Source organism: Colossoma macropomum, unplaced genomic scaffold, assembly GCF_904425465.1.
Source record: "Colossoma macropomum unplaced genomic scaffold, Colossoma_macropomum, whole genome shotgun sequence".
NCBI classification, from domain to species: domain Eukaryota; kingdom Metazoa; phylum Chordata; class Actinopteri; order Characiformes; family Serrasalmidae; genus Colossoma; species Colossoma macropomum.
Genome location: NW_023494806.1, coordinates 33,265,584 through 33,336,701, shown reverse-complemented (window position 1 = coordinate 33,336,701; position 71,118 = coordinate 33,265,584). Strand labels below are relative to the sequence as shown.

Genomic DNA, 71,118 nt, shown 5'->3' with positions numbered 1-71,118 from the left:
GAAGCTGGCTCTGTGCAGCTCCACTGGACTTTTGCTTAAAGCAGCAACTCAATTATGCACTAATAAACTAGGATATAGGCTAGGTACCCTAACGTTTTTCTAATAAGTGTTGCCAAGCAAAGGTCACTATTGGCAACACAAGGTTCACTTTACACCCTCTGTAAAACTTGGCATCAAAACTATGGTGGTTTTTGGACGTTTTTTCCTGAACTCAGCAGCTGAAGAATAGTGAGACTACTAGACGTCTAGAATAGTGTTTTCTTCTAAGGTTTTTATTACCTGTAGTAGCTGATGTTGATTTTAGATGTGTGTTTTTTATGCCGATTGGTCGTCTCTGCAGAGCACCAGCCTGAACCAGATGCTGGAGAAGATGAAGCAGGGCGAGCATGCTTTTGACGTCAACGCTGACGTTGAACCGGACGTGGATGAAGCTCCAGATTTCGGAGATCATTTTGATGCGGACGGTGACGAGGGGGGGCAGGGAGACTATGAGGAGTTTAACGAGCACAAAGACGCCTGCGCTCGGAGGAGCCCTGAGAAACGGTGAGAAACGTCATACTTTTTACTTCTCGTTAATTTGGTGAGAAATCCCAGTAATTTTTGGTTAGAATTTGCACGTTTTCGTTCCACCTTTAATGGTGCAGCAGTTACATTCTGGTGCCCACAGGCACCAGGAAACTCCTCCACCACTTAAGGTGGAACAGAAATTTTGCTGGTGAGCAAGAAGTAATCAGCTTTGTGGAAACAATGTTTCTAATCACTACAAATGATTTCAATTGCAATAAAAAGGAGAAAAGAAGTCATAGATTTCAATACTTCATTGTAGATCTGTTTAATGTTTTTTGGGGGTTTTTTGTTTGTTTTTTAATTTACACATTACTGAACATTTTCAGTGTGTGCGGAGAAGGGAAAACCTTTTCGATGTGTAAAAGATGGTCAAGAATTGAATTCCTTCTGTGTCAGACCATAGATACCCAGGAGGTAGCGATGTCTTTGTGCAGTGTATTGAAAATGTTACAAAAAATGTCATGGTGATGTCTTTGAGTTTGTGGTGGACAATACAAAACACCGATTTCTTTGAGAAACACTGGAGCAAAGTCCACAGTTACTGCTAATTAACATTAATGCAAATTTAGCATTGCAAAACTCATCAAAGGGAAACAAGAGTCCAATATTTACCATAAAACTAAAACTAAATAAACTAAAATAAAAAAGTACTCCTTAGCTGAAACTAAACTGAAAACAGACAAAAAGAATACATTTCGTAATTCTAATATCTCTAATATGCACTGAAATGCATTTTTGTCTGTGATCTTATTCACTTATACAACAAGTGTTGAATGGCTCTTCTATTGATTTTGTTTTAGCACAGATCTAAGATAGTTTACACTTTCATTTTGCTTGATTTGCCTGTCTTACTCAGTGCTATGCGGCCTAATTCAATTTCCCTTGGTAAAATCGGACCCACCAAAGCTCCACTGTGCTGTGCTGTCTGTAACTTTCTCCACTCGTTCTTCACCTGTTTGAATGTGATGGTAAATGTGCATCATTTCTCCATAGGGGGGTTATACCTATAGGACAGGCAGATATCACCACCATGTGCCTTCAGCTGTCCGATAAGCCCAGAGAATACTCATACTTCAGCCCCCGCACCATGGCCACATGGGTCGGACCAGGCTACTGGCTCTTCAAACCAACACATAAGCGTGAGTTGAAATACTAGAAGTGTTAATAATAAATGAAAGCCAGTGGGATCAGTTTGGTGAAACATTTCCTCCAGTGGCTTAAACCAATTAAAGTTAGATTGTGTTTAGTCTTTTGTTGTGGCATCTGTGTAAATGTATTTTATTTTCTTTCTGTTGTAGAGGATCACAAGCCAGAGAAGGAACCCAAAAAGAGAGCGCCGAAAAACCCCTTGGTCATCGACTTCACCGAAGATATCCACTTTCACAATTACTTCCGCACAACCAGAGTAAGATCACGCTCACTGATTAATGAGAGTTCAAGAATAAGGGTCCATATTCTACATTTGTTCTATGTTTTATTGAGCTCCTCTTATGGCGTTTGTAGGGTTTTTATGTGCCAAAATCAGTTTATTTTTACATGACTTTTCCAACACTGCCTTCAGAATTTTTGTCAATTTGTCTTTAAAACTGTAAGTGATTGACTGTCCAGTGTTGTGCCTCATTCTTAATGCAGTCCACATTGAGAATGTAGTTTTTCTGCTCTGCTTTTTGACCTTCTCTTCACATTAAGCATCTCTCTTTCACGTTTAGAGCCTTTCTTTTATCTGAAATGTCAACTGCAAATTTATAAAGATGTGACTTGATCATTACCCACAGTCAGATTTGAAAAACTAGTAATAAATCCTCTGTATTTTAAACAGAGTTAGCAAAGCTAGAAAAACTTCTGTCTGATCAGCATGTTCATTCCAAAGACAGTAGAGCAGCCACAGTAACATGAACAGCCCCACAGCAGCAAGTGGTAGCTTGTCACTTTTTAGGCTTTTATTTTCTGGCAGAGTTTGAAACCGGTGTCATCAATTTACGGGAGTCTGCTAGCCCGTGTTTAATCATACAACTGCCAGCACTTTGCTAGAGAATGTCTTCTTTAGTGTCACACTCTGTATTTAGTGGAATACATCTCAGACATTTCACTTCCAATTTTAGAAGGTATTATCGCCCTCTGCTGGTCTGGCATGCTCCAGTGTTTTCCAAGGCGTTACATGAGAGATTTTCAAAAACGCTGTTGGTGTGGATGAAGAAGGGGTTAGGCTACCACAGGCTAAATAGGCAGATAGGTGCACATGCTTTAGATTTTGGGACATCACAAAGTTTTCCAGCCTAGTTTCCTTATTTCAACCGTATAGACTGGACAGTGAACGGTATGTTTGAAGCTTGAGCATGCTGTATTATCACCTTTATTTATATAGCACCTTTCCCAAGCTCAAGGGCGCCTTGCAAACAAAGAACATGAACACATTAAACAGAAAATACACTATTAGATAACAAAAGGACATTACAGGCATGAAAGAGGACAATGATAACAGTGAAAGCAAGCAAGTCTTTAACATTTGTAAATGTTTTCACATGAAGATAGAGAGAAGGCGTCACAATTAGACTTCCACAATTCAGGAGCTACTGCACTCAATGATTGACCGCCAGGTCAGTTTAAACCTTGGAATATGAAGAAGGCCCAAATCTTAAGATAGGACATGTTTTCAATTCGATGTGGGCCTTTAAAAATAGGCTAAAACACTGAAATGGGAAGGTGTTGGCAAAAGTATCACTTTTTTAAGGACTGCATAAAGTAACTAAAGCAAATGCCAGCAGTGCTTAGTCACTGTGAAGCATTTCCATGGTAACAGTGACTTCTTGTGAAATGCTTGAATGGTCACAAATCCGTGTGACGCTGGCAGGAGTCTCAGTGACTTTTTTGATGAACTCTCTCTCTCATTTCATCAGAACCCGATTACTCACATCTGTGTTGTTGTTTCCAGGCTGCGACCACAATCAGTAAGTCTGCTCTGAACAGCAGCAATAAGAAAACCACCCTGCCGGCAGATTTCCAGTATCCACTCAGCAACCTGTCTCAGCTCAGCCTCAAGCCCTCCAACACGGTGACTCACTCAAACTTGTGCCACTTTAGTCCCCAGTTACATTATAGCAGACTGAAGGCCATTACTAAACAGTAAATCTGCTGTATTATGCAGAATGATACGCAAAATGTATTAGCATGTTGTGCTTTTTGTCACATTACAAAAAAAATCATATATTGTATGATAGCATAAGAAGTTAACCATAATAGAATTTCACTTGTACCTAGAAATCTGTTCCATATTCTGTTGTCCTGATGCCATTTGTTGTATTGCTTGTTGTGTTGCAGCTCAGCTCAGAAGGAAAGAAGAGGTTATCCGGTGAGCTGGCAGAAGAAATAGGGGACTACGACTACAACAACGCTAACGATACTGCAAACTTCTGCCCAGGGCTGCAGGTACACTCACACACAAAGTTCACTGCACCATCTTTTAGCACAATGGTTTCCTTTATGAGTCCCTGAGGACTCCCGGCCTTTCTCCACACACCTGAGCTGGGTAATCAGCACTGAGCCAGAACAGAGGTAAAAATGTGGACTGGCTGAAGGGCATTGAGGACTGGATTGGAAACCACGGCTCTGGCAGTTAAATATATCCACTGCCAAAGCTAAGCGGTAAAATAGTCATGGAGCTGAAGGATATTTCATTGTAAAGCTGCAACTGCTGTATTGTCTATATTTCATTTAGCAGCCGTTACTAAAATAATCAGCTAATAAAAAAGTATTGTGCCGCCTTCAGTTTTTCTCTTTGCTGTCGCCATCATTCAGAGTTGGTAATTTCTTGTTTTATGGCACAGTTAAACAATACAAATCATATCACCACCTACATTTCCTTTAGTGTATTGCAGTCTGTCATTATGACCACACTGATTAAATAAACATGTGTAAAGCTTTATGGAGCACTTTTTAGATTAATAAATAGAAGCCATATCGTCCCCTACACTCCTTGGAGTGCACGGCAATGTCAAAATGGCATGCATTTTATGTATATAAACATTTATGAACATTAGAGGCTTTTTAAATTGAAACAGTAGAAGCCATATCGCCTCCTACACTTCCTGTAGTGTATTACAGTCTGTCAGAATGACTGGATCATATGAATATTATAGAGCATTATATAGGGTGCAATTTAAATGAAACGCTAGAAGCTGTATCACCACCTACACTTCCTGTAGTGTGCTGCAGTCTGTCATAATGGCTGCATTGATATATATGAATATTATGAAGCATTACAGAATGTTTTTTAAACTGTCGCAAAACAGGGCCATGTCTCTATGTGCAGGTCAGCGACAGCTAGGAAAATGGACAGGGTTCTGGTACGACATGGTCCTCATTCGTGAAGTAAAAGTAATCACTAGAGTTGGGGGTGGCAGGTGGGGGTGCGCAGAGGATTATTATCCACAAATATTGGCAACTGCAGATAGAGTATTATAGAGTGCTTTTTGAACAAAACCGAATTGGAATCGCCTCCTACACATCCTGTAGTGTATTGCAATTTTTCAGAATGACCAAATGACCCTACAAATCAAATGAATATTATAGAAAACACTATAGAGCTTTTTTGGTCTAACTGGAATGTCACCAAAAATCCTTGTCCACATATTTTTGACTAATCATTGCGGTTAATGTAACTTGGGTTTTGTCGTTTGCAGTACTGCATGTGTGAAAAATGAGAGTTATAAACGTTTTATACAGTACTAATAGGTCAACCCTCTGACCCCACTACAAATCTATTTGTGTCTGTAGGCTGGAGACAGTGATGACGATGCTGAAGGCTTTGCTGGATCAGAAGATTCACAGCCTGACGGGGACAGACTGAACCCCTCGACTTTTGACCCAGAAGGTGTGTCTACATACGGAGAGGACTGCCTGGTGCCGGAGCCCCACAAGGTAGGTACAAGTTGAGACTCATTAAGGTTCCCATATAAAAACTGAATAAATGAGGATAAATAGGAAAAAAAGATTTGCAAGAGCTACGAAAAGAATTGTCTCTTACTGTCTGTCTGATTGCTGATTTTAGATGACTGATTCTTAATCTTCTTAAACCAGCCGGCATTGCAGTGACTTACTGTGACCTGTGCCTCTCTCCCAGGTGAATATAATTGAGATTAACTACGCCAAGACAGCCAAAAAGATGGACATGAAGAGGCTAAAGAACAGCATGTGGAGCCTCCTGACCGACAGCCCAGAAAAAGCAGCTCCGGTATTGATTTTTTTGCACAAAAGTATTAGTATTGAAGTTGCCAGAAATTCTGCATATTCATGATTTAAGTTTGATATAAGTGCCGCCACATTTATAATTTGGAAATGTTTGTTTTCTTTTATTATGATTATTTTTTTAAGGAGGTAGAGACTGAAACAGAAGTCTCAGGAGAAAAGTCCTTCAGTCAGTCTACTAAGACGCTATTACAAAGGTAAGAATAGCATGTTGTAATGTTCAGAGTTGTACACTTGAGGTAGGACAAAACATCTCAGCTTGATTTGGGCAACAGTGTACAGTGAAATACTTCTTTGAGAGCATCGAAAACTGCAAAAACTCCTTTTCCATGGGATAAGAGAGAATATTTACTGACATGGCAATTCACAAAGGATAAACTCAAGGCTACTACTACAGTTTTATAGAAGATAAAACTGTCAGAATCTTTACAGTCGCAGGAGCACACAGTCTGTGAGAAAAATGGCTGACCTGGCAGGTTTAGACAGGAGTAAAATCACTGAGAAACAGCTGTGCAGTCTTAAACACAGTGAAGGAAAGTGTACCTCATGCCTATTTGCAGCAGTAGTTTTGATTTGAACCTGTCCTGTCTATTGTCACTTCCTTTTGGGGTTATTTCTGTGGTTTGTTTTGTAGATTGTGATTAATATAACCTGTGGTTATTTTTTTATAGTTTGTTTAATGCCACTGATGACCTTGGATTACTTCTATGGTTTGTTTTATAGCACTGATTTAATGTAACCTGGGGTTATTTCTACGGTTTATTTTATAGCATTAGGTTAATATAACTAAGTTAATTTTACAGTTGTTTCATAGCACATGATTATTATACCCTGGAATTATGTCTACGGTTCACTTTAGAGCATGGGATTAATATAAAAAGTTGTTCTGCAATTTGTTTTATAGTCAGTAAAATTATTTCATTTATTTTTAAGTTTAATTTTAAAAACCTCCTGGTTTCTTTTTAAGTTTATAGTTACACGTTTCGTTGTTCACTTCGGGTAGTATTTATTGTTTGTGTGCTGTAAACATCCTGACCAGTCATTCAAGTTGTTCATGTAATAAAAAAAGTGCTCAGTTTTACAGAACCTTGTCACACAATTGAGACACACGCATTATTTTTTTATATACTGCTAAGCATATCGCAATATGCAGCAGTCTAATGGCAACATTGGTAAAAAGTTCTGACTGGACAATTAATCAAATCCTATTTTCAATTACAGTTTTTGCTTCCAATGATTATTAAAACAAGATAATTGTGATAAAACGATTATTGTGCTGCATTCGGTTTTGCAATGATGCTCTCGTTTTGTCTTGTGTTGTAGATCCAGCTCATCCCTTTCCTTTAAAGCGGTGCACTTGTGCCCCTCCCTTAAAGCCCACACTCATCTAATTTATTTTGGGCTAATTTATTTTTTATTATTTTGTGTGTGTTTTCGGTAGATTGTGGAATTGCACTACCACATAGTTGTACTTAGTTAAATGTAAATATATATTTCTACTTTTTTTTTCCCCCATTTGTTTTTGTGTTGAATTATATTTAAAGTTCAAGGAAATCCACTGTTAAGTTTTTAACATTAAGTAAAAGCAGCCCTATACCAAGTCAGTCCACATGCAGCCGTAGTGCTGTGTACTTTGGTGAAGGGCTGCAAGTGCCCAGCTATGCTATTCATGGTCAGCACCCAGGTGGCCGGTCTGTGACTGCTGGGAAACCTGTTTGTATTAAGCCATTCGATCTGTTGGAGAACTCTGAGTAATAAAGAACCTTTTGGCGCGGCTGCGATATGAGCTTTATTCCCGGCAGCAGGGCTCAGCTGCGCACTGTGCTTTTACCAGACAATACCTGTAGGGAACTCATCCATCTTTTAACCACCTCACCCTCATGTAGGAATGCAGCGTGGCATCAAAAAGTGCTGTGGCCTCCAGGTTCTGAACTATACATGAACAGTGCACAAAGCTGAATAATGTATCATAATATCAATAATATATCTTTCTTCTTTCTCCTTTTCAAGGCTGCCTACCACCATGGCCAATAACCTGTCCGTGCCGCTGGCCTTTGTTGCCCTTCTGCATCTGGCCAATGAGAAAGTGAGTGCTGCTCTCGCCCTGGTTTTACACCGCAGTGCTGTAGGCTTGTCTTTTACAGGCATAGACTGAAAGATCAACTGAAAATTCTTACTTTGATAGTAGCACAAAGGTTAATTAATGGAATACTCCAGCATTTTTCATCCTAATTTCTGGCTGACACATCTGTAGCATATAATCGATTGCATAAACCGTAATTTCCCCACACTTCATAATCGCCATAGGGAGTTTGATTTTTACCCAGAATGTTTTATCCAGCCAAAGTAGAATTACCATGAGCCACGAGAATGATGTAGTATTAAATGAGAATTCATTTCTCAAAATCTCTTCATCACTACAACACAAATATAGCCATTTTATTTACTAACCAAACCCACCAGTGAACCTACACGAGTCTTCTGAGTTATTAATATGTAATTTTATATGTATGTTTGATGGTAAAATAGATAAATCTAAAACGACAAGTTTTCTTTAAAAACTGTTTTTGCTTTATAACACCTTGCATGTCCCTCTCCACCATGAATGTGTTTTAAAAAAATGTATGTTTTAAGGCAAAACCAAATCCAAAAACTTGTCATAAAACAATGAATGTGTTTACATGTACTTAGTAATCCGATAACTGCAGAAAATCAGATTTTGTCAGTTATCTGATCAACATGTTTATATGCACTTGAGTAATCAGATAATGGGGGAAACTCCAGGTCTACATGAGTCAGTAATCAGATTTCTGTTTTGCAACTAGCCAATAAACTCACAGAAGAAGACGTGACAAACTCAAACCTCATGCCGCGGCTTAAAAAAAAAAATCACACCACTTTACTTGAAAAATATGAACATACATCATCTAGAAAATAAAGAATATTTAAGTCCATCATTTCGTCAAGCCATGTATTTGGTGCCATTCACTCAGTGTTTTGCTGCATCTCGTAGCAACACTGCTCGCTTATTTCTGGTCTGTTTTTGCTCATGCGCAGACAGAAATGCGAAAGAAATCCGTGAGAGTTCACATGCACTGAGAAATCTGCTTACTGAGCTAAAATCCAGCTCTCTTTATCAGATTTCTTTATCTGATTTCTAGATCGGAGTATGGTGTTTACATGGCCATTTGAATAATCAGATAACCGCAGAAATCCGATTATGATCGGACTACTGAGTGCATGTAAACGTACTCAACGTCTCGGGCATCGGGCAGCGTATTCATAACCGTTTCATGTAATAACTTTCTGTGAGGGAGCTTTTAGAGGTGGACGTCTGGTTCCCATCACCACCACTGTAAACAATTCTGACTCTAAGTTTCTCTGGAACAGCATTTCACACCAAACTACTCTGAGTTCACATATTATTAATTTAGTTATGCAGAAGTGTTGAAAAATCAGTGTAGTTCTCCTGTAATTAGGATGATTAACATTTAACGTTAAGCTGGAACGTATAAGGAACAACATTCATATTGAGATTTGTCATAAATTGTCTGTTCTCTCTCCAACAGAATCTGGAACTTCAGAAAGTGGACGACATGTCGGACATCATCATCAAACAAGGCCACTGACCTGCCTTTGGGCCAAAGGCCAAAACATACCTATGCTGCTTGATTAAAAGCAATTTTACTTTTTTATATGTTGTACAGTATGATTTATGCTACACCAGCTGTTTTTCTGCTCTGAAACGCTTTTTTCCCTCTCTGTAAACTTAAGTAAAGGCTTTTATTACATTTGTGACCCATTTTTGACTTCAAACAGGACAGAAATATAGAATAAAAACAAGAGAATTTTGTATCATGATAAAATGTCAAACGTGTGATGGAAAAGTCTGATCAGTGTGCCGTCTCTGTCGGCCTGCGTGAAAGTGAAGAGACAGAGGGATGGACAGAGCATGAAATGTGAATACTAAATGAATTCTTGGCTCAGTGCTCTTTGTTTTATCTTCAGGGATTAAAGAATTAAGGATAAAAGAATTATAGTTTCTTCCTTTCTATCCAGCTTTTACCTCCTGCCCCTTTTATATACGCTGTCTCCTTAATTTAAACCTGTTGAAGTTTTTCCTTTTATCTGTACTTTCAAACAGACCATTAAAACTCTTCAAAGAACTGTGCTGAATGTTAATTTTGCAAATGAATGTGTTTCACAAAGTTAAAAGAACAGTTGAATAAAAAAATGCTAATGTGGCAATAAGTGGTTGAAATAGGAATCACTCTGAAGCCTCAGTTGCAGAACAGAGCTGGTGTTTATTTGGTAGGGTTCTATGTTTGAGATGCCATTTTGACCTTTGAACTGAAAAATATATATATATTTTTTTTTAACACTGGATCTAAGAACGTTTTTAATGCAATGTTTCTTTGCATGTAATGTGAAAAGTGCGTACTTTTAATATTTACACTAAATATTATTTTGGAATAACTTATGACACGTATTTAAATTTTAATGAGCTATGCTTTAATTACCTATGATTTAAATAGAAATTCAGTGCATTTATTTGTGCTTTTGAGTGCTTTGTATTTGCACTTAAAGTTGTAGCTTTAAGTATGTAATTTGTCGACATAACTTATAACACTTGGAATACGTTATACATGTCCTGCTGGATGCAGTGATATGCTGAAGTGTTACTTGTTCAATTATACTGCAACTAAATTGTACTTAAATACATTTAAATTGTTTCAATATCGCTAAATACACTTAAATACACTGAACAAATAAAACATGAATTTAAATGTACTTTAATAAAAATGAAATATGCACAGAGATTATTAGGAATAACTAAGCTCAACTTAAAGTATACTGAACTGTCATCAACATAAGTGTAATTAGAATATAAATGAACAAAACTGCAGGGAGCTACTGTGGCCACGTTCATTTTACAGCTCACACTACGTTCTAAACTACATCAACAAATCTGCGCCACCTTAATGAAGGTCTGGATGTAATTTTAGCAGGTTGGGGGAAGTTTTGATGATATATTCTTACAGAAACAATTTGGTCTATTTAGGTGACTATTGAGTTCTAGTGTTTGTTAGCAACGTTAGCCTTGTATCTAACGTTGTAGTGAATATTTTTCAAAATGAAGTGTAGTTATAGCCAAGTGGTGTTTTATTAAGGTTATTGGTCTGTAAACCAGCACAGATCATCAAGTTATTGGACACAAATGTTTGGTGGGCTTCTTTCGGGTGGTCAGGAAATTTTTAATGATATCACAGAGGTTACAGGAGGCCTATTCAGCACTACAATGGCAATATATTAACTGCAGTGTTCGGCACCTCACAGCTATAAACCCATTTTTTCCCATCGAGACAAAACGGTAGCAACAAGTAACTTTACAGTGCACAGGTTCACATAAACCCAGCAACCAATGCAACGTGTCTCTATAAGGCATGCGTCCACTCTTCACAAGCACAGCATTTACCCAATGAAGAAGACAAATTAAAATCAAACAGCTGAAATGTATAAAGTCAAGGAAAACAGCATCTAACTTAGCAGCCTAGGCTAAAGCGTACTGCCGCAGCAGGCGTGGAGAAAGAGACCGTTCGCAGATCAGTACTGACAAGGATGAAACTGAACTCTTGACCAAAGTAATGGCGAATAGTAAAACAGTTGTTAAGCAATGATTGGTCAGAGAAAATGCTAACATTTAAGGAAAACGTGGAGAGCGTAGATGTTCTCATAAATGCTCATGGGAGCCCCTTAATGGATCGGACCCCTGGGCACCGGCCCATAAAAAACCTAGGGGACGATACACGTCTGTCTGTAATATGAACACAGGCTGTTGTGAAGGACACTTAAATGATTCTTCAAAAGTCTCCACTGTACGTTTGTGAATGTAAAATCAATTAAACACCACAAACATGGAATCATCCATTTGTCACAAGCAAGATCCAGCATGTTTGGCGAAGTATCCCTTTAAAAGTCGTGTGCTGAGGCCTATAAATAGAATAGGCGGTGATGTCAGTGGGAGTGGTGACTGTACGACTGCACCTGAGGGCCTGAGCTGGGTGGAACCTCACTCAGATTTGGTGACACAAAATGTGGACTAGCGAGGTTTTCTGTTACTGCCCTTAGTTAAGGGGCAGGTTCTGAGCTCAGACACTAAACTATGAGTGAACAACTGTGAGACATACAAAGTTACTCCTTTATTTATCCAGTTTTAGGATTTTCAGAGATTTTTTCTTTTCGTTATCACAACTTGCTCTACGATGCTGACCAGTAAAGGAGAGCAGTTTATGTTTCATGTTAGCCTACAAAAAGATAAACTATTAATTTCTCAACTGTAAAGTTTTTGGGGGCCATTTTTTATCCTAATGCTCATCACCACATTGCGTCCAGTTTTAGTTATTTTTATTTTATCGCTATATATTAATTTGTGGCTTCAATATAGTAATTAGTGGTCTCAATATAGTTTTTGTGCCCTCAATATAGTAAATTGTGGTTTCAATATAGTAATTTGTGGCCTCAGTATGGTAAATTGTGGCCTCAAAATAGTAAATCATGGCCACAATATAGTAATCTGTGGCCTTAATATGGTAAATTGTGGCATCAGTGTAGTAATTTGTGGCCTTAATATGGTAAATTGTGGCATCAGTGTAGTAATTTGTCACCTCTATATAGTAATTTTGGCCTCAGTATGTTAAATTGTGGCCTCAAAATAGTAAATCATGGCCACAATATAGTAATTTGTGGCTCCAATATAGTAATTAATGGCTTCAATATAGTAACTAGTCGTCTCAGTATAGTTTTTGTGGCCTCAATATAGTAATTAGTGGTCTCAGTATAGTTTTGGTGGCCTCAATGTAGTAAATTGTGGCTTCAATGTAGTAATTTGTGGCCCCAGTATAGTAATTTGTGGCTTCAGTATAGTAACTAGTGGTCTCCATATAGTTTTTGTGGCCTCATTATACTAATTAGTGGCCTCAATATAGAAAATTTCAATACACTTCAATTTAGTAATTTGTGGCCTCAGTATATTAATTTGAGGCCACGCCTTAGTAAAAATAATCACTGTCTCACCTTACGGTCTCTGTATGGCTGTGTTAAAAGAGTTAATCTGTGAATTCATTGTAAGCCGTATGAGTAAAACCTAAAGAGTTCTATGAAAAATGGGTTTATTTGCATCATTCACTCTGTAAGAGTCCCGCTTTGTTGCCTTTGGCGCCCCCTGCAGGCGAGCGAGCGGAAGTAGAAATAGCCGCTTAAGGAATGCAAGGGGAGGAGGAAGAGACCAACAGACAGAGAGAGAAGGAGGAAGTAAAAGACGGGAGCGGCGGCGTTTAGCCTCTAAAAACCATCTTAAACTATCGACAAACTCTCTGAAACCCGGGACGCTTTGTCCTGTGAGCAGAAGGCCGTCGTTTAATGCCGTGTTTTGGTGGAGAGGAGCAGCGTTTCGTGTAGACGATGGGAGTGGGGGATCCAAACAAGATGGTAGGTGCCAACTGAACTTTACCCGTTTAACGTTAGGGTGAAAAGCGTTAACGGACGCGGAGCGATTTTCTTGGTCGACTACAGAAGAAATAAAGTTGATTTTTTTGGTTTAAAGACAAGTTTATCCTCAAAATCTTCGAGGCAGAGAAGTCGCGGAGGCGCGGCTGGTTCTTCGGGTTGAGCTGACGAAGTTTATGTTGGCTGCTGATTCGAATTTTCCGTTCCACCTTAAATGGTGCAGCAGTTACATTCTGGCGCCTCAGCCTACTGTAGTAACTGCTGCCCCATTTAAGGTGGAACGGAGAGTTCGAGCGAGAACACAGCTTGAAGTTCCTGTTTTGCTCAGAAGGGCTTTCTCAAGTGCTGGAAGACTCACTGTGGGGCTGTTTCCTCCTTCAGCTGCTGCTCTCCTGATTTACTCTCCTTCGCCTGGAGCTGAGGCAGTAATGACAGCTTTATCAGAGAGCTCTGTTTGCCCAGGTGGATTGAGCATCTGAGGCTGTGTGTTGTGTGTGTGTGTATGTGTGTGTATGTGTGTGTATGTGTGTGTGTATGTGTGTGTGTATGTGTGTGTGTTGTGTGTGTGTGTGTGTGTATGTGTGTGTGTGTATTACAGCAGTACACTCACTTAGGCATGTAGGAGAACAAGGCCTAGCAGGGTTCTCCATGGCTGTGGCCAAACTAGTTAAAAAGTGCTGATTGCCTAACAAGTCCTGGTTCTCAAGTGGTGAAGCCTCAAACAAGGCTGCTTTTTACATTAATATTAGATTAAAGTGAGTGTTTCAAAGTATAATGTATTTTATATGTACTTATAAGTGTTTAAATTTGTACTATAACTATATAATTGATATAAAAGGTGGTTACAACTCACTAATTCACATATATACAAGTGTAAATGTAATCGTGTGCTTAATCCTATTTAGTGGGGGTGCCCAGACTTTTGTCTTGGGGGCCAAAGCTGGGCCAATGGGACAAAAACATAAAACAATATACAAATAAAGAAGGTGGGCAGGTTTTAAATGAATTTTTTGAATCGTGTCATGTTATAAATGACACCACTGAGCTACAGATATGCAGATATATGTGTAATTACACAACATTAATGATATTAAATGCTAGTTTTAGGCCAGAACACTACCTGAACATGAATGTGCTGTTGGCCTGTTATTTTGTATTTCGCACATAAAAATAATTGTCATCTCTGAAATGCTGGTTGGTGAAACACCCCCCGCCTGCCCACCTCTAAGTTCTCATGAAACATCTTAAAACCACGCCCAATAACATTTATGCATATAAAATAATGTGCTTTGAATCATGAATTTTATAATGTGAAACTGTTTTGTTACTAAAATGTTTTAAAAATACAATGTTTAAAGGAAGTTATGGTACAAGTATAGTAAATGTATAGTTCTCTCATTGAAGGAGGGAGCTAAAAGCCTTAACATATCATTTTGCCATATGTGTGTGTGTGTGTATGTGTATATATATATATATATATATATATATAAATATATAAATAAACAATTTTCTTGGGTTCCTCAGACATGGTAGTCTATGTACATAACTCATTCAAAGATTTGGAGTCACTAGCCACATTAATATTCTTTTGACTTACTTTACTATATATATATATATATATATATATATATATATATATATATATATATATATATATATATATATATATATATATAGTAAGTGATTTTGGGCCATTTCTTCTGATCATTTGTCTTTATATTTTGACAAAAAGGAAAAAAAAAAGTTTTTTATCCTCATTTAAGTAACTTTAAGTATATGTAGTACTTGAAGTTCCAGAGTTCTGGAGTTCCAGAGTTTTTTCTCTCCTACATTCAAGTTCTTTTGATTGAATTAAAGTAGACAAAACACCCCACAGTCAGGTTCACATGAATGTTATGTTGTGCAAATGTTTATTTCTAAAGTATTTTTTACCTTATTTGAGCGCTGTATTGTGGTCAGACAGGACTGTAGCGCTCTTTTCAGGACTCGTTCTCTGTTATGCGATAGCCCTCTGCCATTCTGGAGGCCTCACAGCCACAGGTACGGGATACGCAGTGACGTCCTTAGTTTCCTGGTAACCTTTTGTTTATGAGGGATCAAACTCTCCAGAGTGTCGGAGACACTCTTTCTCCTGCAGTCATGTTCTCTCACAACGCTTACCTGGACAATCCTTATGCTGCTACAGATATGGTAAATACTGGATAAAAATCATCATTTTTTAGCTACTGTGTTTCTGAATGCTCCTCTCTTTAATACAGTAGGTGATGATTACTGAGGTTTTGTGTTTGCGCTGTTGTTGTTGTTGACCCAGTTAAGCAGATGAAGCTAATCAGGACGCGGTTAATTCTTCTTACTAATTCTGTCAGGGCGTGAGAGCTAACACTTTTATCAGCACTTCTACCAGACCGTTATGCTGAACACTGTACCGTACTGTCGTACACTAAGTATAGAGCAACAGCATCGAGGCAAGCAACATGACGATGTGTTATCAGTACCACAAAATGGTTTCCTGGACAAATGCAGGGCATTATCAGTATTTCTACAATGATCAGCTGCACACTTTTCAAAATGGAGATTTGGACCATTTGCTAATTTCTGAGAAAGTCCTACCTTCTTTCATTATTATTGCTACATCTGTTCATACAACTAGGTAGGATCCGTAACACTTGTGCTAACAGTCTAAAAAGTACTGAAACAATTTCATTAAAAAATAAACAGGCTTTATGTTCCATACAGTTATACATGTTTGAGAACTGACAAAATATGAATGTAGACCAATTTAAAGCAAGCAGATTGATTCTGGAAGCCACGTTTACATTACTCAAACCAGGGAAAGCTAGTCAGAGCATGGTTAGCCTAGATGTTAAGAAGGACTTGTCCATTTTTACTAAAATTTGTTGACAGATCTTATGTAAAAGATTACAAAGAATGGCATAAGAACAAGAACATTAATATTAATCTTTATAAAAATATTTTAATCACAGATATGAGCGCCGTACAGTCCTTTTTAATCTTTGTTTATCAAGCTAAGTTAAGAAAAGCTAACTAGTTGGCTAACTAATCTTAACATTGTTCTGTAACGTTGTGTCATTAAATATCATATCAAAATATTTTTAGCAAATGCAGTAACCCAGATAAAGTTCTGTCTGTTAATAGTTTTGACACTGAGCTATGAGTTTGGTTTTCCACAAAGATGAACCCAAAACTTTTAAGATTCAGTAATGAAACAAAAACATGACCATTTCTTAGCCTTCATACTAATTTAATGTCACTGCCGTTCTCACCGCAGGTTTGTTGTGAGGAGTTCTGTTAGATTATTTGTAATTGTTTTAGTTTGTTTTTTTGATTTGGCACTACTGTCTTGGCTGTTCATTAAGTAGACCTAGGTTGTAACTTGTTAGTAAACCATAGAAACATTACGTACATAGATCGTGTGTATCGTGAAGTATTGCAGTTAAAGATAGGCAGTATGGCAAAACATCAAGATACAGACATCTTCACAGTGCATGATATATGTAAAGATATTTTGCTTTTCTGAGGTTTGTGAATGAGTTTATTGAATAAAATCAGCACCAGTAAAACAGCACTGCCACATTTTAAAAAGGTTGTGAAGAAACTAGATACAATATTTTTTTTTAAATAAACAGTACAAAAAAAAAAGAACTGGAAAAATTAAACAATCGGTAAAAATACAACAAAATAGGATGATGTCATAATGGGCTGACATCCAATCAGCTGCAGTTATTCAATGTTTTAGAAGTATTGAACATACTCGTGTTTGGAAAAAAGTACTGTGATGTAAATTGTCACAGTAACAATAACATATCGTCTTGCCCACCGCTAAGTGCAGTTGCCCACCCTTACAAGAGCCTCTTCATCACTGTAGTTTTTACTGAGGGTGTGTATGTAGGCTACCAAAACATGAGCAGTAGTTGAGCTGTTCAGTTCTGCAATAGCAGCCAGACTTGTTTGCATTGTTCTTTTATAGCCAGAGTCATGCTACATCAGGTGTGGGTAGTCTGTACAGGTCTTGCAGTGACGTCTATTTTTGGCCCAGGAGAAACTTCCTTACATGTGACAGCTCTGCGTCAAGTCTGTTCTGGGGAATACACATTCCGCAGAGCATTCATATGTAAGGAAGACTTAAAAAAGCAATGACGTTAATCAGGTGAAGTTGGGAAAATTTATAGTGTTGTCCCTACTGAGATCAATCGGCCTCTGATATTGTTGCAGTTACCGTTTAATCTGTGTGACGGTCACTAAACTAGGCATCATTTAACCTGCAATTAACATCTTGTGGAGTAGCTTCAGTGTAGAGGACAACTTTTTCTTTCGCATAATAACTTTGCTGAACACGTTTTTTTGTTTGTATATGATTTGTTTTGTTTTTAACTTTTTCCACTAGCTCGGACGTTTTTCATCATCAACTGAGAACACGACCATGAGACTTTGTATTGCTGTGGTGGAGTTCACTTCATACCACAATAGTAAGGTTTATGAAGGCCATGGGTCAGGACACTTCTTACCGTGGTAGTGGAGTTTAACAAGGCTGTGTGCCGGGACATTTCTTACCACGGTTGTGGAGTTCTAACAGGGCTGTGAGTCGCGACACTTCTTACCATGATAGTTGACTAGCAAGCTGGGTCACTTTTCACTGCCGTAACAAAGTTTGTTTGGACCAAACTTTGAGATGGGCAGTTTGCATCATGACAACAGAATTTGAATTGGCCCCAAACTGGGTAACGTTTAATTGCGGTAACAAAGTTTGTCTGGGCCGCTAGCCAGGTCACTTTTCGCCGTGGCAGTGGAGTTTGACTAAGGGGCAAGCCGGGTCAGTTTTCAATGTGGTAGCAGAGTTTGACTAGGCCACGAGCTGGTACACTCCTCACCGTGGTAAGAGTTTTTCTAGTGCCTAGCTAGGGACTTTTTATCATCACAACAGAGTTTAAACTGGCTTTCAAAATGGGTCACATTTCTCTGTAAATATACGAATGGATATTTTTTAAATGCACTGGAATAAATGGATAATATACTTATTAGAATTGAGGCCGGAGTTGATAACAGGAACGTACACAGGGAAACAAGTGTTTATCTTTTGATTGTTCTACAAGGAGATAAAAATGTGGAAATTACAAAAGTAACTAACATTTGAAACAGCGTTCTGTATGCTGTCTGGCAACGGTGCCCAATTGTTTCAGTACTTTTGACTACTGATGATTGTTTTGTTTGGTGATTTATTTATTCTTGATACTGTTTGTGTTGTCTCTGAATGCAGTCATTTCCCTGAGTGTAGATTGATGACGCTTGAAGAAGAAGGAAAAAGAGAGAGAACAAAGGCTTTGTTCACAGAGAATACAACGATAGCTTGTGTATAATTTGTAATGCCTCAATAAACAGAAAATAAAAAAGAAAGTACAGCATGTTTCAAATAAAGTGGCAGTGAGTGGAAGTACATAGTAGGTGTTTCTAATAAAGTGGCCAGTTAGTAGAAGTACAAGGTGGGTGTTTCTAATAAAGTGGCCAGTGAATATGCCCTTATAACATTCATTGAAAACTCTCCCTGTCCTGTAGGAGCAGGGGGCCGCGGCAGGTCCCGTGGAGGAAGTGGACCGAGTCAAGACCCTGCAGTCTCAGGTGGATGGTGTAAAGGACATCATGACCCAGAACGTGGATCGGATCCTGGCCCGCGGTGAACGCCTGGACGATCTGATGGACAAGTCTGAGGACCTGCAGGCTGGGGTGAGCGGTTCCTCTGAGGAAAAAGAAGTGCATGCATTCCAAATATGAGCTGCAGGCTTTGTTTTCTCGTCTCAGTATGTGTATCTTTCTGAATAGCAGGAAATGTTTTTATGGGCCCTTAGTAAGCTTCCTTATTGTAAGTGTAATCAAACCAACCTTAGACAAATACACCAGAAAATCCTTTATTAATTTAGTTTATCTCTTTCTGTCTGTTAGTTTAATTGCATTTGTGTTATTGTCTGGCTGTTTATTTTTGTCAGAAAAATGTAAGTTCAAGTTTGTGCTCCCAAAACTGAAGTCCTTCCTCCGTGTAATCATTTTCTAACAGTCTGGAACAGATGTGCGTAGTCTAAACCCAAACTGAAGTAGAAGTGTTACTTTACTGAAACAATGTAATGCAAAGGTTTAGCACAAACTAACTAAAAAAGCTCAAGTGCTGTAAAATTTCCAGTAGCACTGCAGTGTAACTTCTTGGCACATTTAGCATCTGTTAGCATAAGTGGGTAGTTAAAGGGCATGAAAAAGTTATATGCAGCTTAGTGGTGGGCTGGATATTACAATGCGTTAATCAGGTTCTTAGGCAGGTAAAGTCATCTGATTGATTAATTAGAGGAAATCCACAAACAGCTTCTTTGCAACACACTAAAGTTCCTGCATCACTAAGTTCAGTAGTGGGTGTATTCATCATGCTAATCAGTCAGATTTTCAGCCCTGTGAACGCAAGAATTGTCATCTTAGAATACAGGAATAGGAATGTTATGTTTCTCAGTAAGATGATGAGCAAAAGGCAAAAACTCGGTTGTCCAGCAGCTCAGTGTCGGCACTGTGGTTCAAATTTACTGTCACCTCAACCAAAGAACCCGTTCCACATAATTAAAACACCCCCAGAATATCACAGAGCTCCTCCAGCTTGAACCACACCTTGAACACAGTCCTCATTGAAGGCTTTCTGAGGTCTGCGATGAACGCGACGCTGAGTATCATTCACATACAGGCAGAAACTAGATTCATCTGGCCGGATAACACATTTCCGGTCATGAACAGTCCAGTTTTTTCTCTTCATCCACTGTAACTGGGAAGCTTTGTGAGCAGAAGTGAGCAAAAGCCTTTTGCAAGCCACTCTGCTCCATATGTTCATGGTAAGCAGTTCCCTGCAGCGTGTTCTTTCAGAAATTGGTTGTGAAGAACCTGCACTGACTTCTAGAAGCAATTCTTGCCTGGAAGTGAAACGATTTTTATTCACAAGCAGTGAAACACGCCGAATTTCCTGTAGACTGGGATTTTTGCAATTGCTGGTCGACTCTGTGTCCGTACGCTTAGATACGCCTACAAATTCAGCTACTTCCTTCACACTGTGGCCTTTGGCACGCCCAAATGCAATCACTCCTTTTTGCCAATCATTAACATCTGCTTTGCAACCAATTTTTAACACGTCGAACGAGACATTCACTGCACTGTACCACCTTTTCTCAATCTATGAATCCTGTTGCACACCCCGCAGGTATTTATAGCCTGATCATCCTCGTGCAGCCCCATCTACAGGAGCCTGAAGTTACTACCACCTTAAACATGCAAAGTGACCTAATTTTTTTGTCCAGGGAGCTTATTTAATGCTTCATCAACTTTACTGTTTTTGTAAATATATGCCCATTCTGAAATTGATGACTGCGACACCTTCCACAAAAGTTGGGACAGGGGTGATTTAAGACTAGGAATAACAGGTGATGCAGTCATGCATGAGTATAAAAAGAGCATCCACAAAGGGCCTAGTCCTCTGGATTGAGGCTCACCACTTTGCTAGAAAACTGCGTCAACAAATAATGCAGTTTAAAAACAGCGTTCCTCAACACGTTTGCAAGGATTTCAGATATTTCACCCTCTACAGTGCATAATATCATCATGAGATTCCGAAAATCCGGAGAAATCTCTGTGCGTAAAGGACAAGGCCACAATTGAATGCCTGTGACTTTCAACCCTTCAGACAGCACTGCATTAAAAACCAGCAGTCATCATGTTCATCCTTGCATCTACAAGTGCAGGTTTAGACTGTACAAGGCAAAGCAGGCTTATTCATATAGCACAAAAACAATTAAATGTGCATTACATAAATAAAAGCAAAGAGAACATCAAAAGGAAAAATAAAGGCAAAAATCTGTAGTGATCTAGTCTTTTCCAGCAGCCCGTGTTAGGAAGATTACCACCCTTTACTGGAAAAATGAAAGCCATAATAAGAATATACTTTGAAGTAATACACAAAACCTCTAAATAATCAGTATTTGGGAAAACAGTTTTTACATTTAACCTCCAAGAGAGTAAAATAAACTTGGATAACCAAAGCACTGATATCTAATACTTGGACCTTCTCCAGCACCCCAGAGTAGTCCCTACTTTCTGTATGCAAGCAAATGAGCTTTTCATATTCACTTTCTCTGTGCTTTAACACGTTAATTTGTGTGCATTACTGCATGTAAACATGTAGTAAATATGACCCGAACGCTGACGGTATTCACCATGTTCTCGCAGGCACAGAACTTCAAGCAGACGTCTCAGAAGGTGGCTCGTGCGTATTGGTGGAAGAATGTGAAGCTGATCTTGGTAATCGTCGTGGTCGTCGTTATCATTGTGCTCATCATCGTCCTGCTGGCCACCGGAGTGATTCCAACCAGCGGGTCCGCGCCTGCACCGCCTACACCGCCTACACAGAAACCACCAAAGTGATGTGATTCAGAACCATGTTAAAGCGATGGTTCGGCCAAAAATCAAAAGCACACGATACACTAAATGTAGTTGAAGACATGTTTAGTGACGAACTGTTCTCTATATCAATGGACAAAGTAGTATTTTATCTGTAGTTTCATCATCAAATAACACAATATAGGTGCGATAATTTAGGCATGCATATATCCTGTAAGACTTCTTGTTAGCCACTAAATTTGGGATAAAGGGTGAAAAATGTGCAGGTTTTTGATTTTTGGCCAAACAGTCTCTTACATATGTAGCTATAAAAGCCCACATGTACACACATCCATTCCTAAAGACATAAACATGCATACGAAGGTCGTCCTCCTCCCAAAGTGCCACAGGACATGCAGGTTTTTGTGCCAATCCTGTATGGACGCACCTACCTCAGCCCTATTAAATGTTGAGAAGCCTCTGAATGTTATAAGTCATATGCAACATATTGATTTTCTATGTGAAAAAACATTAACACATCCTGTACAGAGAACACACTTGAATATTTCATTTTATGCAAATTTGAGGGCACAATTTTTACATATTTAGTTTACATATTGGGGGGAGAAATAAAACCAAAAATTTTAAAATGTGCCATAACTTTTACACAGGCCACATTTTATGTTTTATTTTTATTTCCAATGTGTTAAACTGAGCAAATAAACAGTAATATGAGGATGTGTTAACCAACATCAGTCAACATGTAATTCGACCAGGGGGGCCTAGACTTTGGTATACAACTCTATGTGTGTCAGATCAGGATTAAACTAAATCCTGCAAGACTGTGGCACAACCGGAGGAGCGACATCCATCTGTCATAAATGCTGGTTTTACATGAATTCTTTAAAAAATTCCTTTTATTTGCACGTTTTTGCTCAGACAGTCACAGTGCTCTGGTTTTTGACCGTCTGCTGTGGTTACAGAGCTTCCAATCCACGGTTCTGCAGTTTAAAGGCCTTTAAACAGAAGCTTTGAAGCAGTACTTTCCTCGCTGTTGCTAACATTGCTGACAGTGAATGAAAGCTAGAGCAGGGTAGCATTAACTTCTTTCCAAAATGCAATTGTCTCAGTTTCATTCATTGTTAGCAATGTTAGCATTCTAGTGGAAAATATTCCTTTAATATGGTTTAGCGGTACCAAGTTCATCATCACCAGACTCCTGCTTCACAGTGATGCATGCTGTTCATTTGGCATGCTAATGCTATAAACAGTGCCTGGTGTTCAGTGTAAACCTGATGTTACATATTTAGAAAAACCTGATTTTACTCATGAATTATAGGCTATTTATTAGACCACACACATCGAATCCATCTTGAAATGGCCCTGAATGCTGGAAGTTAACATTCACAAGATTTGGGAATATAGAGACATTAGCGCTGAATGTTTCAGTAAGTTACGTATTGTCACTGTCCCAAAACATGAATTTTAATACAGCACCTGTTCTTTACAGTGTATAAACGTATTATGACCAACAAAAATGCTCCAAAATTACTTGGAATAAAATTTTCTTATATTAACTTACATTAAAATTGAGTAACATTTCTGTGAAGTTGCCATTACCACCTGTTTAGTGGTGTTGTTTTGGACCGTGATGATATTCAAGAAATATATATATATATGGAAATGAACCCTTTATGGTACTTATAAGAAGTTTTGTATTGAAAATACACACAAGTTCAAGATGAATTTTGGGATTTCGCGTTATTTGCTAAAAGCTCCATACTGAAAATTTGTGGAAATTAACCCTGAATGCTTTTATTATTTTCTTTTTTTTTCTTTTTCTTTTTTTGGAGGGGGGGTTACGATTCGTAAGGTTGACTGTTGCTTATATGTAAATTCAGTTCCCTTCTTTTCTGTTATTCATGACTTTAAAGTAGACAGCTTTTCCATTTTGCTCCAGGCTAGTTTTGGAGTTCCTCCAAAGACATGAAGTGAGATGCTAACTCATGCTACTGGATGTCTACAGCGAAGACATGAAATCTTCAGAGGGTCATCACAAATGTGTGTGTGTACATGTGTGAACTGAATGAAGTTACTGTATGAAAAGTTCACGAGCATCATCTTACCTGCTTTGTTTCTTTAGCCGTTTGAATGTGTTTCATGCTGTGGTGACCCCTGGGGAAGGGCAGACTTTGAACAATACTGCAATTTTGCACTTTGGCTCAGTGCGTTCCTGCTGTGGGTAAAATATTGTTTTTAGTTTGTTAAGCTTATTGTGTGCAATTCAGTCACTGATGTATTTTTTCATTTTTTTCTCCTCAGTGCTATGAAGGAAACCCCTGACCTCTTTATATTCCTTTTGTGGGTGGCTAAAAGTTTCGATTCAGACAACTTTGCACGCCTCTTCAGTTCAAATGCTGAGGGTGGGTTACACCAACAAGTTAAGTCGAACAGAGTTTTAGGGCTAATCAAGAGCTAATCCATTTTAAAATCTACGCTTATAGCCTTAATCTGTGGTTAAAACCCTGCCATGCCACCAGTTTTCATTGTCCGCCATGATGGATTTTCAGCAACAAACAAACAGCAACAACGATGTTCTTAATGCTAATCATTAAACTAACCTACACTGTTTTCAGTTTTAAAGAAAAGTAGCACAGGGCTTCACTAAAAACAAATAGGAAACTCACTTAATACATTTGCTTAGCTCACTATGTGGATCTACATGACAAGATCAAAGATCAGAGCAAAATCGAGGAGGTGGACAGGAAAGGAAGGTTCATTCAGCTATTCGGCTGCAGCTTCTGTTAAACAGTTTTCCAGCTAAAAGGTATGAAGTGAAGTGTTGCTGTGGTTCATTTATCTGTTTCTCTTAAACATCTTAAATGAACTGCCTCTTCAGTGTAAATTTAAGCTACGTGTGATCTAATGTGGATGTTTTTGCAGATTAATGTTGTACAGTACAGTAATAGTGTTAGTTTGCTACCTAGCTAGGTAAGCAGTGTTTGCTAAAAAGCTACCTACAGTGCAATACGCCAGTAACTGAGGCACTCTTTGGTTATCTATGCCAGTGATTGAGTGAGTAATGTTTCATATGCCAGCGAATGAGTGAAATACAGCAAAAACTGAGGTAAATCTGCCTTTGGCTAAGTGAAATTCAGCAAACGTTGAAGTAAATCTGCCATTGGCCAAGTTAAATGCAGCAGTAACTGAGGTAAATCGGCCAGCGGCCTAATGAAACATGGCAGTAACTGTAAAAATCTGCTAGTGGCTGAGCGAAATATGGCAATAACTGAGGTAAATCTGCCAGCGGCCGAGCATAAATTGACTATAACTGTGGTTAATCTGCCTTTGGCCAAGTAAAATACAGCAGTAACTGAGGTAAATCGGCCAGTGGCTGAGCTGAATAACCGTTTGTGAAGTGTAGATGGGCTTTGAGTAACTTTAAAATCCTGAATTACTCAAAACAACAGGCCACTCACCAGCTAGGAAAAAGTCTGTGAATGGAAGAGCAGGTAATGTTAGCATATCCAGATCACTGCTCCTTTTCTTGTTTGAGAGTTTGTGTGGATCCAGACTGTCAAAAAGGCCAACTTTTATAATTTCATAGTGGTTCGGCAACCCTCTGGAGTTGGTAAAAATATACTCCTTTCTCATTTGCTACCATTCAAAGCATGACAAGACTGAAAAAATGCCATAAAACAGCAATCTCAAAGCAATTATCAAAGATAAAAACCAGTATGACGGAATGACCCTATTATGCATCCATTCCCTAGCCCTACTGTGTCCGGAGGCTTGGCGTCAAGGGGAGCTGTTTAGCCAGCTCAGAGAAAACTTAAAGTATACATAAAACTTGTTGGTATATTTAGTTTGTATCCGGTCATTTACATCATATACATGCAGTTTGTAACTGCAACTTACCTTCATTAGTGAGATCCTGCTGGTGTACGTTTCTTCTGTTTCACTAATGCACACGAAAGTTACTTGAGTGCTAATAGCGCCCCCTTGTGGAATTTTCAGCCTGTAAACCATCAGTAACAGAGGGTTACAAGCATGTTTTCTGAGGTGCTTTATATATTGTCACTGTCAAATTTGAAAGCTCCAGTCACCCTTGGCACTGTGTTAAAATTTTATAACGAACGGACCAACAGAAAAAGTCAAAAAACATTTTGGAGATACAAGGTTTCGTTCTGATAGCAGCGATAAATAGTTTCACTTGTTTATACAAGTTGTTGCCAAGTTGCAAGTTTGAATTTGTCCCCTGAATGAAGTTTAAATCTGAGTTTAAAGTAATTGTGCAACTGGATCAAATTTAATCTTTCCGGGATTAAAATGACGGTTTAAATGTAACCTTGATTTATTGTTAAACAAGGTTTAAAGTTGGTATTAATATATAAACCTTGATTCAGTCCAAGGTCAAACTTAATCTCTATTGGTGCAGCCCTCCCTCAATCTCCAGATGACTTTGATGATAATGTTGAACTTTTGTCATAAATCTCACCAAGTTGAGCAGTAAAGCCAATCGCTAACACTTCACTCTAACCCTGCGACATAACATTGTCATGGAATGGAAGATGTATAATGTTATATGCTGTTATGGCGGATTATGTCCAGTAATATAACAGTATTGTGATACTGGTAATTGTTATGACCTCTTATGTAACATGGAAATATTTGCTGTGTACTCTAGTTTGCCGTCATGACATCAAACATTTTGGCGTCTGTCATTGTCATTAACAGTAATGCCAACATTGCATTGCGATATTACTTGACATTATCTGTTATGACAGCATTCGACTATTGACATGACATGGTTAAGGAATGGTTAAGTCAGTGTTATGTAGCAGGGATCAAGTAAAGTGATACCAACTTAAGTCTCACATTGGCTCTGCTTGGTTTCTCCATCGACGCCCTGCTGTGGAGATCTGGAGAGGTCAAACGTCTGGCTTTTGTAAATAGTTTGAATAGTCTCATCTGTCTCTCTTTTTTTCTGCTAAATCTCCTGCTGTAGTCTTCATAGAATGTTACATATTCACGTTTATTTATTGTTTAATTTTATTTCCCAGCAGTTTTAGGTGTCTTATTATTACTAATCATCATTTAAATCGAGAAGTGATTGTTACAAGTATAAAGTGCCTTCGATTTTTATCTCGAGTCCTAATCTTGGAGTCACTTGGTAGCCTTAACAGTGTCTTCCACACCAAAATCGTTATGTGCTGCTTTATCTGCCCATCAGACCACCTGATTTCGCTAATTTGGTTTTTCTCTTTATTTACTTCCTTGTCTTTGTGTAAACAGCTGGTGTTGTACGGTTGGAATAAACCCTTGTAGACACATCAGTGATTATTATGTTCTTCAAAGGAAACCTAGGATTTGTAGGTCAATAAATTTTGAAAGCTTCAAATCTGAAGATTGATGTTTTTAAAATAAACAGTTAATATGCAATTAAAATGGGTCTTCAGCTTGTTTTATTTCCACATGCCCACTTTTTAAGAGAATTCCACAGATTTTTGGTTAATGTATGCAAAATAAATGGTTAAGAAGTAAATCTATGCTATGAATGAGAAGATTTCGGCCTAAAGCAAGTTTTTAAAAGCCTGTTCATAGTGGAGATGCAGGGTGCAATAGTCCACAAAAACATATTAAATATACAAACTCAGAAGACTTATAAATCAGAAGTAGGTTCACTAGTGGTTTTGGATAGTAAATAAAATGGCTATATATGTGTTGTAGACATGGTGACCCCTGGTTCCCATCACCACCACTGTAAAGAAAACATACAGTCTGTAAGTGGAATAGTGAGTATGTAGCTTGTGTGAGGTACAACAGTTAAGTAGAGTTATAACTTTTACATAATAATCACTTTATCTGCTCAGACTAACATCAGTGAACCACAAAAATGTATATTCCTAATGAAATTACTGGTAAAACAATACCTAAACATTCACAGTTCACACTTCAGTAATAGCTCCACCTTGCTAGTCTACAGTTAGCCGCTGTAGCTCATCTGTTGAGTTTGTGTTGGCCTCATTTTTGACCACAGAGCCATTTCTGACTGGATATTTTGGAGTGGTCGACTCATTTTGGAGCTGGTTTATAGAAGAAGCTCCAGACTGGGCAAAACCTCAGCTTGGGCAGAAGTTAGCCAGCTGACTAATGGGCTACTGAAGTTAGCTGTCTAGCTAAAGAGTTGGTGTGGTAGCTCCCATTAGCATTAGGTAATGTATGTTTGTTAGCGCAAAGAGAAGGAGTGCTAATGCAGTGAAAATAATTACATAAAATTGGAAAGCTTAATTCTTTCTGTATCAAATTTTTTACCTGAAGTCCAGTTAGCTGTCTGGCTAAAGTGTTTCTGAGGCAGCTCCCGTTAATATTAGGTAGAAGTGTTTTAGCGCAAATGATTATTCCTTCAATTGATTATATATGGTTAGTAAAACCATGTTTAGCAAGTGTTCTCTCAGAATAAAAGGTTCAGGGTTAGAGTTTGGGATACTGTTAGCTACACCCTCAGCTTTAGCTAGCTAACACGTACAGACAGAAGTTATTATACTGAAGCTCGCTAACATGGCTGGAGGGTGTAGCTAACCATATCCCAAACCCTAATTTTGACAGTTTACACTAGCTAAAATTAGTTCGACTGACCATAACTATGACTAGACTATATTCTGAAAGAACTATGTACACTAAACATGGTTGGGGAAGTAACTATGACCCTAGCCTTAACCATTTTATTGTGAAAGAGCCATTTACAGTAGCTAATGTGATTGGTGAACTAATTTACCACATTTACCGTGTTATTTACTTAATGTGAGCTACCTCACCATCGCTTAAGCTAGCTAGCCTAGATAGCTGGAGAGCTAGTTGTCTAACATTTGCTCAAACTGAGGCCTTTTCCAAGCTAAGCCTTTCCCCAGCATGGGGCTTGTAGCCTCAGCTGGATGCTGCTGCAGATGTTTTCCATATGTGTGCACTGATGTAAGTTTGCCACAAGAGGGAGACAAAACATGCCAAACAAGTCATGCAGTTCCCAGTCAATGTAGTTTAAGTGAGGATGTTTATATACCGTTTACATAAACTGGACCGCTTATAATCTGTACCAGTGACTTATTTATGATATGCAAAATTGCAAAATAGAAAAAACTGTGCACAGAGACACAGATTCATGTGTTTCTCTTATTTTGGAGACTCGCAAAACATAAGACCAGCATTATAAACATTAGTGAAATAAATGAACATTTTATTATCTTACAAATAATAAACTCTTTACTCTGTGGGGTTTGGGCTGGGGAGTGAGGGGTTATGACACATTAGGGGAAGCATTAACTACTTTCACTTCAGCAATACATGAAATGTGGTTTGCCAAAAAGAAGTTATTTCATATTTTATATTTCACGTTTTTTTCCCAATTATCTTAAACTAAGCGACGAAATAGAAACTGTGCACGAAAATTTGGATGTGCTTACTTTCACTTCAACAAAACATGTCATTTTTGACTGAGGGGGTTTTCAGAATTTCCGTACGATGGTTATATTGCATCAACATATTTGCTGCCCCAGAAGTCAGAGAACTGAAAGACAAGCGTATAGATTTAATACATTATCTGAATATTTAAGTTAATTCAACACTGTTTTAACCAATGTATGTATTTACCAATGAGCACTATCTGTCCAAAAGTTTGTAGACACCTCATCCAGCATTTCTTCTATCTTTTTTACAGTAAAAACATATAAGAATTCTTTTGGAAAGGCTTTACACTGGATGTGTACATGAACATTGCTGTGAGGATTTGATTGCATTCAGCCACAAGGTATTGGTACAGGTACTGATGTTGGATGATCAGTTCTGGATCGCTCCAACTCTTTCCAAAGGTATTGGATGGAGCTCCAGACAACACAGCCCAGTGCTGGGTGGGTATAAAGTCCTGGGCATGGTTACCTTAGGCTCATGTCCCATTCTAGTGGTCAGTGCTTTTCTAGGGAGATTATACAAGCTGAGAGATGATTTGGTCATTTGCCACATTCTGAAGGACAGTATTTGGTGATGAAGCATTGCTCACAGAGCATAATGCCGTACGGGAATCAGGCCAAACGAACCGTAAATGAAGCATAAAGTGGACTGAAAGGATCTGCCATGTCACATGGCAGACTGCGTAGGCCGGCCTGTTTCTGTACCAGGCGAGAGAAGTTGAATGTGCCATTGTCTCACTGGGAAGTGGAGAAAAGCCAGTAGTGATTCACAGAGCTGTAATACAAAATCATAAAAAAAAAATTACTGCTGTGAGTAAAAGTGAGTGAACACTGTGGCCTCCAGCCTGTTTTACAACTGCGTGGCCTGTTTTTTTTTTCTTTTCACTTTCATTTCTATCTTTCTTGCGGTTTTAAGGCCTTCCTGTTCTCTGCTGTCGACACACCTCTGAAAGCACATTCTTCTTTTGTAAGCATGAAGCCACGATGGAAAACAACATTGTGTTTTGTTTTTTTAGATGCTCTTTGTAGCACTTTCCACCTATAATCTTCAACTGTTATAATTAAGGCTGGTGAATCATTGTCAAACAGAAACTTCATTCCAGATATTCCTGATTTGCACCCACGTTAAATATCACACCTCATTAGGAAAAACAGCACACTGAGGGCTGCTTTCCTGGATTAATCCTAGTCTTGTATGTACAGAAGTCCAGAGAGGCTGTGTGATAGTTATGATTTCTGAACTGTTATCTTGAGATAGTGAGTTAACTATCTTGTGATCTGAAGATAATAAAGTTGTTATCTTGAGATAATGAGTTAACTGTCTTGTGATTTCAACATAACAAAGTTGTTATTTTGAGATAATAAGATAATTACCTTTTGAGTCTAGAGAGACCATGAGCTGTTGCTGTAATTTTATCTTGAGATCACTATATAGATAATTACCTTGTTACCTGAGGATAATAACTTTGTTATCTTGAGATCACTCATGATCTTAAGATAACATTTTTTATCATGAGATCATAAGATAGTTAACAAGTTAATTATCTTGTGAGTCCGGAGAGGCCATGAGCTGTTGCTGTCATTTTTTTTTTTGGATTGTTATCTTGAGATAATGAGTTAATTATCTTGTGATGTCAAGATATCTTGGGATGACAAGATAATTAACTTGTTAATTATCAAAGTTGTTATCTTGGGATCACAAGATAATTAACTCATGATCTTAAGAAAACAACTTTTGTTATCTTGAGACCACAAGATAGTTGACAAGTTAATTATCTTGTGAGTCCAGACAGGCCATGAGCTGGTTTTGTAATTTTCTGGATTGTTATTTTGAGATAACAATTATCTTGTGATCTAGAAGATAAGAACTTTGTTACCTTCAGATCACAAGATAATTAACTCATTATCTCAAGATAATAACTGCTGTCTTGAGATCACAAGATATTTAACAGATGATCTTAAGATAACAACTTTTGTTATCTTGAGATCACAAGATAATTAACTTGTTATCTCAAACTGACTTTCGTACTTTGAGCCCGAGCTTACAGTTAATCTTGAGGGTTTCAGTCTTGCGATGGGCCTCGATGGTATGGACCATTTTGCTGAACTCATTCAAACTGTGGTTCCACAGTAAAAATAAAACCTATTATAAAAATAAAAAATGAACAGTGAACACTCGCCAGAAGCTCAACAGAGTCACAACATATCACACAGAGCTGTGGGTTTCTCAAAAGTTCCTCCCACCTCCAGGACATTATCAGAATGGGGTCATGACTCATCATCACAGTGGGGTTTTCCTAGCCTTTAAACTGTAAAATGTCACCGAGACCACTGCGGTACCACTGTAGGAGGGGAGCCTACATGTTTACAACAGAGTAACTCACAGAGCAAACAACTCTAATGGTTCAACAGGTATTCTGGGACTGATTACAGATGCATTCGATTGCTTCCTCGTGGGATCTGAAAGTGTCCCACAGGAAACTAGTGGTCTCTTATAGTAACCATTAAGCCAACTCCCATTAAAAAGGCTTTAACCCTAACGGTTCTAATAGTCCTTTTTTTGCAGGGTTGTTTGTTTTCCAATACCGGTCAGGTAAGGTGAAAACAACGCAATGAAGGTTCTGCTTTTCATTGTGGCAGTAATGACGACAGTAATGCCATGCAAATTCCATTTCAGGTTTTTCCACGGTACTGACTGCTGATCAGTTGGGCACAAATTCTTCTCCACAGAAATTTTGGTGGAATTCCCCTTTAAGCTACCTCACAGCCGATATGAGTCATTTAAACAGTCCTGAAAAAGGAGAGCAGAGTTTAAGTGGACCGTTTCCTGCAATCAGGCCTCAAGAACTGCAGAAAGGAGCTTGTAAGGGTCTTTCCAGACGATCTAGCGCTCAGATGAAGTGGAGAACTATCACCAACATCTCAAACACCAGCCTACTTTCCGCTGATAGCAGCCCCTCAACGCTGGGTTCACACCCAGGGGGGTTTCCCATCTAGCTTAAAGCTCTGATGTGAGAATTAAAAACAGATTTAACGAGGCTGAACTCATCTTCGCCGGATTTATGTTCGAATCTTCCCGTTCCACCTTAAATGCTGCAGCTTTCTTCCCAGCGCCTGAGGCCTTATAATAGTAACTGCTGCATCATTTAAGGTGGAACGGGAAGATTCGAACAAGAAGCTGGCGAGTAAGAAGCTGACTTAAGCTTCGTAAAATGTGCACTTATTCGACGTATTTTCCTAAAACTAACCAGAATTAATCTCGACTGCGAGGTTTTAAAGGAGATATATGTCCGTTTTATCTCATCTTTCTTCGCTAATGTAAGCTAGTTAGGCTGAAACAGCCTGCTCGTGAAACCTGATCGTTATTTGTTTTCCCACCCATATTGGGGCAAATATTTTAATCATTGTAATTTTTTTTTTTTTAAATGTACTTGATTTTAATATGTTGATATGTGAAAAAAATATGTCACATAAACACGGCTATCGCTAAAATAAAAAAAAATCTAATGAAAGAAAGTGGGTTTATTATTTTTATTTTATTTTTGAATTTAAATTGTCGTGTAATTTCACATGGAAAATAAACAACGTGCCATTTTCAGTGTAGATTATATGTAATAAATAATAAACAATAACTAACACCGTTTATTCTTTGTTAATATATTTCATGTCTTTGTCTTTATTTTTCTCCCACCCGTTTTCGCACCAAGCCCCGCCCCCTCTGCGCAAGCATTCACTGTTAACTCGATTGGGTCCTGTATCAATACGGGTGGAAAACAAAAGGCAGTAACGCGGAGTGACATATATAGACGAAGTGAGAAGACAGGAAAGTTTTCAGTTCATCCACAGCGAGACGAGAAGACAAGCCAGAGACACCCAGCGGATAAAGGGGAACTTCTTCTGTCCTTCGTGCCCCACTTTTAGAGGTTTTGGGGGGGATTTTTATCGTGTTTTTAGATGCTGAGTAGCGAGTGACAGCCCTGCTTCAGGAACACAGCCGCACAGAGACAAACATGGTGAGTTATTTGACATGTTAAGCCCGTCAGGCCTCCTGCATGTGTGGTATTGAATAGTAACTGCACAGTTTTACAGAATATCTGTAAAATTTCAGGGTGATTCCACCAGTTTTTTTAGAATTTCTGTCAAATTAAAGGGTATTTCCACCAGTTTTTCAAAAATGTCTACATAATTCAGTGGCTGAGATATAAACAAGGTACCCTGAATGCAGTGGTTTGGTGTGAAATGGTTCATTGTAGAGAAACTTATTGAGATGTATTAACAGTGGTGGTGAAACCAGAGGTCACTCTGTCTACTACACAAATATAACCATTTTATTTACTGTCTAAACCATCAGTGAGCCTACAAGCATATCCTGTGTCTGTATCCAGTGAGCCTGTATTCTGCATTTTTGCATGTCATGTTGATGATGGTAAAATAGTGATAAGTCTGAAACATATAAACGTATTTTCTCTGGGGACTGTTTTGCCTCAGTGTGCCCTCCCTGTACATCTCCACCACTGTTGGAGATTGTATTTTACCATCATTGGACCATTTTTCGACTTTAAAAATGACCTTTAGGCCCAAATTCTTTCAAAACTATCATAAACAAAGTGTCAGGCATAGATTTATGGATACAAGTCTATGACTACGTAGTTTTAAAATTCACGTTTTCAGACCAAAAGCTCATCGCAGACATATTGTAAAACAGTGTCTCAGGCAGCGAATTCATAACCGTTTCACATAAGAACGTCCTGTGAGGGAGCTCTTAGAGGTGGACGTCTGGTTCCTATCACCACCACTGTGAACAATTCTGACTCTCAAGAATTAAGCATTTCACACCAAACCACTACTTAGCCATTAAACTTTGCACAGATTTTGGGAAAAAACTAGTGTGTTCCGCTTTACGCAGCATCCTTGTACGATAGTACAAGACTAAGTCTTATCCACAGCACACAAGAGTTCCGTTTATTTTATTGCACCAGCTGTTAAGTGGTGAACGGATGTCTAGCCATGGCACTCACTACATAATATTGCTAATAATAATGGAATAATGGGATAATAATGGAATTCTGTAAGGAATAATGATATATTTGAGTTGATGGACTTCATTATGTGCGCTGTATTTGGTAATATCGGGGCTTTAAAGTATGTCTCATTCATTGTGTTAGAGGATAAAAGGGGAAACTCCATCTTTATTGATGTCTTTATTTAATGCGCTTTAAAAACAAGGACTGGGCGTGGATGTGGCTTTGAATGGGAATGTATAGCAGCCGGGGGTTTGCCTAAATCTGAGGAAATTCCAGGTTTCGTAGAGCTTTAGAAAGAAAAAGGAGGAAGCGAACAAAAGAAAAAAGACGGTAGAAAGGAAGGAAGGAGGCTACAGAGGGAAGTGAGGAGAGAGGCGTATCCTGCTACTGCCCATTCATGCACCGACTGGATTCACTACCCGGTCGAATGTAGGAAGAACGAAGGTTAGTGGCTTTTCTGCCATTTCCACTACAAACCTTGGGGAAATGGTCAGTTATTGTTCGAAAAATGTTTACAGGATCAGGAAAACAAATGTGACCAAGTCCTCAGTCTCCGTGGTGATGGGATGTAGCCACACAGGTGTGACTGAAATGTAACATAATGGCTATTTTTATGTGGATCTTGCAACAATCCTATTCCAGAACCTCACTGGGAATTCCAGAATTGATTTGAATGAACTGGGAATTGGCAAACCTTTATTTTTGATGTCACAATAGGATCTAGTACACTTCCGATTCTAGAACCCCACTGGGAATTCCAGAGTTTATTTGAATTAACTGGGAATGAACATAATGGCTGTTATTATTTGTGATGTCATAATAGGATTCCGTAACCTTCCTATTCTTGAACACCAGTGGGAATTCCAAAAATCAGTAGAATGACCTCGGAATGATGATGAGATCTAGTAACAATCATAAATCCTATAAAGAATTCCTGAATTCATGTAAATGAACTTGGAATTAACATAAAAGTGATTTTCATTTGTTATGTCACAGTGAGAATTCCAGAATTAAGTGGAATGAACTCGGAATGAACATAACACAGATTTCCATAATATCATAATGGGATCTGGTAAAGTAAAATTCCAGATTCCGATAAAAATTCCAGAATTGATTTGTATGAACTCGGAATAAACATAATGTCAATTTCTATTTATTATATCACAATAGGATCTAGTTACAGTCCAATTCCTGACCCCTTTCAGGAATTTTAGAATTAATCCAACTGAACCTAATGAACATAAAGGCAATTTTTATTTATGTCATAGTAGTATCTAGTCACTATTTCAGAACCCCATCAGGAATTCCAGGATGTATTCAAATGAACTTGGAATTAATATAAAAATTGTTTTTATTTATGATGTCACAGTGAGATCTAGTTCTGGAATTCTATTAAGAATTCCAGAACTGATTTGAATGAACATGGAATTAACATAATTTATTATATGTATGTAATACATAAATGTATAACTTATATAAATGTAAATGTAAATATCAAGTTAGGATCTGGTGTTGATCAAATTCCCAAACCCCAGGAATCAGGAATTTCAGAACTCATTCAAATTAACTCGGACTTAACATAATGGTGATATTTATTTATTGATTTATATTGATCTAATAACAGTCCACTGGAAATTCCAAAATTCACTTGGATGGCCCTGGAATAAATGTGGCTCTATATTCACTGCAGTCTTGGAAAGGGGCTTTCGGTGTCATAATGCTCACCTACGGCTGTTTCCTGTTATTGTGCCATGGAGGCGTGTGCTGTTTATGTGCTGTGAGGCGGCGAATATGAAAAATGCGTCAAGTTTGCTAGGATGTCCATTCATCTCCCGTCTGACAGTTTCCCAGCTCTTGTGGGTCACTCGCTCTTTCGGCCGTGACTCCTGAACCCCTTGCTTCCTCCCTCAGCGCCGAGACAGAAGGGGACGGGCAGGGAGGTCAGTACGATACATGGCTCCCTTTGTTTGGCCGGTCGATCAACATCTTTAAATGCCTGCATTTCAGAATCCTCACTCTTGTGTTGGTCACAACGGCTCCGTTGTGAGTTTTGGTGGTCTGTTTTTCTAAAAGGCACAGAGCGTCTCTAGCCTGCTCTGTCTTTTGTTCAGCTGGGCCTGACAGAGCCGCAGGGAGAGTAAGTGGAGAGGCACGCTTCCAGAATCGCATTCCCCATTTATACAGCAGTCAGGCCTCCGGAGAAAAGCTTCCAAGAACCTTTTAACCCTGGAGGACCATGTGGTGTAATGCAGGGCCATCTGAAATTCTACTTTTTGACTTGATGGAGCTAATTAAATGCAAAAAAAACAAGGATTGATTAAAATTCCTTGCGTTAAGCAAAGTGCTTGTGGAAAGACCTGCTAATTAGATGGTTCGGGTGGGATAGAGCAGAGAGAAGAACAATATGTGCAGCCAGGGGTTCTCCAGGGAACCATATTCTTAGGCTGCGTTCAGATGACAGAGCGTATTGCGTTAAAAATCTGTGGCTTAACCACGAGGACTCCACCCATGACAAGTTTTGTAAAGCGGGAAAAGGAGCAGATCTATGTGGGTGAGAAGTTTGACACCACACCACACATCGCAATAAATTGGTAGGCTCAAGGAACTAGAACTTTCTGGACGAGAAAAAGTCCACCAGGTTTGATTCTTCCTAATAGGCCCATATGAAATTTAGGATTGTTAGCGCGTGACAGTGGTGAGGAGTACTCATCACCTGTTTCTCAAGGGTAGCAAAACTTGGTGTTAGCGATGTAGAGGATGTTACGTATGCCAGCGAATTAATATTCATTTTTAACAGAACATTTTGAATGGTTTTCTGTTTCTGCAGTGTGTCCACGGAAAGAGCTCCAGTCTGGATTTGATGACATTCAAAAGTCCAAACTTTAAGTCCTACCAGAAACCTTCTGACTTGAATTGTTTTGAATGCACATGAATGTTTCTCAGTACAAATGCTGTAAAATACCAGCCAAATTTAAACATCTGATATGATGTATACTGATATGATTCCGAGATCATCCCTAGAAATATATATATATATATATATATATATAAATCACTGCTCTCAGGAGAAAACCTCGTATCTACATTTTTGTTGTTTTTCAGTTTTTGACAAAATTTGAAAATACCTGTTACCCTTTTTTAGGGTAATTTTAGTCTCGTTCCGTTGACTTACATTAAAAGTAAAGTAGGTTTTTTCCTTCTCCTGTAAAGTTATCACTTTGGAGATACAAGGTTACACCACACTTTTGTGAATGCTGGCATTAACTGTGGATTCTAAGGGTTAAATGTGACACCAGATTAAGCCTTATACAAAAAAGGCTTTTACGCAAGTAGTCTCGGGATTTCATGAGGATAATAAGGAAGTTTGACTGTAGAATGACTGTAGCGTCCATCCGTTTAGGAGCTGAAAACATGCTTATCATGACAAACGCAGGACAGATAGATCTGCTAATCTGTATCTCATTCGTCAGGTGCCCAGCCCTTTCCTATCCTGTCCTGTCATTTTTACGGTCTTGACCTGTTTCAGGTCCTGACCTCTTCCGCCCCAGCACCCACCCGCACAAGGCCTGCTTTCCGGTCCAAAAGCCCAAACTCACTGATCCTGGCCTTGATCCTTTTCCTGAGACTAACGCTCATGCTGTTCTGTGCAGGAGAACGGACAAAGCCGGCTGCAGCAGGTCCAGAAAGATGTGGAAGATGTGAAGGTCATCATGCTGGACAACCTGAACAAGGCCAACGAGCGAGAGGGCAAGCTGGGCGAGTTGGAGAACCGGGCCGACATGCTGCTCGAGAAGGTGAAGCCGTTCATCCTCTACCACACATTCTGTAGTAAACAAAGATGTTCTAAAGCAGATACATTTTGTCCTGTATATATTCCCTATTGGATCCCCTATTGGATCACTGGATCCTTTGAATTGACCACTTGCAGAAAGTAGCATGATGTATACATTAGCTTGCGGTTAGCGTCTGTCAACTCCTAGCTTTTCACCAAATCTGTTTCCATCGTGTTTCCTAATTATGTTTAAATCCATGTAGTAGATGTTGTTCTTCATGTTTAGCGTTCATTTTTGTATATTGTCTTTTAGCCATGCCAGTTGTTCAACGTTCGACAGCTTACTTAGTGCTGCGTGAGGTATTTTGGTGAGGTTGCTAGTCTTGAAGTCAGTTCTGTGCACAGCAGTGTTAGCTCGCATTTAGCATTACTTATAGTTTGACTACTGTCGTTCAGAAGATCCAATGATATTCAAAGGAAAAATATACACAGTGAGGAAACAAACGTTTGTTTATCAGGCTAAATGCTAGCTTGTTAGCAAGTTAGCATTGCACAGCAGACCGGTTGGCTGTTGATACTCCATTCTTTGAGACTCTGATTAGTAGCAACAATCAGTTTGAGCTCAAGACTCAGTCCAAATAAGTATCCTTCAGCGCTGGATTGCTAGCCTGCTCTCCATTACATTTATTTTGGAGAAAAAATACTAGCATGCAGGCTAGTTAGCTGACTGGAGATGGAAGATGGAAACTTATTTAGTACCTTATTTGTTACCACTTAATTGATTATTTAGCTATTAAATGTAAAAATGTACTACTTAATAATAAGTTAATTGTGTTTTCTTTACAAATTTGCATGTTTGTATTTCAGGTTTAAAGCAGTTGTGAAGGAATGTGACCCAGGGTGTAATTTTCCTATATTTTTGTTGAGTCTTTTTTGGTTTTGCTATTGTTAGTTTCTCTTTACGTAAGTCAAGTCATATCCTCTGACTTGATTGTGTCTCGTATGCCCGTGGCGGCTGTGCGGACATCAGCCCTACTTTTACGGCTGTCTGGTCGGAAATCAGGAAGCCCCCTGAACACACTAATCATGATTTTTGGCCCACTGCGGGCTTCACTACACTCCACAACTGTTTCCAGGGTTCCAAGGTCTGACAGCGACCAGGGAGATGTCAGGAAATGTCATATTGGAGTCTATAAATATGCTTTAGGTGGAGTTTAAGGGAAAAAGAATGTACAATTTACATCCTGATTTTAGCTGCCGGTGGTAATTTTAGAAAGCTATTTCCTTTCGTAATGAGATGAATGAAAAACTTCTTGCCCAGCGTTTGTGTGCATGTGTTTATTTGTCTCGAGTTTGGGCAGTGAGGTCAGTTAGTTCCCACATTGCTCCCTCAAGTCCCACAGAACTCTTGACCCAACACAAACAAAAACAAATCACAGTAGACAACAAGAACAAGATTCCAAATATGGGAGGGCGATATAGCAAAGCATGTAGGGCTGAAAGATGAATCGTTTCATAACAAAATCGCAATTTGAAATTGTGCAGTTTTAACAATGTTGTGAGTTTAAGATGATAACATTGAACCTAATAACCTGGATTTTGTGAACAGCATGATTCAGACCAATCAGAAGCAACCAAAACAGCTAACTGGTTCAGTACATTTTAGTGTTCAAACCTCAAGCAAAGTTGATCTTTTTGGCCAAAATAAGCAGGCCTGTACCTTAATTTACAGAAAATATTAATCATTTAAATCTCAATTAGATACTTCCCCAAAATCATTCAGCCCCATAAGTAATATTGTGATACTTACGATGCACAATAAGCATCACAGTATTGTGTTTTTACTAGATTTGGTAACAAGTTGAAATGGACAAAATGCACCAGCAATAACACAACAAAAAATGTTTTTCATATTTATTCACCATATAGAGGAGCAGCACTGTGTGCTTTTTCCATTGGTTATTGGTCCAATAATTGAGGTTCCAGTTTTATGGTTTTTAGTTCCTGCTAACAACAATTTAGTAAATTCAGTAGACACAGGCAAGTGAGCTCTCACATTGGTTAGGACTTCAGAAGCTGAACTGATGGCCTGATGGGTCAGTTTAAGTACATAATAAGGAAGTGACAGTGGAATCAACAAATCACATTTTGAGTGGGCCTTCTGGAAGTTCTAGATATGCTATTGACTGGAAAGTGGTAGTCTGACCGATACGTTTCAGCTGGTTGTTAGAAATGGTATTGATGTGTCAGGGCCCTGAATAAGTTTCTGCAAAACTCCAACAAGATATATATATAATATATATATGGATGGTTCTTTGAGTTGTCATGATTCTAGACAACCATTGCCTTCACTAAAGAACCCTTGAAGAGTCCCCTTTCATGAATGTACAGTAGCAGGTACAGTTGTGGACTTAATGTATTTGTTTGTCTGTTTTCAGAGCCAGAGCTTTCACAAGACGACAGTAAAAGTGAAGCAAAAGAAGAGACGGGAGAACATGAAGTGGAAGCTGATCTTGGGAGGCGTCATTGCAGTCGTCGTCATAGCCCTGATTATCATTCTGGCTATTACCACAAGCAGTTGAAACTCCGCATAAGAGGCCTTTGGAAACGAAGAGCCTATAACGTCTCTTCAAGATGCTCGAGGGCGTTGAACTGTAGCTGCAGCTGTGAAAGTTCAGGATGTTAGGAGTGTGATGTGAAGTCATGAACTAGAACATTTTCGTTCTGTTTTTTAAATCTCAGAGGTCTGCATGTACAGCTGTTTGCGCTAGGCGATGCAATGGTACTAGTTGACACTCACTGCTGCTTCTGCCTCTATTCTAATGAAAAAAAAAGGTAACGTCCAGACCAGTTTCTATCCTGATACCTGTGGGACAAATCTGAACTATGTTGAGCTGAAGATGAAGAATTTTCAGCCGTTTCTGCTGTTTTGGCTTCTTCAAAAATGGGGATGTGTTGGATCTTTTTACTCATCTAGCTACATCGTACAGCCTAAATCGTCAGTACACTGATACAGAAAGTAAAATTTTACAACATATTTTAAAATTTCTCTATTGAAATGTTTATAAAAGTTTATGTATCTTTATAAAAAGACATTTTCTCAAATTCAGAAGCTCACGTTCTCTCTCTTTGGAGAGGTTTCTGTTTCTGAGTTTGTGGTTTGTGTTGAAATGTTCTGGAAGTTGCCATATCTGCAAACGTGATCACTTTTGTCTTAATGTAAAGTACCATTTTCCTCGTTAATGTGGTTCTGTTTTTTGCTCTTGAGCAATCTACACAGTTCATCACAGCTGGGGTCTAGGCTTGCTTTGTGGAGTTTACTATGCAGTGTGAATAAGATGGGAAATGATGTGGTTAATAAAACTCGGCCTCAGCGGTTTGACAGAGTTCACGACTTTGTATCCTTTTTGTGTTTTCGGCCATCAGTGTTCTTTCACTATAATACCCAGCATGCATTAGGTTTTAAAATACAGACGTAATATACTTAGCAGTAATGATAGCTATCTGGCTTCCTTCTACTTTAGCCAGCTAGTGGGAAAAACACACTTCAGTCAGCGTCACAAAATCCACCCCAAAACAGTTTTTGCACCCCCCCTTCATCAGAAGGTGATTGTGGCTATTATGGCGCCACTGTTGATGAGCAGGCATGCAGACATCTATAAATAGTTTGTAAGTTAATTAACTGGAGTACATTAATGTATTAAATAACAGAAATGTATAATAAATATAATACATATGATAAATATAAGCAAATAAACAATATTGAAACCAAGTAAGGTATAATTTTCCTAAGGGAAATGCTAATAGACTGACATGAAACAGCCTATAGAACAACAGCTAACAACTTTTGTAATGAATGTAATAAATATAAATAAGCAAATTGTAATGAACCTATTAAAAAAACATTAAAAATGCTTAGTTTTACCATTTTTTAACATTAACATTACCTTTCTTGTTAGCTTTGTAGCTAAGTAGTAAGATGGCTAACAACAGGCAGTTAAGCTAGAGGTCTCAGCTAATATCACAGTGTTTACATTAATGCTACCTATATTATTTACATTAATCAGACAAAATTCTCTGCATTGACATTGTGTGAAGTGATATGACTTTTTTGCTAACGCTAGCTAGCTTAATTAGTAACGTAACCTAGGCTTGGCTAAGTTCGCTAACAGAATAACGAATAAAAACTTGCTAGCTAAAAGAATTGTCATATTACTGACCTGAAATTGGTAATAAGCTGAGCACAATTCATAAATTCTTTATAAATATATAAACAAAATGTTTTTCTTCGACCATTTCTGCTGAAAAAGGAACATTATAACCATTACTGGATTTTCGCATTGTACACATCGCGACCCTCGGTTCCTATCACTTCCATTGTAAAGAAATATGAGTTGGTAAGTTTCTGTTCAGTGAAACGTTTCAGCGTTTCATCAAAACACTCTGACTTTGTTTACATCTAATTTTGGTGGAATTCACATAAGACAATGTGAAAAAGTTGAATAGCTATCCGCGTCTCCTGCTTGAGTTTGGTTTGCCTACACAGCACCTAACATAAGTATTTTCTAAAAAGGCGTGGCCACAAATTGCTATATTAAGGCAACAAGTTTTTCATAATTTAATATACTAACCTGTGGCCGTGATATAGTAATTTGTGGCCCCAATATGGTAAATTGTGGCCTCAATATAGCAAATTGTGGTCTCAATATAGTAATTTGTGGCATCAAAATAGTAATTTGTGCCCTCAATATAGTAATTTGTGTCCTCAATATATTTTGTAGCCCCAATATAGTAAATTGTGGCCTCAGTATGTTAATATGTGGCCTCAAAATATTAATCTGTGGCCTCAATAAAGTAATTTGCGGCTTCAGTATATTAATTTGTGGCCTCAATATATCTATTCTTGGCCTCAATATAATAATTTGTGGCCTAAATATATTAATTCAATATATTAAATGTGGCGACAATATAGTAATTTGTGGTCTCAATATATTACTTGTCGCCTCAATATAGTAACCTGTGGCCTCAGAATAGCACTTGTGGTATCAAGATAGTAATTTGTGGCCTCAATATAGTAACCCGTGGCCTCAGAATCGAATTCATGGCCTCAATTTATTAATTTGTCGTCATGCCTCATTAAAAAATAAACCCCATGTCACCTTCGGGGCTTTCAAACAGTAGATCTGTAAAACTACACACAGTATTTCTGGGAAGACCCTGAAGTTTCTTCGGTTAAAGTGAAACTAAAAAAAACCCGAAAGTGGCTCAGCTGCACCATCTGGCGCTGAAGGTGACGGAATCCGCCGCCACGGTCACAGTTTCTCCAGGCTGTTTCTCACATGGGTCCTTACTCCCTACATAGTGCACTACACCGGCCCTGAAACCGGGGCTCCTTCTGCTCCCTACATAGTGCACTAGGACGCCGTTTGGGACCTGGCCCGGCTGGTTCGGTGATGACAGTGCAGTGTTAGCTCAGCTTTCACCACTCCAGCGACAGAAGGTGAGATAACGTTACACTTTTATATGTACACGTTTCATAAGAGTGAAATACAGAAACAACCGAGGAGTAATACACGATAAAAACAAGTAAAAACCAGGTTTGTTTTTCTGTTTGAGACTCGCTTTGCGATAATGGGAGTTAGTTAGCTAGGTTAGCCGAGCCGAGCTGCTGCTGTTAGCCGAGTTCCCAATGGTAAACAGAGCTTAGCTGGCTGACGTTAGCTAACAACTCTGAACACAACTCAGTGTGTAAATGTGTTTTGTTTTAACGTAGTTGGACCAGTAACTAGTTAAACATCCCAGACAGAGTGGAAGGAATGAAAACTCGGTGGGTTTTAGCTTCTAAAATTGAAATTTTACCAATTACTGCATAATTCAGAAGTTGAGAGGTAAACAAAGTCATTCAGAGGGGTTGAAATTTGTTCACAGTGGTGGTGATAGGAACCAGACGTCCACCTCTAAAAGCTCCCTCACTGAAAGTTACTACATGAAGTGGTTATGAAGACTCTGCCTGATGACTGAGACACTGGTTTACAATAGTTTTGTGATAAAATTTGTGATAAACGTATTTTAATCTATTTATTTTAGTCCATTCATGGTGGAGGGATACATTAAGGGTTTTATTTGGCAAAATAGTCCCCAAAGAAAACTATTTTTTTCAGGTTTGTAACTATTTTACCATCAACAGCATTACATATAAAACTCAGAAGGCATGTGTAGGTTCACTGGTGGTTTTGGACAGTGAATAAAGTGGGTATATTTATGTTATAGACATGGTGACCTCTGGTTCCTATCAGCACCACTGTAAAGTCTCTACAATCAACCATTTCACACCAAACCACTCTGAATGACTCTGTTTACATCTCAACCACTGACTTTAAAATGTTGGCTAGAGTTACAGAGAAGTGATCCTCCTGTCATTCTGTAACATTGAGTCTCTCATTAGGTTGTCTTTTTTAATCCCAGGGCCGGGATGACTTCGTACTTCGACGAACATGACTGTGAGCCAACCAATCCTGAGGAACAGTACAGACAGAATGCCCTCCTAGAACTGGCCAGGTACCTGAACCTCCTGACTGGTGGTCTTTAATGGCCACTTTATTAGGAACACCCACCTTGTGCTTCCACTCACTGGCCACTTTATTAGAAACACCCACCTTGTACTTTCACTCACTGGCCACTTTATTAGAAACACCCACCTTGGCTTCCACTTAGTGGCCACTTTTTTAGAAATTCCCACCTTGTACTTCCGCTCACTGGCCACTTTATCAGAAACACCCATCATGTACTTCCACTTACTGGCCACTGTATTAGAAACACCCAGTTTATTGGTTCTGTAGTTCCGCTATACAGTTGTACAGTTACGCACTACAGTCTGTTTTCATGCACATTTTGTCAGCTCCACTCTACCCTCACGTCTACGCTGTACCACTGATTGAGAAAAAATTCAGCCAAGAGAGGCTGTGTGGTCAGGAAGTGACCACTGATGAAGGACTACATGATGACTAACACAAACTGGTCATCAACAGATGAGCTACAGTCTCTAACTGTACACCTGCAAGGTGGAGCTACAAGAGAGGGGTCTCTAAAAAGAGGCTGGTGAGTCTACAATCAGCCAGACCTGTTATAGAGCAACTCCCACTGTTGACCTTTTGGTGGTATAATTGTGTTGAAGGGGAATTACACCAGGTTTGATGAGAAACGTACTGGCTCTGATTTCTTTACAGTGCTGGTGACAGGAATCCCTTTTAAGAAGATCAAGCCCAGTATTGTGGAGTGATGGCGACTGTATTTCACATGTTTGATCTTTGTCTCTTTAGGTCACTAATGCAAGGCTTGGACATAGACTCAGGATGGTTGGATGTTTCTGACTGGGACCAACGCCTCCCCCCTCCTGCAGCAAAAGCGGTGGTGCAGAGCCTGCCTTTGCACCGTATAACCCCACAGCAAGCAGGTAACGGCTTGTTCCTGCCGTCTTTTCCGTGTCAGTGGTCCAGACAAAGGAATGAAAGAAAGATATGACAGCATATGAAAACATCTTTGCTGTGTAGTCCTGATTAAAGTAGTGATTAAAGTTTTTCCCCTTACCCTAAATGTTGTCGTTCAGCTGAGTGTCTTTTTCTGAAAACTATTCACATCCAAATGATTACAGATGCGTGAAGGAGTGACAGAAATGCTTTTCAGTTTATTAGGAATGAGGTTTTTTACAAAAAACACAGTGTTAATTCTGAGTTAGTTCTCGAGAAGCAACTAAAACACACAAAGAAATACATACATTTTAATACACCTCTGGGTAAAGGGGGGGTTCACCTCTTCTGCTTCTGTGTCCCTCCCATTTTATACATCTCTGCATAATCTGGGAACCATTAATTCTAAAAGTGACCTTACTGACTACCATTATGTCCTAATCAGTATATTAATTTCGAGCCATGTCCAGCTTTATCTGGAAAAGTGCTGTATCATTCTTATTCGCCATTTTCCAAAACCTTAGCTCAAAAAAGCCCCCCCCATTTCTATTCTAGGGATGCGCTTATTAAAAAATATACTCAAACGGTTCCCCTTATCTCCGTCCTAGAGATGCACTCATTAAAGAATAATTGGTTATTGAGGTCATGAGGCTGGGATTGCAATGTTATAAGGGTTATGAGAACCATCTCTTTAGAAAGGCACAGTAAAGTAGTGAATATTTCTTCAGTTTTGATCTGGAGCTACGAGGCTAATGTAGCCAACAAATAATGGAAGTTTATACCACACCAGGTAGCTGACAAGAGGATTCCCGAAATCAAGTTTTTCCGTAATCCCTAATAAACTTGCTTTTGTGGACAAAATGTTATCTATAAACATGGACAAAACTACAGATAAAATCCAGGCTTCAGTGCAGCTGATACCACTGTTTTTAGCAATGCTAACAAACTGTTGTCCATGTTTATAGATAACAGTATATCATACATTGTCAGAAACAACATGAGCAAGTCTGTTAAAGATTTCTGAACAGCTTGTTTTCAGGAAAGTGATTTTCACAATGCTAATGTGTGGCTTCTATTACTTGTTAGCTACATTACCCTTGTAGCTCCAGTGCAGAACTACAGAAGCAAACTCCAGACACCAAACCTGTCGCTTTAAGCTGTTGCGTGTAGTCGAGAATTTGGGATTTTTTACCTTTCAGGAACAGGGTGGTATCAACTGATTACTTTAACAGTGCGAAGGGTTTGATGTGAGCTCTGATTTGAGTGGCAGGATTTCCCTCTGACCTGTGCTGTTTTTGTCCAGATAAAGGACTGAAGTGTCCCGTGTGTTTGCTGGAATTTGAGGAGGAGGAGACGGTTCGTGAGATGCCCTGTAAACATCTCTTCCACTCCGGCTGCATCCTGCCCTGGCTCGGCAAGGTGAGCGGCAGGTTACAGAGTTTTATTCGCTCAGTAGTGCAATTCAGACAGTAAAATAACACACCCTGCATTTTTATGGCTGAAACTTGATAAAAATGTTGGCAAAAGTGAAATAGTAATTGTGCCTTGTGCAAAAATTTGAGGACCTTTCAAAGTCGGTGCTTAGTAACATCCCCTTACCAGATAACTCAGCTGTAGCCAGCTAGAAGTCTTTCTAAGTCCCTTTTTATTTTGCAGTATTCTTGGGTCGTCTTTCACGCACAGCATGTTTAAGATCTGCCCTCAGATTTCTAGTGATTTTCAAGTCTGGACTGTGAGGGGCTTTCCACAAGCTTCAGCTTGCATTCTTATAGTAGTTCATGGTGGATTTTAAGGTGTGCTTTGGATCATTATCCTTTTGTCAGCTTCCAGAATTTGCTGGTGTTTATTAGAATCCATTCTTTCATCTTCCCACACAACGTCTCCTGTGCCACTGGCTGTTACACAACCCCAAAGCATTACATATCTACCTCCATGTTTAACAGTTGGCACAGTAATTTTTCCGTGAAATGGTGCGCCTTTCCAAAATGCCTCTGGCTTATCTATGTGTTGTTTTGTTGTTGTTTTACTTCAGATGTTGAGTTTTTGATGAGGGTGCAGGTGAGGTAACCTTTTGATGAAAGCCATGTCTGTACAAGCAGCTTTGTGCTCCCCCACTCCTGTCTCAGCTAAACTTTCCTGCAGATGTGGGAGTTTGCTTTGCCTTTCTGGCCAGCATACCAGCATTTCTCTCTCAGAGTTTTATTGCGCTTGATTTCCACAGTTCCCGTTAACTTCCATTTCTTAATGACATTTCAGGCAGTGGAAATTGAGATCTTGAAGCTGTTGGATATTCTTTTATAGCCTTCTCCTAGTTTGTATATCAGATTAATTTCCAGATCCCCAGCCATCTGCTTAGAGGAGCCCATGGTTGTTGTGTGTAAGCACAATGTTTGAAGAGTCAGAGAACTTATTACGCTGAGGAATTTTCATCAGCTGAAAACTCATAATTACAATTCCTGACCTGCCAAACTGGTCCTAACAGGTCAATTAAGACCTAATGAGTTAAGTTCTGAGACTTTACAATAACTATTTTATGTATTTCTAGTTCTTAAGTTAATTTAATATAAAGAATGAGAATAAAAAATGCTTTGTTTTTAAATAGTTTGCTGCAGAGGTTGTGTTTATTTCTTTTCACTTCAAAAATCAACAAAAGATGTCATTTGACTTGGGGTGCCAAGACTTACGACTGTAAAATCACCACCTTCAGATCAATGCACTGTAATGCATTATAAACACCCCTAACACACTCCTCACTCTGTAATCGCACGACTATATTATCCAACATCAGGAAATTAAGTACTAAAACATTGTGATTTTTGATGCTGAGCAAACACTTAATTTGATACTTTGTTAACCAAAGTTTGTTTTGCAGACCAATTCATGTCCACTCTGTCGATTTGAGCTGCCCACTGACAATTCTGACTATGAGGAGTTCAAAAAAGACAAGGTAAGCAAACATGAATCAGTGAAGGAACCTAAAAGCATCCAGCAGAAGAGCAGTTAAGGTTGTATACAGAAGTTTGGCCGACCCTGGCTAAATGACGTTTTGTTCATTTTCTAAGTGAAAAAAAGTTTAAAAGAAATTCTCCACAGAGAACACAGTTCTGCACATTAATGCACAATTACTGTTCATTTGCTGAATTGAAGATATTGGAGGACAAATAAAATAGAAAATGAGGCCTGTGCAAAAGTTATATTTTATTTTTCCCACGATATGTTAAACTCAGCAAATAAATAGGAACTGTGCACTAAAAAAATGTTTTCATTTAGAAAATCAACATAACTTGTAATTTGACTGGGGTGTTTCAACATTTACATATGACTGCAGTAGCCAAATGTTAAAGACTGAAGTGGAACTGAGGAGAAGGCTTACTTTTCTCACAAACATAGTTGAGTGGAAGTAAAACTGCTATATATAGACACCCTGGCCACCTCATTAGGTACATCTTGCATGTGGTCTACCACTTGTGGCTGAGTTGTTGTTTCCGTTTTACCTAGATGCTTCCATTTCACAATAATGGCACTTACAGTTAACCAGGGCAGATCTAGCAGGACAGAAATTTCATTAGTTGACTTGTGGCAGAGGTGACATCCTATGACAGTGCCATGTTTAGAGTCACTGAGCTAACCAGTACGACCCATTCTACTGCCAGTGTTGGTATATCGAGACTGCAAGGCTATCTGCTTGATTTTATACACCTGTTAGCAATGAGTGTGGCTGAAACACCTGAACTCAATCAAAAGGAAAGGGGTCCACAAACTTTTGGCCATATTGTGTGTGTGTGTCTGTGTGTGTGTGCGCACAGGCATTAGTCCTTTTGTAAAATCTTAAATTACTTGGTTAATTACTCTGTTATAAATGGCTTATTGGTAACTAGGCAAATTGTTTTCTTCATTTTGTTTTACACGCAAATGTTAACGTTGTGTTTTTGGCGTTACATACAGGAGCGGAGAAGACAGAGAGAACACCGTCTGGAGGATCTGCATGGAGCCATGTACACTTGACCTCATCACCACCCCCAACACCCCTCCCTTTCGCCACTCAAATGCACATTTCAAATGCAGGGTTTAATGACGACGTGCTGCCTCAACAGCTGAAAGGCGTGTCATTGATCTGAGGTTGGACCATGCTCTGGAAGCTTCTCTTCTACTTGAAAACAATTAGCTATTTTTAAGAAAAAAAAATGTAAAATACATTTTTGTATGCAAATGCACTAAGATCAGTGTTTAAAGGACCTATGAAGTCTACAGAGTGATAATTCTTTTAATGTCCTGTGATCGTTCGTTAAGAGGAATTTTCTTTAAAAGGTTTTTTTGTGCATAAGAATTGTGTGTTGAGAATTGCTGGCACTGTTATCTTTCAGGTTTATCTGTCTATTTATTTCTGCTTTTTTAATAACATTTGACCTCTTTCAATTTCTCAAAGTGTAAAAATAAAGCTGAGGAACTTGCAACATGTATGTGGTTAGTGTAGTGCACTTCAAACTTTGGTGGTTCCGACTAACTTGGTTCAAACCACTGTGATCCATCTGAGTTGCCATGGTTTTCAGAAACAGCCATTAGTAGGATGATCATCATTGTCTTGGAAATACACCCCAGATCCAATCCTCCAGTGTGTGTAGTAAAAAAATCTACCATTATATATAAATCTATACATTATATGTGATTTATTATTTGTTTCTCTATTATCCAAGTACACACTTATTTAAGTACAAAGCATAATAAGAGAGTAATGGTCAGTCATTTATCATTATTTTTAAAAGAGCTTTTCTTGTAGGTCTTGCTGATCTATTTGAACCTGAAATATAACAGACAGCTTGTAATAACTATTGAGTCATTGCAAAAGTAGTAAAAAAGGTATAAAATCTTTCATTCCATGAAAGCCCCCATATATAGTACCAGTCAAAAGTTTGGACTCACCTTCTTATTCAGTGTTTTTTTCTTTATTATTTTCTATATTGTAAATGAATATTGAAGGCATCAAAACTATGAAGGAACACAGTTCTATTTAAGCAATAAGCCACGAGAGGCCATGCATTACAGTGATTTCATCACAGGAAGGATGTTCTTGGGCACGACGCAAAGCAGCGTCTCCCTTCCCTGTTATAAAATCACTGTAATGCACAGCCTCAACTGGCTTATTGCTTTTATAAAACGGCTGCCAACATAAAATATGATAAAATACAAAACTTTTAGGAAAAAAATGTAAGTTATTAGTAATAATAATAGACAAACAAGTATTCCGCCAAGAAATGTAGTTCCTTTAGAGTAAGCAACCATGGACCGCTGAATGAGGATAACGTTCGATCGCCCATCGCTGTATGCTGCGGTCATTTCATGATTTTTAAACTTTTTGTCATATAAATATGAACATATGAGAACACAGCAATGTTTAATGCAAAAACTTTCATTTTATAAGTACATTTTAGTCCCCAAATCACCACAAGTCTTATTTAGCACCAACTAGCGGCGCCCATTTCTCATGTAGGGCTGAGTCTCAAATGGCTCCCTGCTCCCTGCATAGTGCACCAAGTCAGAATCTAAATATTGACTCCTGCACCACAACGGTGTAAAATTAGCTAAGAAATAGTCATTTGGGATTGTTTAGACTGTTGGCTCTTTTAGCCTGTTAGCTAGCTGACCAGCCTAGCTCTAGTTAGGAACATAAGTTGTCAGCCCTCAGTTTAAACAAATAGAAGAAAATAAAAATCAAGAAAACTATTGAACGATCTGTATTTACACAGATTCTGAGTGTTGCACTATTCCTGTCTCAGTACATGGACTCTGGGACTGACCTATTGTAAGTGATGGTCGACGGGGGCCCCTGTTTGGCTTCGAAAGATTTTCCGCAGGACCATCTTGAAGTGATTCCGAAATTGTACACTGACAATAACATAACACACTGGATTAAGACAGCAGTTGGAAAAGGCCAGCAGCTGGCAGACGTAAAGTGCATAGTCAAGATAAGTGGAGACATCACAGTCTGTAAAAGGCTCCACCTCATGCTCAGTTAAGGTGTGCAGAAATATCACAATGTTATAAGGAGCCCAGCCAACAAAAAACATGCCCGCAATGCAGAAGATGAGCCTTATAGTCCTGTGTCTTTTGTTTCTTCTGCATATGGTTTGAAGAATTCTTATGTAGCAAAAAGCCACGACCAAAAACGCCACGACAAAGAAAATGTTCTGTTGGTATGTAGCGTTAACGCTGGCAGCCATGCTGTCAAACACACAGTAGAAGACGTTATAGTCTACTGGGTCACCCATGACTTCACTGTACAGTAAAGCTGGCATTGCTGCTCCAAAGCTCACCACCCAAGCAAGGATGGGAACAGCTGCAACCCGCTGTCCTCTCTCGCAGTCGGACAGAGGGTGGACCACTGCTACATAGCACTGAATGGTCATCAACATCAGGAACACAATGCGACTGTAGTATCCAGCTGAGAAGACAAAGCTGATACCTTTACAAACTGCATCCCCAAAGGTCCAGCCCCAGATGTACTGAGAGGACCAAAATGGAAGTCCAAGAGTGAACATCAGGTCCGAGAGAGCCAAGCTGAGGATGAAGATGTTGGTCAATGATCTGAGGTTCTCGTAGAGGCCAAGGATGACAAGAACCAGTATGTTACCAACGAGACTGAGGAGAACCACAATGGAAAACAATAAAGGAACTGCAGTGGATCCAACTTGGGCCACAGTTTCCTTGAGACAAAAGCTGAAACCTGTTGAATTATCTATGTCATATTCATATACGCTTTCATATTCCGCCTCGTTAGTGTAATCTGGAAAGCAATGAGAGGATTGTTAAACATGCAACAAACAAGTGATGATTCTACTGCTCAGCTTCTTGAAACTAGAGAATCTATTTCGATTTTGTTATTATTTCACTTTTGATAGCAGTTTATGAGGCTCAACGAAGAGTTTGTATGTATTGCACATGGGAGTGGCACAGAACCAGTAATAAAACAGGTTTTGTGCTGCTTTCAGAACGTGTTTTTTACTGGTTGCGTGCCAAGTTTACTTGGGACAAAGGCTAAAACGTGTTGAATCATTTGTGTAGTGTTTAATTGTAACACTTTCATATTCTGCCTCGGCATTGAGTGCATTGAGTTTACATGCACTCAACAATTCGATCATAATCAGATTTCTGCAGTTATCTGATAATTCAAATGGTCATGTAACCAGCATACTCCAAACTAGAAATCCGATAAAGAGAGCTGGATTTTAGCTCAGATTTTCCAGTGCATGTGTACTCTTACTCTGATTACTCTTTCTTTCTGCGAAAACAGTCTGTACCAGAAATGATCAAGCATCGTTACTGCGAGATGGCAGTAATACACTTTTGGAAAGAGGCTGAAACCAAATACATGCTTGACAAAATGAAGAATTTAAATATTCTTCATCTTCAAGATGATGTTCATAGTTTCGGGCAAAGTGGCGTGATGTTTAAATAAAGCCGTAGCATAAAGTTTGAGTTTTCTATCACATTTACGTCACTTGTTCTTCTGTGAGTTTATTGACTGGTTGCAAAGCGAAAATCTGGTTACTGTCTTACTCGTGTAGACCCGGAGTTTCCCCATCATCTCAAGTGCATATAAACGTGTTGATTGGATTACTGACAAAATCAGGTTTTCTGCAGCTATCGGATTATTGAGTGCATGTTAGCGCACTCAAAGAGACCTGGATTTTAGCTCAGTAATCAGATTTCTCAGTGCCTGAAAACTCTTACTCTGATTTCTTTCGGATTTCTCAGTCTGTTTTTGCTCATGCATGCACAGACTGAGAAATCTGAAAGAAATCAGAGTAAGAGTTTATATGCACTGAGAAGTCTGATTACTGAGCTACAGACTGCAGTAGCAGAAATGAGCAAGCAGCGTTGCCGTGAGACAACAGCAAAACACTTTTGGAGCGACGGTGAAAATGACTACATGCTTGATGAAATGAAGGATTTAAATATTCTTTATCTTCTAGATGTTTTATGTTCATATTCTCAGGTAAAAAGCCGCAGCATGAAGTTTGAGTTTTACATTACATTTATGTCACGTCTTCTTCTGTGAGTTTATGGTTGGCTGCTTGGCTGGTTGCAAAGCAGAAATCTGATTACTGCCTCACTCATGTAGACTTGGAGTTTCCCCATTATCTGATTACTCAAGTGCATATTGATCAGATAACTGACAAAATCTGATTTTCTGCAGTCATCGGATGATTAAGTGCATGTGAAGACACTCATTTAGCATTTCCAAGGTCACATTTGTTACACTTAAAGTAAAGAGCATGATTACGTAATGGATGAATGTACGTACTGCAGTGCTTTAAATGATAACTAGCTAGTAGCTGTCAAACTAGACTCACTGTTTAAAAATAGCTCTACATACCCATTTCGTTTGTCCCCAGTTACTGGTTGCTGTTTATTTCATAGACCACCAAAACCACTTTTTCTTTTGGACTGAACAGAAATGTCTTTTCTCACGTTTCTGTCAGCAGATTGAGGTGAATAAGACTGAAGTGGGTCATTATGCTGAATGTGTGCTGAAGGTAAAGGTGTCTCCTCCCCTAAACTCCACCCCTTAATCTTCTTCCTGTACACACAGCAGAAATCTCAACCTGCAACATTCATCTTTTTACACAGTGCAGATTTCACATAGTACAACAGTCTTTGTACTGACCACAGACAACAACAGCCTGATTGTCCACAGTTTCCTCCATCCAATCAAGTAATGCAGTTTAGGTTATTAATTAATTTATATTAGTTAATACTAATTTATTAATTATATACACCTAAAGCACTTGATCAGTTATCAAATGCTTCATTGGTCCAGTTAGGCCTGTTACAGTGGAGAAGACACTAAACTGTGACCCTTCATGCCTGGCGATGACCACCTCTAGTCTGTTCAAGGATTATCAATATAAGGTCCCCTTTGTGGCTCCAATATAACCACAAAAATTTCATAAAAATGCAAAACAGTTACTGTTGTTTTGATTGGTTAAACGTTTATGAATACATCAGTGTCATGACATTTGCTTTGAGATTTTCCTTGAATGGCTGCAGCCTGATCATCTTCAGTAAGTGTAATAAATGATTAAATGACCTAAATGTCTTCAAGTCCTAAACATGTTTCACAATTTGAAAATTTCAGTTTTGAAAATTTCATCATAATGTTTTGTGTATGTCCATGAAGCTGCTGTCTACCTCATCCTAATGGGGTTATCAAACCCTGGCTTTTGACATTAGTGACATCAAAACCATCGTTTTCCTTATCTTGGAAATTATTAACAACCAAAAAACTGCATGCACAGTAATGCTCTACAATTAAAATGTGAATCCTGCTATGATAAATTCAGCTAGTTAATGAAATGTGTAACAGTATTAGTACTGATTTTTGTTTTGTTATTTTTTTTTAATTATGGTACATTATCGTCTTTTCTATGCATTCTGATGTCTATCCCTGAATTCCCAGAAATCTCTACAAAAGTAAACTGGAAAACTGTGAAAAGGGCAGGAAACTGACATTATTTAATTATATTTGATTAATTTAATTGAAATGTTTAAAATGTTCTCATGAAATGTCATGAGTTCAAACTCTCATAAGTGGTCAAAATTTTAAGTAGATTATTATACATTATAAACAGCAACAAGGCAAATTTGAATGTTTGTTCATTGTCTGATTGCAGGTACTAAATAAAAAAGTGGGTTGTTTTTATTGAGTAAAATAAAGTATTCTTCAGTATAATAAATATAGAGCACTTTAAAGAATTAGAAATCAAAACTAAATTTTATTGGTTAGGACATAGGAGACCCCAGGGCACCGTGTACTGACAGTGACCCTCAAACTGTACTGAACTTTGTATTGAATTGTATGAGGTGGGGAGATGCTGCTTTCCTTATGTAGAGTGCTTCTTTTCCCAGGTAAGGGAATTCTTTTCCCAGTTGGCTGGGGGGGGGGCATTTTTCCCTAGGTGGTGGGCTTCTTTCTCCAGGTCCCAAGTAGGGAGGGGAGCTTCTTTCCCCAGGTACAGGGATCCTTTACCCAGGTAGGGGGCTTCTTTTCTCAGGTAGGGGGATTCTTTCCCCAGGTACAGGGATTCTTTTCCCAGGTAGGGGGCTTCTTTTCCCAGGTAGGGGGCCTCTTTTCCCAGGTAGGGGGAGCTTCTTTCCCCAGGTAGCAGGGGGCTTCTTTTTTCCAGGTAGGGAGGGGGGTCTTCTTTCTTTCTTCTTTCCATAGGTACAAAGTCTAGCTTTGTAATGTTCCTAGAACCCTGAAAAGATCCCTGTTCACCCAATGAATAAGGAATTAGCATTATTATTATTAATTATGGGTTTTTCTCGCTTGGCACTTGAAGATCTCACAGATCTCAATTGTACAACCTAAAATCCACTACAGATAAGTATACTTTTTTCTACTCTGTCAGTTTTAGGAATAGAATGAGTAACATTTCCTTAACCTGTTGGTTTGTGACTGCCCTGCTTCAGATAAAAGCTCTATGTGGTTAATAAGTGGAAACTGTCTGGGTTTAGTGGAAGCCTACAGCCTCATTATGGTCGCTGCAGTCTGTGTGATCAGGCAGTTTGTGGCTTTTACAGTTTTTACGTACTCATATTCAGGTGTAAAGGCACAGTTACCAGACATAATGACCTAGAAACAGCTAAGCTCTCCAGTCAGCTGGGACACTTAATTGACATCATTAAACTGCAAACCTTACCAAAATACCCCACAAAAAACAGCAAGAGTGCATTAGGGAGTAGCTCAGGGGTCAGCAGCATGTGGCTCTTTTACTGCCCTGTTGCGTCTCCACTGCAGAATTAGATTTGTAGGTTAAAATAAAATAATCTTCCTTTGCAGTCAAATAGAGCGCTCTCCTGTTCCACCTTAAGTGATTGCAGCAATAGGCACCATTTAAGGTGGAACGGGAAAATTCAAATGAGAAGCTGGTGAATGAGAAGTGACTTCAGCCTCATAAAAAATTAAACATTGATAGACGTTCTACAAGAAAAGAAAAGTTTCCTGCTGGAGATGCAAGAAAAGCAGCTATAGCGGAGCTAAAGCTTAAAGCAGAGCAGAGTAAGTCTGTGTTTTCATTTATATTATATTTTTATCCTACACTAGGACTTTAGCACATACTGAGACACATTTACAGCCAAGATGGCTAAACATTACTTCAATAAAATGGACATGAAATGTTGTTTCTCCCAAGGTGGATTGATTTTTGTTGAAAGGACAAAATGGCTCTTCTTAACATTTGGGTTGCGACTCCTGGTGTAGCTGGTGTTGAAGTTTAGTAATAGACTTACTTTCATGCAACGTCTTTTCAATACACAGAAGTGTTAACTTCCTATTACCATGAATGTAGCAGTGCTCATATTTAGACATCTTAACAACCTCATAATTCAGATGATCCAGTGACATTCATGGAAAAACATACGTAGGGCAAAATGTCGATTTTTGATTCCTCGATCCACAGTTTCACATGTGTACCAGGAATACATCATAGAAGGCATTACCACCCACAGTGGACAGCGCAGTGGCCGCCCACCGGTGCTTAATGATCATGACAAGCGGCGTCTGGCTAGAATTTTTCAAGAGAAAAGACAAGCAACTCTGGCAGGAATCACATCCACATTCAATGCAGGAGGCCCCACACACATAACCCACAGGTCAGTGCGCGTTGCTTAGCTTCCATGGGATGTGGGAGCAGAAGACCCACTAGAGTGCCTCTGTTAACAACACAATACCGGACACAGTGCCTCGCCTGGGCTCGTGAGGTTGCTAACTGGACTCTAGAGGACTGGCAGCATGGCAGCAGAGATGGTAGGGTTCATGTGTGGCGCAGGCCCCACAAAGCCATGGACACCAGTTGTCAACAGGGCACTGTGCAGGCTGGTGGTGGTTCCGTACTAGTGTGGGGTGTGTTTTCGTGACATGGGTTGGATCCACTGGTCCACCTGAACACGTCATTGACTGTTTCACTGCTTGGTGACCATTTGCAGCCCTTCATGGACTTCATGTATCCCCACAATTATGGGATATTCCCATATGTTAATGCACCGTACCATCAGGCCCAAGTTGTCCAGAATTGGTTTGAAGAGCATTCTGGAGAGTTCCGATGAATTATGTGGCCTGCACGTTCTCCCCAATCAAGCATTTATGGGATGTGGTAGAGCGGTCCCTTCACACCAGAGATCCTGCACCTACAAACACCACAGAGCTGTGGATGGCTGCCCAGACAGCATGGCTGAACATCCCTACAGATGTCTTCTGGCTAGAGGGGGTCCTATACAATACTAGTTCCTTCCTGTCCCGTGATTTTTGGCATGTTACTGTAAACTGCCAGCTCTTCTTGTTTACTGATGTCTGGCTGCGATTTCATATTGCGTCATTGCTATTATATACAAGGGATAATGGAATATAGAACAGTGCTCTTACCTGTATTAGAACCCTTAAGGTGGAGTACCTAAGCTCACTGAAGCACACATTGTTGAACCATGTCAGGTGAAGGCTGAAGTTTGTGGTTTGGTACTTCTGTAATATTCTGAGTGATCTGATCTCACGAGGTCTGAGTCTTTTGAAGTAAAGATGCCCACAAGAAATTGTATGCGGTATATACAGCTACACCCTGAGGTTCTCAATATAAGTTCTCATGATTTTATTATTTAGTTTATTACAGACATTATTTTAGGTATTATCATTCTTACTATTTTCTCTCAGCCAAACATTTATATACAAAATTATTAATGCAAAAAAAAGCATTATAAGAAACTAGCTGACATTTGTCATTGTTTTCAGAACTTTTCTCAAAGTCCCCACCTTCCAGTTTGATTTGTAGCTCTCCAACTCCCTCAGAATCTTCAAAACTGCTAATTGATTTGTTGCACTTACAGTAAAAATATACATCAGATCATTTCTCACACTCACTCAGACGAGTCTGACAGTTGCATAATTACCTCCATTGTTGTCTCTGTATCAGTACATGGAGCCCTGAGAACCCTGAACTGCAGTTTGTGGCTGATGGGTGTCCATGTTGCTTTGCTCACAAAATAGGTTACGAACAAGGATCTTCAGATGATTCCGGAATTTGTCACCAACAATAACATAAAACACTGGATTGAGACAGCAGTGGGAAAAGGCAAGCAGTCTGCAGACATAATAGGCATATTCCAAATTATCAGTGGCATAACATTCTACAAAAGGTTCAATCTGATAGTAAGTGAAGGTCTGTAGAAATATGACGATGTTATAAGGAGCCCAGCTGATAAAGAACACCACCACAATGCAGAAGACGAGTCCTTTAGTCCTGTGTCTCTTTCTTGTTTGAGACTTAAGGATAGTCGGTAGAATTTGTATGTGGCAAAAACCCATTACCAGAAAAGCACTTGCAAAAAAGATGTTCTGTTCATGTAATGCCAACGGTGGTTTTCATGCTGTCAAACTCACAGTAGAAGACGTTAGAGTCTTCAGGGTCACCCATGACTTCGCTGTACAGTAAGGCTGGCATTGCTGCTCCAAAGCTCACCACCCAAGCAAGGATGGGAACAGCTGCAAACCGCTGTCCTCTCTCGCAGTCAGACAGAGGGTGGACCACTGCTACATAGCACTGAATGGTCATCAACATCAGCAACACAATGCTACTGTAATATCCAACTGAGAAGACGAAGTTGACACCTTTGCACACTGCATCCCCAAAGGTCCAGCCCCAGATGTAGTAACAGGACCAAAATGGAAGTCCAAGAGTGAACATCAGGTCCGAGAGAGCCAAGCTGAGGATGAAGATGTTGGTCAATGATCTGAGGTTCTCGTAGAGGCCAAGGATGACAAGAACCAATATGTTACCAACGAGACTGAGGAGAACCACAATAAAGGAACTGCAGTGGATCCGACTTTGTCCATGGTTTCCCTGGGACATATTTCATCATAATCGTCACTATACTCATATGGAAGATCTGCACTTTCTGCATCTGAACTTTCTGCAAAGCAAAGAGAGTAAAGAACAGATCAGTAGTCGGTTTTGTCCTACACTACATCTGTCTGTACAGTGTCGTATTTAATATCATGTGAAGAAAGGAGTTTATTGCTCTGAAGAAAACAGTCATAAATACTTTAGTCAATAAATTTACACAGTACAGTATAATGACCAAACTAGACATAACCTTCGAAAAATGCCTTTAAGTACCCATTTCTTTTGTCCTCACTTATTGTTACACTTTGTCTCAGACCACCAAAAACCTATGTTGCCTCCTCTAAGGTGAATAATTGAAAAACAGTATGGACTCATTTAGATTGTAAAGAATCTGGATGGTTTAAAACAGATCAAAATGTAAATGAGATGCTTCCTCAGGACTGCTGGGACGTTTTTGGAAGGTCCTCGAGACTGTGCTGGGACATTTTTGGAAGGTTCTCGGGACTATGCTGGAACATTTTCGGAAGGCTCTTGAATGTCATTTATGTTTTAATTGGATTTTTTTAATGAAAAAAATATACATAATGCTTACTTAAAAAAAATAATCATTTTGTTATTTTGAAGAATAAAATTAAATGCAAACATCATTGTTCTATAAAAACATTTCTTTTGCTCTTTTGCTGGTGGTGCACACAATGATCAAGGTTACATGCCTGCTCTCACTGCAGATTCTTCACATGTTGGAGCCTAAAACAAATTTGCTAACATTAGGTTTTATATTGCAGCCTCTGGTGATTAAACCCTTAAAATCTCAGGCTTATTACATTCATTGGTCTTCAAAGCCACTTCCCCTCCTGGGTCGCAGGAGGTGCTGGAGCCTATCCCAGCGGTCATTGGGCTAAAGGCAGGATACACCCTGGACAGGTCGCCACACTCACACCTAGGAGCAATTTAGCATCTCCAGTTGGCCTGACTGCATGTCTTTAGACTGTGGGAGGAAACCGGAGCACCCGGCACAAATCCATGCAGACACGGGGAGAACATGCAATCTCCACAGAGAAAGGACCCTGGTCACCCGGCTGGGGAATTGAGTACAGACCCTTCTTGCTGTGAGGTGACAGCACTACCAGCCACACCACATGTGCTGCTGTTGTTGTTTTTGTTAATAATCATAATCATGATGAAATAGCTGAAATTACTGCACAAACTTAAACCCAGAACCAGATCACTAAAAGCAGCCAGTCATGGTTGGAAAGATGGCAGATCATGACTTAATTGTGTTGTGATCTCGAGATAACAATCCAGAAAAGAGCCACAGCTCCTGGCCTCTCTGAACTTGAATTAAATGTAACTGAGTGCGTATTTTTAAGATGCGCCCTCTGGTTGCTGGTGCTGGAATGGCAGCTGTAAATAGCCATGGTAATGCCGTTTTTTTTTCTAAAAAAAAAGTTTTAACAAACGAATGATTGTTTTTTTACATTCCATTTATATCATTTAATTTAGCCCTAGTTGTGACACATCAGGCTCAAAGTTTAGTTAAGTGTTTGCATGATAGTTTGGCCATTTTGGCCATTTTGAGCCATTAGAAGAGTCATTTTGTCCTCTCAACAAAATCTAACCATCTTTGGAGTCACAATATTTAATGTTCATTTTACCATCTTGGCTGTAAATGTGTCTCAGTATGTGCTAATGTACTACTATAGGCTAAAAACCATAAACAAAAACACAGGCTTACTTTGCTCTTCTTTAATCTTTAGCTCAGCTATAGTCGCTTTTCTCGCATCTTTTCTTTGCAAAAGTGGAACAGTTTCTTGTAAAATGTCTCTTAACGTTTGATTTTTTATGATCAGCAGAGCTTTATTTTACTGCAAGGGAGGATTATTTTATTTTTGCCTAAAAATCTATTTCTGCTGTGGAGCCGCAACAGGGCACTAAAAGATCCATTGTCGACACCTGGTTTAGGCTAATGGATCATATAGGATTAAACCTTTCTCTTGCTTCCAGTGATCCAGTGATTTTGGCTGGTAACGGACCAATACCGATACTGAATGTTGGATCGGCACATCCCCAGTTATGTTTTACTAATATTAACTCAGTTATTTTTAAACTGTCACAAATGTAATACATGATAGATCGCACGGGACAGTGTAGAAGATCTGCTTTTACAGTGAAAATAATTCTGATATGACAATATTAAAACTAACGTAGAATCCAAATTTATGGAGCAAATGGTTTACTGTCATTTTCTTCAAGTGATGATTCTAGTGCTCAGCAACTTGAAAATAAAGAATCTATTTTAATTTTGTTTTTAATTTTACTTTTTTTTTTACATTAAATGTCATAAAAAGCATCACAGTGCTAAGCTATGACAGCAGTTCACAAGGCCCAACTAAGAGTGTACATATTGCATGTGATAGAGGCACAGTTGGGTGACACGTTCTCTTGGGATAAAGGCCAAAATGTGTTGAATTATTTGTGCAATGTTTAAATGTAACATATTCTGACTCATCGTTTTCTGGAAAGCAATGAGAGGATTGATAAACATGCAGATCACGTCCATTTAGCATTTCCAAGGTCACATTTGTTACACCTGAAAGATCATGAGATCAATGGGTAAATGTACATACTGCAGTGCTGTTGATGATAACTAGACTAATAATCAAGTGAAAATAGCTAGTAGCTGTCAAACTTGACTCACTGTTTAAAAATAGCTCTACATACCCATTTCATTTGTCCCCAGTTACTGGTTGCTGTTTATTTCATAGACCACCAAAACCACTTTTTCTTTTGGACTGAACAGAAATGTCTATTCTCACGTTTCTGTCAGCAGATTGAGGTGAATAAGACTGAAGTGGGTCATTATGCTGAATGTGTGCTGAAGGTAAAGGTGTCTCCCCCCCTAAACTCCACCCCTTAATCTTCTTCCTGTACACACAGCAGAAATCTCAACCTGCAACATTCATCTTTTTACACAGTGCAGATTTCACATAGTACAACAGTCTTTGTACTGACCACAGACAACAACAGCCTGATTGTCCAGTTGTTCCACCTTCGCCTAACTGTACCTGGCGTCACTAAACTCACCCACTTAGAAAAGAAGGTTATTTGTATATTTGAGTAAAATGTACTATATGAAGCTCATGTGTGGAAGCAAAGTTCAGTCTTAGAAGTTCGTTGCACTTTCTGCTTCTCACAGTTGAAGTAGGACCAAACACATTCAGTGATGTTCAGGTCTGGACTCTGGGGTGGTCAGTCCATTGTTCAGCTTCTTTGTTTCATGTGTCTGTCGCCTTTTCTCAGTGAGGTTCTTCTTGACAGCTACACACCCATAGCGCTGAGTCGTCTTCTTACAGTGGAAGGATGGACAGAAACACCTGTGGAAGTTTTCAGATCTGAAGCAGCTTGATTTTCTCCTCTCTCTCTAAGATGAAAGCTTTAAGTGCTGTTTATCTGATGGGGACAGTTTTGGTGGCTACCAGGTCTTCCAGGTGGTTGTTAGGAGTCATGTTTTCTCTGCAGCTCAATCATTTTTTGACCTCCAGTTTTGGAAACTCTGGTTCTTCTTTGACTTTTTCTTTCTATAATCCATATACAAGGGATTATCTTACATCTAATCGCCCCCAAAATATATTGTGAAAAATGAACAATTTGTACTTAATGGCTTTCAACTGGAAACTGTCACACAGTATTGTACAATCAAACTTAATATATATATATATATATATATATATATGAAAGTATATATAACTTACCCACTATTCCAATAGTAGCCTTAATTTGCCTGCAATATGAACTGGTAGGGTCACTTGCCTTTGACCCTCATATTGTCCGTTTTGCTGTATTAAGCATATCAGAACCTGCTGAGTCATTAGCTGTGTCCTCTATAAAGATGCTATCAGCATCCTTAGCGTTCAAAACAGGAAAACTGAGCTGATAAGTGAGGAAATTTATCAAAAGTGGATGATGGAAGCGACTTCCCTTCAAAATCTACAGTGGAATTTCCCATGATGTGGGAGGAAAAAAAAGCACACACAAGTAACATATATTCTTGTTTATTTATCATTGTTTTTTTTACTGTAATTTAATATAAATCTCTGATCAAAGAAAAGAAAATCATTGAAATGATACATAACTCTTACTTATTTACATAAGTGATTTATAAAATAAAAAATATTCTCTGCATTTTTTTTTCTATTTCGGGTTGTGGTGTTTTGGAACCTCACTTCTTCTGTCGTGTACTCGTGAGAAGCAATCGTGCTGATAAAAAATATTTCCGTATCTTTTTAAAGGCATCAGAAAAATAACTCCTGTTCGGAGATAAAACTTACAGGCAGAAAATACATCACAAAAATAAAGTTCCCTCCTGTCACGCTGTAAGCCGGCATGAAACGATTCCACCCATCGTGACTTTTCTAAACAGCTTCTAACCATCTACATCTTAAAACAAGTTTTTCAGTACGTCAGTTGGCAGGCTCTTAGCTCTGAGCAACGGAGTGTGTTTGGCTAGTACAATGAACAGAGCAACAGAGCTCTGAAAGAAATGTGAGACGTTTGAATAAACAGATCTCCGGTTCTCCTACCCAACTTGGAAAACCCCCTCGCAATTTGGTTAAACAATAGACATGCGATGGAGGTCCAAGTTGCCTTTACAGCAGTTGCAAGGCTTTGTGTTGAGGCGCAATACAATTCCACACAAAAAATATTGGTTTGTAAGAAAAACTTTAGGGTTATATATTTATAGAACCCTCTTGCTCTTCATATCTGGTGGTACTTCACCATAAAGAAGCTTTCCAGCCCAACAAGATTTAAGGAACGTTCACCAGACTCTGGCTTTGGCATGATGTCTGTCGACATCTTTCAAAACCTATTGACCTTCGGAGGTCCAGAGGTAGATGGAAATACACGGTAAAAAATACTTCCTACGCTGACAATTGTTGGTACAACACTACACTTGTTTACATCCTCCAGACTGTGACCTGGACCAAACCAATGATTTTAAAAGCTGGTGGTACCTTAAAAAGTTTGGTTTGAAGATCAAGAGGTGGCAACGGCTGGGACGATAAGTGATCAGGACGAAATGATAGACAAATAAGACTATTTTCATTAACACCACAGTTTCCGACAGAGGAAGGCGACGAAGCCAAAGGCCCAAGTCCATGGTTTCAGACTTTTTGCATCCAGTTCTGAATGCATTTTATCTGTACCTACACACCAGATGATAGATCGGAGCAGAGATGGTTGATTCTTTGTATGGTTAAGTTCTTGGTGTGGTTCAGTTAATTCTTCGTATGCTTCGGTAGTTCTTGACGGGATTCAGCTTTTTTTGGCTATGGTTCGGTAGTTGTTGGTGTGGTTTAGCTGTTCTTGGTGTATTTTGGTTGATTCTATGGATGGTTTGACTGTTCTTGGTGTATTTCGGTTGCCCTTGCTATGGTTTGGTAGTTTTTGGTGCGGTTCGGGAGTTGTTGCTATGGTTCGGCTGTCCAGGATGTCGTTCGGTTGTTTCTTTGTATGGTTTAGCTGTTCTTGGTGTAGTTCGGCTGATCTTGATGTAGTTTGGTTGACTGTATGCTTCAGTTGTTTTTGGTGTGGTTCAGCTGTTCTTGCTAAGATTCTGTACTTCTTGGTGTGGTTCGGTTGAGTCTTTGTATAGTATGACTGTTCTTGGTGTGGTTCAGTTGTTCTTGCTATCTTTCGGTGGTTCGTAGTGTGGTTTAGTTGGTTCTTTGTATGGTTCAGTTGTTCTTGGTGTGGTTTGTCCTTATTATAGTTTGGTTGTTCTTGCTATGGTTTGGTAGTTTTTCTGTAGGTTTTATAAATTGCATGCGTACAGCCTATAAATCTTGTGAAAATAATTAAAGGACATCAAATGCGAAGTAATGTTTCTGTAACTATCATGAATCAGCTTAAGCCTAATGGGTGCTCAGCAATGGAAATAATGAGAAAATGCATGATCACAGATTTGCACCGTGCCGTATTGCAATCTGGTGGAGAAGCGTTAAAAATCAAAACCAATTACATGAAAAAGGTTTGTGGTAGCTACTGTCTAAATATTTGGTTTGAAGTAGGGGTGGGCGATATGACGATATATTGTTATCACGATAAGCTTTTGTATGCACATGGATATTGTTCACAAAAACCACTGACCAACTGCATGTTTCATTAAAAGGAGAGTCCGATACTCCGCCTTGTGGTAGCTGTCTAAAGATTCACACTTTTATGGAATTTGATTCCTTGAAAACGACATGAGTTCATGAGAATGTAACTGGCTCTGTCTAATTGGAGGTAGTGCAGTGCAGTGCATGTAAAATTTCATTAAAAAAATGATTGTACTCAGATTTTGAACTGTAAAAATTTGAAATATAATTTATAATGTGTACTGTATTGCTACTATTTTGTAGCTAGTATGTTAGCTTGCTGCTAGAGCATTCAATCAGGAGAACCGAATGCTACAATATTTGGTTTAAATATTGTATTTTTTTGAATAATGAAATGCACTATTAAACTGAAAATCAAAACATTACAATATTAATGTAAGCCACTCTATTTTTGCTGTTTTAAAAAAAATATCGAATCAACACACCAATGTATCTATGAATGTATCTCTGAAAGTGAAAAGTATCAAAAAGTATCGCGATATCAAAGTCATATTGCCCACCTCTAGTTTGAATGTCCAGTGGTGACTAAGCCTATACAGTGCTGAGTAATAATGTACTGTTTTTGGACTCAATCAAATCTACCATTAGCCATTAAGGCCAGATTTGGCTTGGTTTGGTTGGAAACCCTCTTGAGCTGCACCGTTTACATATTCAAATACTCAAATTCTTTAGCACAGAATGTAAACAAGCCATTTGGGTCAACGAAGTGTGTAATGAAGCCTAACCTATAATAAGCTCATGTCAAAAGCTTTGGGGAGCGAAACAGCACAATCCTTGTTGGGCTGGAATTTATCGCAGTGATGTTTGGTAGAAGACGCTAGAGGGTGCAATTAAATAAAAAAAAACACAAAAAAAACAAATAACAGACCAAAGGTATATCGCAAACCTCCTTAACCAAGAGTGAACGTAAGGGGTATATACACAATACCCATCAAATGTTTGAGGACGCCTAGCTTTGAAAAGTGTTCTTAACACAAATTAGCATGTTTTCTTCGTCCGTTTATAATAATTTAACGTATTAAATAAAAAAACGTTCCCATTTTGTTTTGCAGAAGCAACCTTACTTGTGAATAAAGCCAAAAGCCACTCATTCTGTTGTGATCTCACCACCAAAAGAGTGCTTTGAGCCAATTTTTCCATTTTTTAAAATTTCGGAACAGAAAACGAAATCACTATTCAGGCAAAACCTTCATACCAAGGAAGACATGAGTTTGATGAGTATGAAGCTCATGACTGTTGAAGATAAATGTATGTGTAGCATTAGCATATAGCTGCTTTATGCTAACAAAATGTATGTATTTCTTTCTTGTCTAACTAAAAATGAACAAAGTCAAAAAAGCCAAGGTGACTTCAAACTTGATGGGCAGTGTATGTGTGACCCCACTTTACAGGCAGATCGATGCTAGCTTCGACACTCTCCATTACAAATGCTAACTCACAGAAACAGCAGTAACAGAAGATTAAGGCCCCCAACAGCTTTCTCAGACCTTTCAAACATGGTTTCCCAGGAACCAGCCTGGACACCAGTACAATTCTCGAGTTCAAGTCATTTATACATCTGTTTAAAGATCATCACTACAGCGCCTTGGCACCATTTTCCAGAATGGCATTCAGGTTTCTCTAGTTACTGTGTCCTCTTACTACACGTTAACAGCACTATCCTAAGCCATAGTCACTGCAATACAAAATGTAATGAGCAGAATTGCTTTGGTGGACCATGGCAACAGAATACAAATGTACAAAAACAAAAAGAACTGGCCATCAGTCAAAATAATTGACCACCATGTTGGCTTAAAAACATCACTTTGCATGAAAAAGGTGTTTAGGCTGGCTTTATATGGTGAAACTTTTCATAACAAGCCACACTTTGCGTGAAGTTACGTGAAACATAACTACATAACTACGTTACAGGAAACCAGTTCCTATATGGGGAAACGTTAGCCTAGTTTCCTACACATTGTAGCTTTCAGCCTGTATAAAATCTGTGAAATTTATTTTACATTGTGTCTTTCTATCACTTTTGCATCACTACATAAAAGTAAATCTTTTATATCACTTTTTCAAAAATTAAAAACCCAGCTACAAAGATCAACATAGCAAGCTAAAATTGCAAAAATTCCAAACCCAAATACGACCAGACTCAATAATATGTCAAAATACCACACCAACAATGTAGCATGTGTAGTATGTGGTTTTGGATACAGTCCTATTTGCTGAAGACAGCTGATTCGTCATCTTGGTTGTCGCTCAGGCTGAAAGATAAATTGTTTTTATATCGAAATCGGAGTTTAAGAAAGAGTAATTTTCAAATTTTCAAGCAAGAGCTGCAATTTTTCAATTATAGTCTACATTATCAAAAATGCTGTCTTAAGTTTTAAGTGGGGAAATTTAACCTAACGAAATGGAGCTGTAGATAAATTAGGCCAAACAAAAGCAACCAAACCTCCATGTGTTGTGACATCACAACCACGACTTACTGGCACACTACAGGTCAAGCCTCAAGCCAGAAAAGGTGTATATTCTGGCCTTCTCGGCAAAAATAAAAAAACAGACCGGAACCTTAATTTAAAGGAAAGATGAACAATTTAAACCATAGTCGCAATATTAGTCGCAATTATTCAGCCCTATTTGTCACCATTCCAGCATCAGAGACCGCAGTCGCATGCAAAAGTTTGTAAAAATGGAATATAAATAATGTTGGGAAAAATTGCGCTTGGCATTCAAGATATAAGTTATGCATTTGTTTGAATTAATTTACTGATGTCTAAATAAATCATTTAACAAAGTAGAATTAATGCAGGTGTTAGCTTGCTGGCTAGCTAGCTACCGAGCTAGTTAAGCTAAGTAGTTATCAAAAATATACAACAATTATTATTAAACAACCAAACCTCTATTTCATTTTACCATCCATAATGTATCGATGGAAATCAGTCTCTTGAAATGATGCCTGTTTATGTGACTACATGATACATTCTCAGCTCAGCTATTGGCTTGTTTCATGAAGCTTAGACATTTCCAACTGTTGCAGTTGAGTTTCAAACAAGTTTCACGCAAGTTGCATGGAAGTTGCACCATGCAAATCCAGCCTAAAACCAAGGAAAGATCAGCAGTCACCTTATGGTAATGAATACAACTCCGAAGAACAGAGGGTGGGTGTAGGTAACTGCTGAAGCCTTATGGGTTAAAAAAAATAAGTAAAATAAAATAATCACTGACATGGAAAGATATGGACGCTTGTGAATAATGTGTATCATGCCTATAGCATAGAGAATAAAAAAAAAAACTATATTGATATAAACACAGGCATGTTAATAATTTGCAGTGAAAAGCCGTGGTTAACAATAACCAGAACAAAATGGTTATCCATGATTCCATAGGGAAAGATGTGCAAGATTAGTATCAAGACACGCTTTTCCTCAATTTCACGCAACCTATTCTATCTTATTCTTAGATTGTTTCGCTAAATTCATACGTGTGCACAAGTCATACAAATACAGTAACATCCTTAACTATAGGCCGAGCGCCACTCACACATTCAGAATATACTTCCGTCTCAGTAGATCCATAAAACAAAACACAAAAATGCTTAATTTCTATTTCATTCATCGTGTAACGTGCAAATACTTCATTGTCGAACAGTAAGGGGCAAACAGTAACAAGTTCCAGCAGACCGAAGGACCGCCCCTTTTACCATAACAACCCCCTCACCATTCCTTCGGTTTCTACAATCCAGGCAGCAACGAACAAACCTCACAAACTATGTGCATCGAAAAACTCGCCGAAGCTAAGCCAGCTTGACCCATAGGTTCCTGACCCCGAATGAAATGACCAATCGCTTTCTTTTTGGCCCGAATATCATACCTCTATTACACCAGTGGAGAAGTCAAATCTGGACCAAGTGGAAATGACCTGACGGAACAAATGCCACTGCGGACAGCAGTAGTGAAAAAAATAGTTTAGCGTAAAAACAAATTTACGAAATTTTCCCTTTAGCTCAAATATAATCAAAGAGCTAAGACATCTGACCTCCTGTTATCTGTATAAATGGACAAATGTGTCCTAGCATGGCTAAAAACGGCAGTCGTGGTCATGAAGACTACACTTTTGTCCATGTTTATAGATAACAGCATCATACAGTGTCAAAAACCACACATGCAAGTCTATTTCTGAACAATTCAGGTGTGCAATGATTTAGAAATGATGCTAATTGGTGCGGTATAAGCTTCTATTACTCGTTAGCTTCATTATCCTTCAGTGCAAAACTAAAGAATCAAACTTCAGACACCAAACATGTCTCAGCTGACTGATTACATCTGAAGGTGGGGAAACTGCATAAATTTAATTGTTCGCCAAACTATTTTGTGAAAAGGGTGGTTGTTGACTTACCCGCCTCAAGTTAGGCCAACATATGCTCTGTACTCCAGGGTTACCCCTGCACTGCACTAGTGGTTTACCTTCTAAATCATAACTCCCAGAGCAATGCACTAGTGTTGTGGAGCCAGAAGTGATCTCGTAATGAGAACGCTTGGGGACAGACATGAGAAATTTTGGGCTAAATGTGGGAGGGAATGTAGACCTATTAGGGTAGGAACAAACAGTGAAACTGCTAAACCAACCTAATGCCCAACACCCAAGAGCTCAAGGTAGGGGCCGATGGTGCACTCATCAACACCGCCCAACGGACAACAAGACTGTTGTTAGCCCATGGATGTAGGATTAAGTTAGCATGGATGTCCAAAAAAGTACAGATGACATCATATGTGTGTCAAAAATAAACACTACCTTTTTCCGCAGGAATGCAGTTCCGTTAGCTAACAATACCGATTCGCTAGCTAGATTGTTTTGCTTATCAACTGAACTCCAGCGCACGGACCACAGGAATTGGTGGGCGATGTTTAGAGAGGCCATACCCTTGTTAGCACCATGATCTGGCACCAAAAGTTTAACAAGTTGTCCCAAGACGTGTATTCTCGTTACGAGATCGTGCCTGTGCAACCACTAACCCACAAGTATTCTCAAGTAACTCCGGACCTTAAATCTAGTTTCTAGTCCCTGGATTTTGTAATTAGTGGTACTCAACAGAAATGCTGTTTAGCTACCTGGTGTCATACTTGATGTGCTGGATCAGGTATACTGGAGAGAAAACTGAGACAGTGCAGAGCAGAGGGTACCCAAGAATGGAGTTGAGAAACTCTGTTCTGTGACACAAATTAACTACCAGTGATTACAAAACCCAAGGCCAGAAACTGAATTTGGGGTTGAAGAACTCTACACCAACCCGTGCAAAGCAGGACTACTCTGATATCAGAAAGAGTAAACACTGCTTTTCGCCCTCTATGGGTTTGTCCTGTCACTCAGCAACTTTTCAGGCAGTCTTTGTGATTCTAAAGCATAGCTATGCTCTCCGGTGTGCAATTCAAATGTGTTGAGGTGCTGCTCCCTCCGGGTGACTTCAGACCCTTTGAAGCTCCTCCCCCGAGGCCTCCAGACCCACCCCTGAGAATGACGCTGGACCCATGAGGAAGGTTTCTCTGGAGGCCGGCCATCATAGTCTCGCTGGTGACAGTGCCAAACTCGTAGGTGAAAGTTCCGTAGAAGACAAGGATGACCACAG

At 39.0% G+C, this 71,118-nt stretch overlaps 6 protein-coding genes and 1 pseudogene across 10 annotated transcripts in view; 4 read left to right on the top strand and 3 right to left on the bottom strand.

Annotated features, from left to right (window-relative positions):
• The window catches only part of ncaph (non-SMC condensin I complex, subunit H), an 18,888-nt gene extending 9,262 nt beyond the window's left edge, over positions 1 to 9,626 (top strand). For both annotated transcript variants that reach the window (XM_036599170.1, XM_036599169.1), the window contains exons 9-18: positions 341 to 543; positions 1,561 to 1,706; positions 1,866 to 1,972; positions 3,500 to 3,619; positions 3,886 to 3,993; positions 5,341 to 5,484; positions 5,687 to 5,797; positions 5,938 to 6,008; positions 7,822 to 7,897; positions 9,381 to 9,626. In XM_036599170.1, coding sequence (XP_036455063.1) covers positions 341 to 543; positions 1,561 to 1,706; positions 1,866 to 1,972; positions 3,500 to 3,619; positions 3,886 to 3,993; positions 5,341 to 5,484; positions 5,687 to 5,797; positions 5,938 to 6,008; positions 7,822 to 7,897; positions 9,381 to 9,440 — 1,146 coding nt within the window. In that variant the 3' untranslated portion in view covers positions 9,441 to 9,626. The remainder of the gene's footprint in view (positions 1 to 340; positions 544 to 1,560; positions 1,707 to 1,865; positions 1,973 to 3,499; positions 3,620 to 3,885; positions 3,994 to 5,340; positions 5,485 to 5,686; positions 5,798 to 5,937; positions 6,009 to 7,821; positions 7,898 to 9,380) is intronic.
• Positions 9,627 to 13,077: 3,451 nt separating this feature from the next.
• vamp8 (vesicle-associated membrane protein 8 (endobrevin)) lies at positions 13,078 to 27,177 on the top strand. Of its 2 annotated transcripts, none has more exons than XM_036597906.1 (3): positions 13,078 to 13,299; positions 18,895 to 19,056; positions 21,580 to 27,177. In XM_036597906.1, the coding sequence occupies exons 1-3, from the start codon at positions 13,273 to 13,275 to the stop codon at positions 21,772 to 21,774; spliced, it is 384 nt and encodes a 127-aa protein (XP_036453799.1). In that variant the 5' UTR covers positions 13,078 to 13,272; the 3' UTR covers positions 21,775 to 27,177. The 2 variants fall into 2 exon arrangements, with proteins under 2 accessions (XP_036453799.1, XP_036453798.1); XM_036597905.1 differs by having other exon boundaries at positions 18,889 to 19,056.
• Positions 27,178 to 32,961: 5,784 nt separating this feature from the next.
• Positions 32,962 to 41,379, top strand: vamp5 (vesicle-associated membrane protein 5). Its single transcript, XM_036598826.1, has 3 exons — positions 32,962 to 33,205; positions 37,867 to 38,010; positions 40,427 to 41,379. The coding sequence occupies exons 1-3, from the start codon at positions 33,203 to 33,205 to the stop codon at positions 40,568 to 40,570; spliced, it is 291 nt and encodes a 96-aa protein (XP_036454719.1). The 5' UTR covers positions 32,962 to 33,202; the 3' UTR covers positions 40,571 to 41,379.
• A 2,010-nt stretch (positions 41,380 to 43,389) lies between these two features.
• On the top strand, positions 43,390 to 50,283 carry rnf181 (ring finger protein 181). 3 transcript variants are annotated; one of them, XM_036599045.1, is made up of 7 exons: positions 43,428 to 43,488; positions 43,762 to 43,815; positions 44,454 to 44,546; positions 45,308 to 45,441; positions 46,758 to 46,873; positions 48,327 to 48,401; positions 49,400 to 50,283. In XM_036599045.1, exons 2-7 carry the CDS (start codon positions 43,805 to 43,807, stop codon positions 49,457 to 49,459), a joined length of 489 nt encoding a protein of 162 aa, XP_036454938.1. In that variant the 5' UTR covers positions 43,428 to 43,488; positions 43,762 to 43,804; the 3' UTR covers positions 49,460 to 50,283. The 3 variants fall into 3 exon arrangements, with proteins under 3 accessions (XP_036454939.1, XP_036454940.1, XP_036454938.1); XM_036599046.1 differs by lacking the exon at positions 43,762 to 43,815 and having other exon boundaries at positions 43,390 to 43,488; XM_036599047.1 differs by lacking the exon at positions 43,762 to 43,815 and having other exon boundaries at positions 43,418 to 43,488; positions 44,434 to 44,546.
• An 846-nt stretch (positions 50,284 to 51,129) lies between these two features.
• On the bottom strand, positions 51,130 to 54,006 carry LOC118827764 (chemokine XC receptor 1-like). Its single transcript, XM_036599228.1, has 2 exons — positions 53,829 to 54,006; positions 51,130 to 52,235 (listed from the first exon to the last, which is right to left on the bottom strand). The coding sequence occupies exons 1-2, from the start codon at positions 53,830 to 53,832 to the stop codon at positions 51,250 to 51,252; spliced, it is 990 nt and encodes a 329-aa protein (XP_036455121.1). The 5' UTR covers positions 53,833 to 54,006; the 3' UTR covers positions 51,130 to 51,249.
• Positions 54,007 to 58,412: 4,406 nt separating this feature from the next.
• LOC118827088 lies at positions 58,413 to 64,200 on the bottom strand (annotated as a pseudogene).
• The window catches only part of tmem150aa (transmembrane protein 150Aa), a 19,821-nt gene continuing 12,085 nt past the window's right edge, over positions 63,383 to 71,118 (bottom strand). Inside the window, exon 8 of the mRNA XM_036598404.1 lies at positions 63,383 to 71,118. This exon is cut by the window's right edge and continues 69 nt beyond it. Coding sequence (XP_036454297.1) covers positions 70,889 to 71,118 — 230 coding nt within the window. The 3' untranslated portion in view covers positions 63,383 to 70,888.

Excerpts from the sequence above, each read along its gene's own strand:
- rnf181 (XM_036599045.1), top strand. Across the intron at positions 46,874-48,326 it reads TCCTGCCCTGGCTCGGCAAG|ACCAATTCATGTCCACTCTG; the intron begins GTGAGCGGCAGG and ends TTTGTTTTGCAG. Across the intron at positions 48,402-49,399 it reads AGGAGTTCAAAAAAGACAAG|GAGCGGAGAAGACAGAGAGA; the intron begins GTAAGCAAACAT and ends CGTTACATACAG.
- vamp8 (XM_036597905.1), top strand. The coding sequence starts at position 13,273 with ATGGGAGTGGGGGATCCAAACAAGATG. Across the intron at positions 13,300-18,888 it reads TGGGGGATCCAAACAAGATG|GAGCAGGGGGCCGCGGCAGG; the intron begins GTAGGTGCCAAC and ends CCTGTCCTGTAG. Across the intron at positions 19,057-21,579 it reads CTGAGGACCTGCAGGCTGGG|GCACAGAACTTCAAGCAGAC; the intron begins GTGAGCGGTTCC and ends ATGTTCTCGCAG.
- vamp5 (XM_036598826.1), top strand. Across the intron at positions 38,011-40,426 it reads CCGACATGCTGCTCGAGAAG|AGCCAGAGCTTTCACAAGAC; the intron begins GTGAAGCCGTTC and ends GTCTGTTTTCAG.